The sequence below is a fragment of the Papaver somniferum genome, chromosome 3 (genome assembly GCF_003573695.1).
Source record: "Papaver somniferum cultivar HN1 chromosome 3, ASM357369v1, whole genome shotgun sequence".
Classification (NCBI taxonomy): Eukaryota; Viridiplantae; Streptophyta; class Magnoliopsida; order Ranunculales; family Papaveraceae; genus Papaver; species Papaver somniferum.
Genome location: NC_039360.1, coordinates 8,836,057 through 8,908,145, shown reverse-complemented (window position 1 = coordinate 8,908,145; position 72,089 = coordinate 8,836,057). Strand labels below are relative to the sequence as shown.

Genomic DNA, 72,089 nt, shown 5'->3' with positions numbered 1-72,089 from the left:
TTGCAGACGAAATTCCGTGACCTGGAGCAGTATGCAAACATGTTTGCGTACTATTTTAAATGATGGTATGCATACCTAGTATGTGTACCATGAAGTCCAAACATCCCGAACTACTATTTTCATACCTAAACATTTAAGAACCTTAAACACATATCAAGTTAGGTAGAAATGAACGATAAGCAAGGTACATGGATCATTATAAGTACTCTAAGCAAATAAATAAAAACACAAATCTTGCTCAAGTTTATAGACATACCTTTTTAGAAGAATCCAATCAAATTTTACAGCCTTACCGAACATAATCCATGCGCCCCAATTCTCGTGCTTCCCTCACCGTATACATAGCAGAGCATTCCTTGGTGAGGATCAATCCGTAACTCAAACGTAAGTAGAAACGTGAGAAAATATTCGACTGTAAGAGAGCTCATGGTTGTGGTGAGCGATGTAACAATAGCATCATAAGAACTGTCTAAACCAGCAAGAAGGAAGTGACGAAACTCCTTATCTGTAACTGTGGTGTTGGCAGCAGCGAAACTATCAACTAAGTCTCGAGCATGATCGATATATGCTCGCATGGTTTGAGATCCTTTCTTAAGTGTACGCAACTCGCAGTGAAGATGATGAATTTGAGTGTCGGACTTAGAAGCATACAAAGATTCGATGAACATGACGGAAAACAGAGGGAGTAAGAGACGAAAACATCCAACTTACCAGGATTTTATCCGGTTTTGTCCATGAAGCAAAGGCCGGATTTAGGGATTCATCGGCAAGAGTAGACGTAGGGCAAGGTGATGTACCGGTGATGTGACCATCTAAATCATAACCATGAAGATATGGCAAAAACTGAGCACGCCACAAAGAATAATTGGTTTCATCTAATTTAACAGTGATGATATGATGGGGTTGAGAAAATTGGACAGGAGCCATGGTTGAAGACAGTGAAGAAGAGGTAGAATCAATGAGTGCAGAGATGGTAGAAGAGATTGTAGAAGAAATTGTAGAAGATTCGGTAGACATGGTTTTGGAGGATCTAAACCTAGATGATACAAAGTTAGAACTAGTTAGGGTTTATGTTAACTGAAGACAAAGAAGAACTAGACAGGATAGCTTTAACAGAAGGTAGAACTTTTATTATTTCGTGTACAGGCTTTCATAAGAGTTACAAAGTATATATACGTGATCATCCTTGAACTGCAAGGTAAGAATCTTTCCTAACTTTTACTTTTTACTGATTCCCTAAAATACAAGTTGCGTGACTAACAGGGTATCGTGTGTCAAGTAACACACGTACCTGATGATGGGTTAACGGATATCACATCACCTAGCCCGTTGTCAAGTTGTAACTCTCTGGAGGCAGTCGGGTAGACACAGTCAACAAATCCAGGAATTGAGACCACCTCCCTGAATTCAAATGCTATGAAGTTTGAACAGTTACTTTCATGAAATTCTCAATAAAACTTTACTTTTACTTTCAGGATTGCGACTTTTGGCAGTGGATCCACTCCGGTTGTTCGCTTCAACCAGTAACCGGTATTTATAGGTTCTTCATTTTGTTAGTTGTACTTTTCAAGTACAAGTATTTAGATTAATAATGTATGAGAGGATATCACTAAATAAAAGGAGAATCCAAAGCATTTTTAGCTTTGGTTAATTTGGTATTTAATACTTGATATTGGTTGATTTGATTATGCATGAGTCTCTAAATTGAACCCAAGACAATCTCAATAAACAGATACAAATTTCAATCTTCGAAAACAAATAACTTCCAGCAAATTTTGCTCGGTAATTCATCTGGTTGATTTTTACTCTTTCAATAAACACACAGCATTCCTTGTAATCCAAATGTTTACGTATATCGCGCTCTAGCAAGGAGGAAGATCTTTTGGTGGTGGCAAAACGGACTCATTTGGACCTTTTCCATCTTCGACTACGAATGCAACTTTCAACCCCCAGCCGGTGTGAAGTTCCAGATGACAGTGCATGAACCAAACCCCTATGTTGTCAAGGAAAAAACACCTTTGGATATTAAATTTGTGGCAAATATACGTAAGAAATACACTTGGAAATTATAAAGTTCAAAGTTTTATTACCCGGATTATCAGCTCTGAATCTTATGGCAGTCCAGCCACCAGTAGGAACTCCGACTGTATTTCTCTCAGGTGGATCAACCAAATTGTACTTAGCTGGGTCCTTAGCCGGATCGAAATTTCCAACCCCAGTTCCAACAACGAAGAAATTGTAGCCATGAAGATGGAATGGGTGCGACTCTACACTTAAAAGATTCGGAAAATGGGTCATTTGTCCAAAAAAATTTAAAACATGATTTAAATGGACGAGTAAAAATTATTAAGGGTGAAATGGATAAAAAAAAATAGCAAGGAAGAAACTGGATTCATCGCGGCTTAAACTTAAAAAATAACAAGGATGAAACTGGATGCATCCTGATATAAATTAAAAATAAGAAAAAATATTTGAAAATGGGTAGGATGAAACTGGTTACATCCTGGCTATTTTTATATTTTTGTCTATTTGAACAGTATCTTTTTAATTTTTGTCCATTTAAACAGAATCAAAATGTACAAGTCTTTTCGCCCAGAAATTCTTGATTTTGGTCTTTTTAACCAATTTTGTGTAAAAGATTGATGTCTTGTAGAACTAATTCAACGGTCGAGTTGTAAGCAATCTTACTTAGCCTAGGGATAGGAGTTAAAGAGGTTCTGAGGTTGGCTGTAAGGGGTGCACCAGTATAATTAAAAGGTGTAGCAGGTCGGTCAGGAAAATCGGTTTTAAAGACACCCTTGGTGTTGAAATAGTGAGCTTGAAGAAGCCCAATCTTAGGCATCACAAATGTAATGTTGTTCAAGGAAGCGGTAAGTCTGGTTCCATTTGGGCAAGTAGGGCATGGATTTATTCCCAAACCGATCGTATAGAAAAGATGGCGATCCACAGTTAAGGGGACATTTGCTGGAAATTGTGGGGAATTTAGACTCTTAAGCTTTGCGTTATAGTTCAAAGCGAAACTTGAATCATTTGATGCGGGTAGTTGAGGCATGGTTGGAAGCACAGTGTTCGGTATTCCTTTGTATTGAAATATTGCTGTGGCTGTTTTGTTGTCAACAGGAATTGGAACATCTTGGAACGGTCTGGCAGCCATGAAATATCTTCAGGGGACGTTTGTGGTCTGTCCTGGTGCAATTAAAATAGCTCAAGTTGTGAAGGGATTTACATAGACTGCATCAATCTCCACCACTGTGAAATTATGACCAGCTAAGGCAAAGAAAAGTTCGTCGTTGAGTGCAGCATTGACTATTCGCAATAAGTAGCTTTTTCCTTGTTCAACCTCCGTTACGAACGTATCTAAACCAAACAAAGGAAAAGTAAATTAATGAAAAATCAAATGGAATATATGTCTGGTTGTTTTATCGATGATGAATTAGAAGCCGTGAAGTGCTCCATGCATGCATGTTCTTACGTTTCTCTGAACAAGGGAAGAGAGGCCCTGGTTTCCCATTGATGGTATGTGCATCAGACATATTCGGAGGTAAACCCAACTTGTTCCCTTGATTCACCAACTCTTCAACGTCGGTGTTCCACCATTCTCCTGTTCCATATACAAGTGAGAGATTGAAATAAATAGTAAAGAAACATTCATCGTAAAAAATTTATAATCACTAGACCGTTAATTAAATATGTAAATGATTACTGACTTAAGACGAGATTAACTTCCTGGCTAGGTTGGGGGAACGGAAATGGAGTTCCTTGTTTGGGCATGAGGACAATTGCACCATATACAGTTGTTCTCAACCATAAAATATGTGCGTGCCACCAAAGTGTTCCTCTTTGGCCTGTTACGTTGAATGCATAGGTGCAGCTATTCCCGGTTTGAATTGGACATTGTGTTATGTATGCTGGTCCATCTGCCCAACCGTTGCGAAACTGCTTTAATCCGTGCCTGCAAATACATGATGCGATGATTAATCCAAATAACAAGTCGTATGGGATAGTATTTTTCAAAATTGAGAAGAAAAAATATTCCTTCTATTTGAATGAAATGGATGAAGGATTATTTGATGAATTTTGAGCTGTAAATTCGTGTGTTGCACGTACCAATGAATGGACATATTGTACTGAGCGTGGTTGGTAACGTTTATAAGAACTGTATCTCCTTCTCTAGCATAAATCGTAGGTCCGGGAAACATTCCATTTACCGTAACAATAGGTTTTGCATGGCACAATCTGCTGATATTCTTCACTTGAACCTGAAAGGAAATTAAAGAAAATCATCATTATGATAAAAATCAACCAATATAAGAAATTCAAGATAGTGGTACTGCATCTGCATGGTAGTCTCTCATACATCGAACTGATACTTCTTTTTTATCGAAAGAGAGATATATTAAGATAAGAAGAATATATAAAATGGTTACAAGATGTAGCAAAGAAAAAGAATTTTTTTAAAGAAAATCTAAAATTACATCAACCGAAAGCCACCTCCCAGCTGTGAATTGAAACTACAAAATGATGCCCAAAAACAGCTGCCCAAGCTATTACTAAAGATTTAGCATCCAAAGAAAGATCATCGTCTGTTTTGAAAATATGTTTTGAACTGATACTTCTTCACTGCAGCTTCGGCAGTAAGACTAAACATGATCATAATGCTCAAGGCCAGGAAGAAAGGCACAGTTTTTCCTTGTTTAGCCATCTTTTTCTGGCTGAACTCGAGTATTTGGATCTTCTTCTTCAGAACTAGCTAATTTAGTTTAGTTGATAAAGAGAGAAGAAGTATTTATATTGTTTGTGTGTTTCTGGATATGAGCATAGTATTTATATTTGGTAGAAATAGAGTGGAATATCAAGTTTATTTGTTAAGAGAAAAAACGAACGTCAAGTTAGTAGATTACTTGGGTAGAGAGAAATGTAGACAACTGAAGAGAAATGTATTAACGTAAAGGATGAGATACAAGAGCTAGCCAAGGACCAATATAAATGTTATTATCAGGGGATACAATAAAGAAAATGAGAGGTATGTTATGCCAACTGATCTGCTGTCTGTAGACATGAATGAATCAACTGTGCTTTACTGCAAAGGAATTGCTATTAGTTCTCCATTTTTGGTGACAATTCGCTGCCTTTGTTTATGTTGGGAGTGAGATGTGTAGTGAAAAGTAAGAATTAGGAGAGAATATATATATTGAGTTACTTCTAAGCTTTCATCGACCGCCTTTTGTATGAATGCCACTTCTTTTTTTGATTAATTTATTAGTTATCATTTATGTATATACAGGAATGTATGGGATGAAAAATTACTAGGTTTGACGAATTAGTAAGCTACAAACCATGGTATCTTTCAGAAAATGGGCTATTTAGCCGAAAGCATACTTTTTTTGGGTCAAATGGACGGGTAGATATTCCATATGGATCAAATGGACAGGGGAATATTTTAATAGAAACAGACAACCATATCCTTGATTCATTTCGGAAACGTCGAACATCTTCTATTTCTCTTCATGAATCTGCTTCGTATTTCTCCGCCATCTACATCATCAAAATTCCTTCTTCTTCTACATTAAACTTTCTTCTTCATCTCCACCATCATCACTGCCAATATCATCACCGTGAAAGATCAAAGACCCTCTTCCATCCATCCATATTTAACCACCACCACCACCATCGACACCATCATCACTGTGAAAAATCAAAACCCTCATCAATTTCATTTTCTTTAATCACCATCATCACGATTTCGATCAGAAGATTTTTTTACCACCTCCACCAAACACGCGAGTCTGTTTTCTCTTAATCACCACCTCCAAGAGGGTAATTATTTTTCTCTATCTATCAATTTAGATTTCTTTTTTTGAAAATTATTTTGTAATCATGAAATTGGGTTCATTTGTATCTCTCTAACCCAATTAAACTAGGATGATACCTGAATCATCCATCCTTGTTTACGAAAATATTCATATGTATGATGTGAAATTGATTCTCTCAACCGATTTAAACTCGGATGAAACTGAAATCATCCATCCAGGTTTATAAAATTGTCATATTTATGCTATGAAATTATGAAATTGGTTTTCTGTCTAACCCAATCAAACTAGGAAGAAATTGGATTTATCCAGGTGTAGTTAGAGTGATTTTATATGCGGTAAGCTATATAGGAAATGTTGTCGTCTCATTAGTTGCTTGGTTTCATCCAAGTATAAATTGGATGAAACTGGTTTCATCCAGATTTTTCAGCAGTTTTAGCAGGTATAAACTAGGATGTAACCAGTTTCATACATGATTAATCTGCGGTTTATATTTTTCAGCAGGTTTAAACTATGATGAAAACCGGTTTCATCCAGATTTTAACTAGGATGTAACAAGTTTCTAACCCATATTTATGATCAATAGTCATTATCGTGTTTCATCCAAGTTTTTTAGCAGTTTTAGCAGGTATAAACTAGGATGTAACCAGTTTCATACATGATTAATTTGCGTTTTATATTTTTTAGCAGGTTTAAAGTATGATGAAAACCGGTTTCATCCAGATTTTATTTGCAGTGTATTTAGTTTCAGCAAGAAACTATGATGAAACACGATTTCATCCAGGTGAAATCTGCAGTTTACATGTTTAACTATTATGAATATACTCGAATTTGCTCTCAACAATTTTTAACTAGTATGAATCTGGTTTCACCCTGTTTTGAATTTGTTGTTGTTTGTTTTCATCCATGTTTAAATTAGTATGAAAATGTTTTCATCTGTCATGTATATTGTTTCATCAATGTATATACTAGGATGAAACTGGTTTCATCTAGTTTTAAACTAAGATGAATATGAGGGTTAATCTATGGTGTACATGGTTCATCCATGTTTATACTAGTATGAAACTAGTTTCAATCATTGAATTTATGATCAATAGTCATTATGAATGAACTATGATTTTACTTGTTGTAACCAAGAATGAAAGTTTTTGTTAAATGCTTGTATGTGTTTCATTTTGTAAACCTTATATGTATGGTTATATGTACTAGTTTGAGTGTTATATGTACTAGTTTGAGTCAGTAGATGCTTTAGAGATACCTATTTAGGCAATGCATGAGAAAATAGAGATTGAGCATCAAATCACTCGCATATGCTGAATGAATAACTTATTTTAATAGATTTGAACTGTTTTTGTAGTAGTGTACAAATGATTATAGGATTACGTTAGTATATGTACTGTAGTTGATGGTCTTACTATAGAATATGAGACAAGAAACTTCTGAGGATTGTGATGGGATGAGTGGAGAAGCTATATTGAATTCAAATGATTCGTGGTTATATTTCGAAATTCCATAGATTTCTCCATTTGAGCAAACTGTAACAAATGGTAACTACTTGGGAAATGGAGGCGAAGAAGAAGAATTTTTCAATCCATATTCATTTTCTACAAGTTCGTCATATTTTTTGGATAGTGTTCCAGATTTCCAACTACAAAAGAGCCGCAAAAGAGACTGTCAATCACTCTTGTTCTAGATTTGGACAGTATGGACATCAAATTCCTACATAGTTTAGGTTTTCAATTTTTCAGTTTCGTGTCATTTTCCTTCTTTGTCTGGAAGATATATTGTATATCTATGGGTAAGTTTAGCTTTCCTATAAAGAGATGGTGATTTTTTCTGTTCATAAATATTTGTTCGTTCTTTGCTACAGAGATCTTGGTTCACTCAACACTAGATACATGTGAAGGTGCAGATTTCAGCCACTAGTTGGCACAACAGACAAGGGAGTTCCTACCAAGCAGCTGCTGGTGTTCTCAGCCAAAGACAAAGCACACGGCAACAAGTAAAAGATGGTGCAGGGAGTATTGCTGCCGGTTCTCGGTCTCTACAATAGCATAGTGGTTTCAACGGAGATTCAGGCTATAACGTAAGAGATCGAGATATGCTATTCTGGAGGGCATGAATATGGCACTGGTCTTTAGTAGTTACAATATTTGGCAGAAAGATTCAGTTGAAACTGTTGCTACCGGTGGAGAAGGGAAGAATAATGTGTGATTTTCACCTTGTTAACAAAGATGGCGATAATGGGGATGATGATGTTGGACGATGATCAGTCGAAAGAAAAACTCGAGTTTAAAGTGGTGTTGCGATTTACCGGTTGATGCTACTTAAACGAGTACAACTGCCATGAAACTAATAAGGGACTGCTACGGCTAATGGCAGTGGTACATGTTTAAAATCGCCGGTGTTTTTTTTCTGTTAATAAAAGATGAATTCGAAGTTTTAAATAAAATCGTCGGTCTGTTTATGTCGATAAACAACGTGGTTTAAAAGGGTTAAGGGTTATTTTAGGTAAAAGATTTATTTTTATTTTTATTTTTATGGGTAGAATATCCAAAATGGATAATTGAACAGTATTTTTTTAATTAATGTCCATATAAACAGTATCAAAACCTACCAGTCTGTTTCACCCAGAAATTATTGATTTTGGTCTTTTTAACCAATTTTGTGGGTATCTTTTTGGTTAATTTCGTTACACGGTCCTAATTCGTGAGATCTTTTTGGTGAAAAATATCTGTTCCTAAATCCACATTACGTGTACTACTGCCAGCCTAGTAAAAAAGAATTAAGACTTCATTAATGATTCAAAAGGATTGCCTTTTTCTATTAATGTTGCTCTAAGAGCATCTCTAATGGTGTTTGGGCATATATATTCTATGTGGAAATCTAAAAATTAGGCTTTCAATAAACATTATATAAATAGAATCACGTTGATAAGCATCTTCAATGGTAGTTGTATCAATATAAGTGTCATTTAGTTATAGGTCATTTCATTTAAAATGTGGGCCAAAGTAATTTTAAACGTAAAATACTTATGACGTGTGTATGGATGGGAATTTTTTTTCTTTTTTAAACATAAAATATTTATGACGTGCGTAGTGATTACATGATGTGAAAAATACTAGAAACCCACTACTATATGGGTTCAACATATAGAAGCCCCTTCATATTTTAGGAAAATGATACTGCTAGGCCCAAAAAATCAAATTTTCTTCAGATCTGGCCCATAATTAATTATTACGAATGTTAATAATGACAACGCTACCCTTTACTATATATACAAGAGGAATCTCAGTAGATATTTTCATTTATCTATTTTCTTTCTCTCTCTTCTCCATTCTCTTTCTCTCTCGGTCCAACAAAAAGTATTTCTAGGTTTTGAATATCAGAAGATTAATGTTGAATCGCAACAATTTCATCAACAAATCTAACAAAACAAATAAGTTTCTCATCTCTATACTCGATTCAATTAAAATCTCGTCATGTTTTTAACAAAAATAAACTTATGAATGACTGATTTACGGTTTCAAAACCCTAATTCATTTGATTTCACTTCGAATTTTTGATCCGATTTGGAATCATAGTTTAGACCTATAATACTTTTATCATTCTTTTCAATTGGAACTAAGGTTTTCAGATTTTTTTTTTTTTTTTTTTACGAAATCTCTTTATTAGGATTTGTTGCTGAAATTTTGATCTAATCTTAAATCTAATTTCAGATTAATAATCATCGTGTTTTTATATTTCTACCCATATGATATCATTGAAATCAGATAAACTTCAATCTATAGCGATTGTTTTTCGTCTGTTGTAATCATGTTTTGAAATTTTATTTTGGATGATTCCATTCAGATCGAAGGAAAATACCAATACGATTTTACCTGAATCAACAGATCTCTAATCTAGGTAAGTTTTGAACGTTGTTGTTATTGTTGTTGCTCGATTTGTTGATTTTTCATATTTAAACTATCAAATTATTTAGATTTCAAATATGTTATATGAAATGTTTGATAGTTTTCTGTCATCAATTATTAAGAGTGTTCTGATCTACAATTTTTTTTGTTTGTTTATTAGTAATTTTGGAAGCATAAAACTATTACACGTAAGTGACATGAAAACATGATCTAATTTGTGTTATGTTGGAAGTTTCTAATGCTTGCTACAAGGATGCTTGTGTACGAGTGTTTAGATTATAGAAATATGAAGTACTGGCTTGATTTGAGGATGTTTGTACTTTGATTTTGATTTGTCCATAATTATGCCTGTCATTTTCCTTGGTAACAGGATATGTAACTTTTGATTACACATGCCATATATGTAACTTCTGATTACACATGAATTTTGTATGCGTAGTAGAAGATTACACATGCGTTTGCATGTGTGTCAGCAGATTTTAGTACCACCGACTTGATTTGGGGATGTTTGTACTTTCATTTTGATTTTTCCATAGTTATGCCTGTCATTTTCCTTGGTACCAGGATATGTAACTTCCGATTACACATGCCATATGCATGTGTAACTTCTTATGACACATGAATTTTTTATGTGTACTAGCAGATTACAATGCGTTTGTATGTGTGTCAGCAGATTTTAGTAGTGGCGGTGCTTTTGGAGTAGGTGGTCGTTTTTTTATATTCATAGAAATCTTGAACTGATTATGAAGTGGTATTCGTTAATGAATCATTTGGAATTCGTAATTTTCAGGTGTATGTGTTTGAGGCAGCTGTGAAGCATGGGAACAAGGTTAAGAAGATATTACGACTTGATTTCATTTTTCACTACTTGTCTCTTTCTGCGTTTGGTTTTCTTGGATATAAGCAACATTAACATTTTACTGAAGTTCACAGTTGAGTTTGTTTTTTAGTTTGCTTATCTTCAGTCTTGGTCTACAAACGAAGTTGTGGTGATTTTGGTGGTGGAGGTACAGGTTCTAGAGGAGGATGGGAAGGTAGTGGTGGTGGCCGGCAGCGGTTCATGTGTATCTGTTGAAAGGTAAATATTGAGCAATATTCGTTTCCATTTTTCTTTTGGCACTAGTTCATGTGTGTATATTGTATTGGTTCATTGTATTTATCAACAACATTAAGCATTGGTATGGACTATTAGCTTTTGAAGTATGATGCCTTCAGACTTTACAAGTACGCAAGTTATATGAATGTGTAGCTGCTAGTTACACATGCTAATTAGATGTGTAACCGCCAGTTACACATGCTAATTAGATGTGTAACCGCCAGTTACAATGGTAATTTTATAGAGCTAGGTATGGAGAAACTGATCCGAATCGAAACTTACAGATAAGAGTACTGGTTTAGATATGGAAGAGCTTGCTAACCAGTTGGGTCTATGATCAAAATTCTATGTAATTGGATTTTCTATGGGAGGCAAGGCGACTTGGGGATGCCTCAAATACATCCCCCACATGTATGGTTTTCCACCTTCACTTTTTATCTTTATTGAACTTGATTTGCTGAACAACTTTTGTTGCACTAGACATTAGACATTTCTTACGAGTTTGGGTGTAAGACATTGGACATTTCTTTGCATTATATGGATGTGTAACTCTCAGTTACACAAGTTAGGTGCATCTGTAACTCTCAGTTACACTATTCAAATGCATATGTAACTCCTAGTTACACTATTCAAATACATGTGTAACTCCTATTTACAATAGTTAATCTTCTCACATCATGCATTCATGTTTTCTATGTTCTGGTCTGATACTAGAATACTACTCAGGCATGTATGAATAAATAAAACTCGCGTCCCTTGTTTATGCAGTATTGAGATGCTTTCCAGTTTAAACATCCCCTGGGTTATTCTCAACCTCTTTGAAAGAAGTGCTTTGCTAAATGAATCAAATGAGGTAATTAATTTTATTTTATTTTTTTTGCACAGAATCTTAATTGCTATTGTTATGTACAACTCTTGTGGCACAATATCTTTTCCTTTGGGTTTTCTTAATTTTTATATAGTTCTATAACATTGTTTGGATGCTTTTGAAGTACGATTATGTAGTTCTTTAGAAAGAAAGTTGCATATGCACTTTCTCAAGGATTTAAGGTGATTGCTGGTGTCAGTGAGACTCTTGAATAACGAGGTGAGAAGTGATGATTCTTAGTTCTTTTATAGTTGAAAATGTGTGTTTTATATAGATGTGAAACTCTCAGTTACACATGTCAGGTGCATCTGCAACTCTCAGTTATACATGATATATGCATGTGTAACTCCTAGTTATAATGAACAAACTTTCAACCAAACAAACTCCTAGTTACACATGTTAAAATGAACAAACTTTCAACCAAAAAAAATCACATGCTAGGTATCCAAGTCATATGCATGTGTAACTGTCAATTACACATGACAGATGCATGTGTAGGGAGTTACACATGCTAAGATAGGTTATCATGTGTCTTTTCTGTGATCTTTGTTCTATAATTTTGCCTTACAATTGTTGTATAATTTTTTTTTTGTTGCTTTTTGTTTATCCAACCTAATCCATGGATATTTATTTCGTTGCAGATATGCAAGCATTTTGGAGTGAAGAAGACAAGAAGGAAAGGGAAAGATTTAAACTTCATAAAAGCTAATTGCTTAAATGTGGTAATGGTCTCGCTGGAATTGGAGTTGACACTGAATACACAAATCATATGCATGTGTAACTCTCAATTACACTAGATAGATGCATATGTAACTCTCAATTACACTAGACAAATGTGTGTGTAACTTCTAGTTACACATGCTAAGAAATTATTGTAACGTATTTTTAATAATTTTGGGCTTAGTTTTAAATTTTATTTAATTAGGGGTTTAGTTTTAAATTTTATTTAATTAGGGGCTTGACAATATATGTAAGGGTATGAATGTCTTTTAATAATTCGGGGCCTAGATTTAAACTTTTTTAAATTAAGGGCCTCATATTATGGGTTATCCATGGGTTGGGCCTTAGCCTAATTTTCCCTTACATGATTGCTTACAAGATTGTCAAAAACACCAAAGTACTAGAAAATCAATACCCAAATACAAATGACGACACCATTGCAAATACATCGCGAAGAGAAAGAGCCATGAACCGCAAAGATATCAAATTTTTGTACCAGTAGTATTGACGAATGATGGTGTGAACCGGAATCATTTCCGACCATTTAAAATAATTATCTTCTTCAATAAGAGATGCTCCAAATAAAATAGAGTATTTTTCCCAAAATCTTGTAGATCCAAACGAATTCGGATACCCTAAATCCATCTTGTTGAAGACGAATCCAAAGCGAATCTGAGCAGAATCATTGATGTTCTTGATAAATCGAGAATAGCAAGCCAAGAAACACTATGGAGATTTGAGAGAATCGCTATTAGAGCGAAGAGAAATCGTCCTAAAGACGAAGAAATATTTCCCAAATAGCGAAGAAATGTATCCATAGACAGCAAAAACAACAAAAACAACAAAAACTAAACCTACAACTAAAAATTAGACAACTTTTATTCATAAAAACTAAAAAATCCTTGCTCAGATCTAGCCCAAAATGACTAGATCTGAGTAAGAATGAGGAAGTCTAGAGTTTTTTCTTTTTTTTGGGAGAGAGAGATGAGAGGAGGGGAGACTTTGATGTACTGGATGGGAGTATCTAAATTTAGATATTCTCATCCAAACTCAAACTCCAACTCATGTTATTTTTTGGTTATCTTTGGAGAGAGTTTTATGTTAAAATCCTATGTGGCACCAATTTTTTTAGAGACACAAACTCTATTGGAGCATCTCCAACGAGTTATGGTGTAAGTAGTTGATGGAGGAAGACATCCTTTGAAAACTTAAAGTCTAATATTTCCATAAATTTAGGAATACCAAAAAGATAATCTCCAACCACGGAAGTTTTGGTAAAAAATGTAATCTATTTGTATTTATCAAAAATGGTGATTACGTCCTCTAAGAGATTCTCTGAAACTAGAGGATGACTTAGAGCTTCTCCAGTGGTCATATTGTCAGCTTCATATGTGGCATTGTGGGAAGACATCCTTAACAACTAATTTTCCTAAAAATAAGGAATAAAAATTTCTTTTTTCCAACCCATTCATTCGTTTTCTTCTTTGTTTGCCTAGTTGTCCAATTTAATTCAGATAACCAAAACTTTGTTTCCGTCCTTTTTCGTTATTTTATTTTATATAGTTCCTCTTGTTCATTCTTTTCCGAGTGATTTACTTCACTTGTTCTTACTGTTTAGAAAAAACGTGGAACATTAATTGAATCCCTTGTATGTCTGTTTTCATTGTTTGACGCCTCTCCTATGTTAAACCCTATGAACATGCTTGAGTTGATCATCGATGATGATAGACAAAATCATCATACCGTTGACATTTATCTTTAGAAAAATACTCATTCTTAGAAAAAGTTAAGTAAAAAATAAGGCACAAGATTTATATATGATGGATTTATCTTATTAGATGTGCGATTGATTCAATGGATTTGTGTGAAAAATATGGAGAAGAAAAATATTGGTAAAAAATATTTAAAATGAAATACGAATTTGTAATTTTCTGAATAAGTCAAAAATAATTTTATTAAAAAAAAACTGACTAGGATGGTAGACATCCTCTTGGTGAACATCTAGAATAAGAGGTTCACGAAGAGGATGTCTACCAAAATTTATGCCATGTCATCTACACATTGGCTAAAGTGGTTAGGATTTGAGAAGATTTTTATGAAAAGTGGATGTATATCCTATGTGAATGAAGACTTTTTTACCCACACACAAGCCATTGGAGAAGTTCTTAGAGGATGTGAGAATAACTAACCGGCCAACTCATCCCCACATTCAACATTACATTCCTATTAGAGAGGATTTTTTTGATAAAATTACGACAAAGCCTAGGTGGCCATAAAAAATAAGAAATTTTTATCGTCTCATTAGAGATGCTCTAGTATTACCATTTAAAAACGAATTTCCAACTGATTCATAATTTTCCAAGAAGTACAACAGCATCCTTGTTTAAGGCCACCTAGGCTTTGTCGTAATTTTAACAATTTCTATGATTTCCTTCATATCAGAATCCTTGTTTAAGTGAATTCCGTATCTTGATCTTTTTCCAGTTAACTGGTAAAACCACATCCAGATCCACAAGTAGCAAAAGAAAACAAAAAACACGATTCATAACACTAATTATTTATTTTTTTACTCGGTCAACTTAAAATAAAAGAAAAAGCGAAATTGTACAGGGACTAGGTTATATTAGCGCTAAGTCGTTAGGATGCACGTCAATAAGACCTATTTGAAACGAAAATAAACCTCTCCAGGCCATTCAACAGACTGAATGAAACCTGGCCGACCCTCATAAAACTCATAAATTTCCTCAGCCAACAAACAAGCTTGTTTGGCCGAGGCATCAGCTGAAAAATTAGCCTCTCTGAAGCTATGAACATAGCTAATATTGTTGTAGAAACTCTTCGCCATTCTCCACCTTTGTATTAGCTGCCACGGCAACTCTCATTTCTGAACAAAATATCCCCAATTATTTTGGGAATAAAATATCCCCAATAATTTTCATCATACCTGAATTAATCGTTAATTTTGTATTCTTGTCAAGTTGATCCGTTAGTATTCGGCATAAGCACTAGAAATTGGGTATAACACAACAACTTTCTGCGAATACCAGCACCAAACACTATCATCAAGAAATGAGATAGACAGTGTGAGAGTTAGCTATCTTAATGTTCACGGTTTTTAAATACTACAGTATAAATTAGTACACAGATAAGTGGAGGGAAAAAAGACGGTTCGTATTCCTTTCTTATTGATGTTTCACAGTTCAAGTTCGGACATTACAAAGTGGGTATATATAGACCTTGTACACAAGAGAATACATGCCACGTCCACTAAAACGTGTCACAAAAATATTTTCTAACTGATGTCTTGAATAAGTCAAGGTATCTTGTTCGCACTTGTCCGGTGGTCAACCACCGACTATATATAACACTTCCCCTTGGGTGACCATCGATCTAGAAATGTGTTCATAAAATCTTGCCGGTAAAATCTAATAGGATAAAATCCGGATAAAGACAAGAGTGCAAAAAAAAAAAAAAAAGCTTTTTTTTTGGAGCTTCTAAAGTGATGATGGTTGTCAATAATTTTTTCCCCTTGTCAAAGCTGCGCCTGAAAAACCATTTAGGATAAAACTTGAACGCTGTAAGCTCGCAACCATATTGCCGATGTGGCTTGTTCGGCTTCGTATGGAACTTATCAAGAAAAAAACCAGCGTAAAAAAAACTTGACTTATGAGTAAAGTGTGATAATCCGATCAATGATTCCACAAAGAATTCTATGAATATCTATCTCTTTAGATGAAGCTCACCGTTCTAAGTTGATATCTCATTAGAAACGTCGTCAAGAAAATCCACATGGACAAAACCTGAACGTAGGAAACACATGAGCACCCATAACAGTGGTGGATCCGCAGATGCTGCCTCGTTAAAACCTTGTCTGGAAAAACTCAGAGGGATAAAAACCAGGACGAAGGAAAAAGAGTACAACATTTCAAATTAACTGCGGATACCAACGAACTCGCATGCCTCATTAAAACCTTGACAAGGAAAACCCAATGGGACAAAACCTTGACTAAGGAAAAAGAGTACACGCCGTAATGTCCAATGTACCCATATCCATAATCTTCCATGACTTTACTCCCACTGATGAGAAGCCTTCTCGGTTGATCATTATGCCTGGTAGTACTGCTTAGAGTTCCGAACCACCCTTTAAAGTCTTCAGCAGCTCCAGCTTCCTTTAGTTGAGAAAATCAGTTTGATTTTCCGCTGTGCATTTTCTTAATGATCATCTGGTTGAGCCAGCCTTTTATATATTCTCCAATAGCTTTGTCTGAACAATCATAATCTCTCGGAGAATAAACAAGTTCTTCTTTTACAAGACTATTAGCTAGGAAAATATTTAGCTGCTTCAACGATCCTACTAAAAATTAACTTTTCTGGAGAATTCTTCAGGAGTTTCAATCAAATAGATGTTGCATAAACCAAATATAGTAAATGCACAACATATGGGCATATAAGATGGTTCACATATCTCTGGATAATATAAGCATTCACTTAGACGATTGACCACTTTCGCCTTTATTAAGCAAAAGCACATGACATGTTAATTCTACTGATAGGTGAAAAACCTTCAGCAATTTGTATGCAGTTATCTGTACTTCATACAGATTCACGATAACCACATCCTTTAGATGCATGTCGAGTCCTTAAAGGACTTCCAGACAAATACCAAAGAGGTAATTGTATCCATAACATGGAATATGTTTCGTTGTAATCCATCTCAGGTTTCTGTGAAAGACTTTGTGCCATTAGTTGACTTTTCATTTCTCAATATGCACACACACACACACCTGTAGCCACTAGGGGTTACATTATCAGATGCCAGAACTACAAACACTCACATGTGGCCAAGAGTGACACACATTATCGAGTGTTTGCAATGCAGTTCCAAGGATATGCATTTTTGCGAGAAATCATTATTTCGTGTAACTACTCATTTTCCCATAGTCTACGTAATGTATACAACTCTGAGGATCTGATACTAAGTAGTATTGATACCTCCGTTGAACCGATATTGCCAAGTAATAAATGATATCTAAGATAAAAATAACAACGAAGAACACAAGTATAATGTAAAAGCTTCTAAGTTATCATGAGACACAAGAGATTTACGTGGTTCGACATTTGTCTACATCCACGGGGTAATGAGTGCTTGTTTTTGTATTAAGTTGTGGTGGTTACAAAGATCTTAAATGCTTCCCAAAGTAATAGAGAGAACTCAAGTGGAAGTAAATACTTAAATTCTAAATATTAAAGAGGTATAAGCTTAAGACTAGATCTTCTCTCCTAGATCTTGAATGCCCTTAGTTTGTTGGTGAAGCTTGATATTTATAGCCCCTCTTGCTCCAGGTATATGTTTGCTGCCTCTGGGTCCATCATCTGCTGATATACCTTTCGTACCAATGGTACCTTCGTCCACCGCGTACTTTCTCCAGTTATATTTCTCCACCTCATCTGGCCCACGTTCCTTCGGGAACTACCCAACCTTAGTACAGGTTGTACCTTCGTTCACTGCCAGCTTCCTCCAATCGAGTTCTGCCACGCTTTCTCTCTCCACGTGCCTAGATTCATGCGTGTAGATAAGAGATTTGAGCATTTAATGCTGATTGGATGCGTCATCTACCTCTGTCCCCTCGCCAGCTGACTCTATATAGACTAGGCTTTTTCCTTCCTTATCTTGACCGTTCACGCCTTCTTTCTTGGGATGAGATAAAGTAGATCTGCGGAGGTATCCCTTGTTACTCAGGCATCTCTGTTTAGCGAAGGCTACACAGTTAGGTATATATGCGGCCACTAAGATCATGACACGTGCTCCACAGAATATTGGTATTCACAGTTTTCCCCTTTTCTTTCATCTTCTACCGTTTGGCAGAAGTGGAAGAAAACTTCTGTTACGCCACCAATTTTGCACGTACCGATTGGGTGGTCCCTACATGTCCTTTCATGCAGTAACTTCCCCTTGAATTTCGGGACATCCAAAATTTTTGGATTTTCCAGCCGCCTATAAGAGGGGAAAAGGAGAAGGGAATTTTATTAACTCCCTTTCCTCTTCTTCTTCGAACTGTCGCTCTCTATCCATTTTATTGAGATACTCTTTTGCTGCTAACTGCTCCCTTTTTTCCTTCGATTCTCCGTGTACTTTGGATCCACTGTGTCGATCATACAAGTAAGTGATACCCGTATTTGGTTTTGATTTTCTCCATGCTTTCCCATGTTGTATCGTTGTCGGACTAGGAGATTTATTGATGTTGCTTATTATGCTTGCATGTGAGAATTCCTGCTTTATTTTGCTTGTTTACGCTGTATGGGAACTTGGGTTTTGTTCCATTTTTGATTTTTGATGATGGTTTCGGTATGATAGTTCTTCGCCTGCAACTTTGATCATATGATCAAAGGTTTTTGATTTTCCCCCATGATATGTTTAGACTGTCCCCTTTGGTTGGTTAAGTGAAACCCATGCCCAAAGTTCGTCGTTTTTTTCCCCCAATTCACTTTTGAATGAATTGCAATCTTCTTCTGCCATTGTTGATGGAGATGTTTTTCCTGCTGGTGTTAGGCATCATGAGGCTTCCAAAGAAACCTACGGGTAAGGGTCCAAAGATATCTTCGTCGACTGATCGTCCTCCGCGAATGTATCATCCTGATGCTACGCCATTTCCTCCTCCTGAGGATTCTGAGGTGCCTGCTGGTACTGAGGTGGCTACGGTCGCTGAGGAGGAATTTGTTATCGAGGATCTTCCACCTCCTCCTCACTATGAGCTTCAGAGGCTCCAACTGCGTGACAAGGACAGTTTTGCTCATTTGTCTGTTGATGAGATTACCAAGTCTTTTCACCTTCATAAATTCAAGATTTTCTTCGTCAATGGCCCTGATGTCTCACTGAGTCTCACATTCGGGATTTCCCTTATGATGAGAATATCTTTTGATTAGCATTGGCCAATTGGTCGCAGGTATGCTTCTTCCTCTGTATAGTAGAAAGGATCCTTTCTATTATGACGTCTTGTCCACCAGGGATGACCCGGCAAACAAGACTCAGGTCCGAGGAATTTACCAGTATACTGGTAATTACTGGCGTGCCCTTCGTGAAAGATGGTATCGTAGCAACGGAAAAATTACTTTGAAGTCTTATGACTCCTTTTTTGAAGGGAGATCTAAGCTGGAGGACTATACCTCTGCCAACTTCAATGCTACGTATGCTGATGCTATTCAAAAACGAAACCTTCTTCCTTGGAGTGTTGGTCCTCGTCGTATTGATGTTACTTCTAGGAAGATTAGAAAGGGTAATAGCCTTCGCTTGCTGGAGGAGATTGATAAGACTGGTTTGACTACTATCCCTTATTCTGCTAGGCTGCCTTTGCCAAAGTCTGACCGCATTCGTCTTGATCATGATAATCTTTAGGCTCGCACTCCTCTTTGTGTGGTTGGTCCTTGGGCTTATGGTTTCACCACTGTGGACCCCTCAGTCCCTCGTTCAGCTCGTTCTTTGCCTGAGAAGTATGATGGGTATCAGCCTTGGATTTTTAATCCTGCTGCTTCTCACGAGGTACCTTTGCTGTTAATATCTTCGTCTTCTTTGATATCTTAGTTCTGATGGTCTTCTTTTGCAGTATGCCCCTGCTTTTTCTGCTGGGAATGCTCCAGGCTCTGCTGGTAATTCTGTGGCCACAAGGACTATGAAGAGAAAGGCTTTGGATGAAACGCCTGCGGAGGTAAGGATCATTATCATACCTTTGTGCTTGTAAGTTCCTTAGTACCTTTCCCCCCATTCTTAGCTGACGCATGTGTTTCTTTACAGTCTTCCCAGAGGAAGGGCAAGTTGAAGACCGTGATTGATCTTGATGCTTTGGATGATGATCCCAAGGCTGCTGGTGAGGGACCCAGTGACGAAGACATAGAGGATATCGAGGATACCGACCTTAGTCCTCATTTGGATGATATTGAGGAGGATTTTTCCAAAGATAACCCTAGCCCCGTCCGAGCTGCTTCAGTTGAGGGTGAGAACCTTCTTGTTGGTACTGGTGCTCAGCTAGTAGAGCCTGTTAGCTTTCAATCCCCTGCACCTACGTTATCCTTGAAGATGCCTTCATTTTATGCTCCTACAAAAGCTTTGCCCGCCATTCCTGCTGCTGCTGGAGCTGCTGTTGTGGCTTCTAAGAGTCTCCCTTCGTCTCCTGCTACCTCCCTTCAATCAAGTGGTTCGTTTGCTAAGGTTTTTACCCCCATGGTAAGGTCTGGTAGCTCAGATTCTCAGCAGAAGAAGAAGGTTGTGATTTCACTAGCCAGCTTCTCCTTCAATGTTGTTCCTGCTTCACTAGGGAGTGCTCAGTCTGTTTTTAATTCCCCCGCTAGCAAAGCTGTTGGACCCCCACCTTCGTTCTTAGCTCCTCTTTCTGTTCCTAGCTCTTCCATCATGCCATCTCTTCGTCGTGGTGAGGGTTCAGCAGTCGTGCCCCTTGTTCGTGTTCAAACAAACGAGGGAGTTGCCGCTGAATCTAGCCAAGGTAGGTTTACGGAGAGCTTGAGCTTGGGTAGTTCCGATGACGCTATTCTTGAGGCCATCCTGCGGGATTCCAAGGGTCCCTTTTATGTTGGAGTTGATCATCATCATCTTGGTAGTTCTTTCGAGATATCTTCACAGTTGGACGTGTTATCTTCCCAGTATCGTGCTGCCAAAGATTTGTTCTTTGACCATGATTGTCTCCTCTCCCGTCAGAGCTTTGGTGATATCCGTAGGGGTAGCATCCAAGAGATTGAGGCTTTCATGGATACCTACGCTAACTTCCTCCCCCGTCTTTCAGCATTCTCAGTAAGTGATTCTTACCTTATCGTTTTTCTTCTTAATCTGATCCTTCGTCCATCCTTATACTCCTTTGTTTGCAGCTTTACAAGCATATCGATGTTGGTTATACCTTGTTCAAGGTTTATAGGGATAAATTCACTCATTTGAGTGTCCTGCTGTAACGTGCTCGTCAAGAGTATGCTCTTGCCGTTGCTCAGCAGCCTTCGTCGAGTGACGCTACTTCTGCTGCTAAGATATCATCGTTGGAGGATGATCTGAGGAAAACCCAGAGATCTCTGGAAGCTTGTTTATTGGCTCGTGAGAGAGCTAATAATGCTGCTAAGGTTGTCGAGGATGGTCGCAAATCTGTTGATGTTGTCTTAGCTGCCGAGTCTTTTAAATCCATAGGTTTGTTTCTTCTTCTCCTTAGCTTTTTTCTTTACTTTCTGGTTGCATAGTCCTAAAACAACTTTCGTCTGCCATCCGACAGGTCTAGTGAAATTAGATGTCTTCGAGATCAAGTGGCCAAGTTAACCTCCGATGTTTGGTATTATCAAAATAAATCTGATAGGCTAATGAACATAACTGTTCATTATGAGGCCCAGCGTTCCCTTGAGTCCGCTCATAATGAAGACTTAGTGAAGCATATGGCTTCGCTTCGTGAGGAGTGTGACGAAGCCCTTTGCTGGAAGGAGAGTCTCATTTTAAAGCAAAATGAGGATATTTCCTTAGTCGAGAAGCGTCTCTCTGCCCAAGGAATTATTTGCAAGAAATATCATGTCGATTTTGAAGCTACTTGTGCTTCTTTAGCTAAGGTTACTGCAGAGCATAATGTTTTAACTTCTAAGGTATGTTCTCTTAAGAACAAACCTATTAATGCCAGCTCCATGCCTTCTTCCATGTCTCATGCTTCCTTAGTAAAAAGGTTTGAAGAGTTAGAGAATGTGTACCAAGTTTTATCCTCTGAGAATGCTTCGCTCCGGATAGATGTTGATGATCTTCGGACGGAGAGGGATACCCTTGTACAAGACCTTGATGCGGCTGAGGTAGACGTTGCTGAGGATCAACATAGTTTAGAAGAGTCCCTTAGTCATGCCGAAGGTAGCTTAAGACAATTATTTTTTCCGTATAATCCTTTGTATCTTTAGCTCCTTATTCTTGTTGCTGATACCCTTTGTGTCTGCATGCCTCCAAGAGAAGTTGGTGAGTGCTAACGCCGAGATTAACCGCCTTGAGGGCCAGATATCTCAGCTGGAGATATCTCGCCAGTTTGATGTTGCTGCTAAGTTTAAAGCTGAGGCGCTTCAGCAATCTAATGATCAGCTTAGCGCTCAGATTAGGGAGCTTCGTCAGAAATTGGCTTCGGACCTAGCGGCGTAAGCTTCCCAAATGGAGGCGCAGTTCAAGCGTTCTTCCATTGACTATATTAACAATCCTTTTGCGGAAGCTGAGCTCCAAGCTGAGGGTATTGTCTTTCCTCGCCTTCCTAACCCTTGATTGTGCTATGATGACCTTGTTTTCAACCGAACTCCTTTGATGTATTATGCCTCCAGCTGAGGGGCCCTTTTTGTCTCCTTTCCTTGAAACAATGCTTCGTTATTTTTTGAACCTTCGTCATCTGCAACTTTGAGATGTCTTAGTTTTATTTTGGTAGTACTTATTTTAGTACCTTTATTATTATATATAGACGTATTATGTATAATTGTTTGCACATTCGAGTCATCACAAGGTGTTAAGGTGTTTTTAACCTTTGGTGGAACATTCATCATCCTATCCAAGTATCCTTTGGCCAGAAGGTACCGCGGTGGCGAGGGCTCCTACGTGGGTAATAATTTTCCTGTAACCCTACGCGTTCAGCGCGATGGCTGCTTTACTTCGATAAGGTATCTCTCTTTGTGGGATATATTTCTTATTATTTTCCTTTCAGTGGGATTCATTTGCCCTTAGGATCCGAGATTGACATTTGCGATGTTATGTCGTGTCTTGCCTCATCGTCAATTCTGACGGAGGGTGTATTTTCTAACCCAATTTGTATTTAATCAACATGCACTCTTTCTTAGCAAAAAGTTTCCTTGATTGATTAATTTGGTTTGTAATACCTTTGATTAGGGATAAAATATGGCGGCCTATTGCCCCTTCCCTTCTTCTCCTGAGTGATAACCATTCTCTTACGGGTAATACTTCTTTAGGTACATTGCATTCCAAGGGTGTTGCAATACTTCCCCTTTGAGATTTCTTAAGTAGTATGAACCCTTTCCCGCAATATCGTGTATAATGTAGGGTCCGTACCATGTCGGAGCTAGCTTCCTCCACTCTTTCTTCCTTTGATATGGTGGTATTTGACGTAGTACGTATTCTTCGACCACAAAGTTTCTAGGAATTACCTGTTTGTTTTATTCACGAGCTAACCTTCGTTGGTAGTTTACCATCCTTTGCAGAGCTACTTCCCGCCTTTCTCCAAGGTCATCAAGCTTTTCCAGCATAAGATCTGTTGTCAGATTCTTTTCTCATGCCTATGTCTTCGTTGTTGGCAGTATTATCTCCGTTGGGATGACTGCTTCGGCTCCGTAGGATAGTAAGAACGGAGTTTTTCCCGTGGCAGCCCTTCTAGTAGTACGGTAGGCCCAAATGACATTGTGCAGCTGCTTGCACCATCTTCTCTTGTATGCCCCCAGCTTCTTTTTTAAGTTCATTGCTATCGTCTTATTAGTGGCCTCCGCTTGTCCATTGCTCTTAGGATATATCGTAGTAGACTTGTTTTTCTGAATATTGAAGGTGTTGAAGAGCATGTCTATGTTCTTTCCTTCCAACTGTTTTCCATTGTCAGAGACTATGGCGGCTGGTATCCCGAACCTGCAGATGATTTGCTCGAATAAGAATTTAAAGACATTTGTGTCCCTAATCCTTTCCAAAGCCCTTGCTTCCACCCATTTGGCGAAATAATCCGTAGCTACGATAAGGTATCTTCTTTTTGATGTTCCCTCTATCAAGGGTCCAACAATGTCAACTACCCATTTGGCGAATGGCCACGGGCTAATGACCGAGTTAAGCTTCGTCGCTGGCGCTTTAATCTTCCTAGCATAGCGTTGGCATCTTTCACAACGCCTTGCTACATTCTTCACATCTTCGTCCATGCTTAGCCAATAGTATCCATGTATTTTGGCTTTGATTGCCAAAGACCTTCTTCCACTATGATTGCCAGCTTCTCCGCTGTGTATATCATGTAGTATCCTTTTCCCTTTGGTTTGTGAGAGACATCGCATCAAAGGTCCAAGAAATGACCTTCTATACAGTATCCCGTCTCGTAGGCTGTACATTGCTGCCTTTGATTCGAGTTTTCGAGCTTCTTTGACGTCTGCGGGTAAGGTATCTTTATCAAGGTACTGGTGAATTAGGATTCTCCAATCGTCCTCAACTTCGTCTTAGTTGCTTTCATCTGATGTGGTTTGATCTTTATCAGACTCACCAGCTTCGTTATCTGGATCTTCCATCGCTTCATCTTCTTTTTCTTTTTCTTCTTCCCTCATGGCCCTTGTTTGGACGACTAAGTTTCTTCAGTGTCGGAGGTTAGTCCTTCTATCGAAGGCTCATAAATTCTCTCAATTTGGACTGAGGTAGTGTTTCTGTCTCTCAGCATTGATGATAAAATGCCAAGGTATCTATGTGTTTGTTATCTTTTCGGCAGACATGTCTGAATGTGACCTTGTTGATCTTTGACGTATGCTCATGTGATATCTTTAGATACGAAGATAGTATCGGGTCCAGAGTTTGGTATTTGAGCTCTATTTGTCTAATGACCAATTGCGAATCACTAGTCAAACGGACATCTGATAAGCCCAGCTCCTATGCTAAGCGTAGACCGTGTATGACTGCCTCATACTCTGTGATGTTGTTAGTGTATTGTTCGAATTCTAACCTGAATGCATAGATGAGTCGGTCTCCAGTAGGGTTTGTTATCACGATCCCTATACCTGCGCCTTCTACGTTGGAGGAGTCATCTACGAATATCTCCCACCTTCGTGAGTTCCGTGGTTCCAAGAGATCCTATGGTTCCGGCTTGTCTTCCTCCATTCCTGGGATGTCGTTTATCTCAGTTTCGTCATTCAGAGGTAGGTCTGCCAAGAAGTATGCTAATATTTGTGATTTATCCGCTTTCCTGGTTTCGAAGATCATGTGAAATTGTTTGATCATGTCATTCCATTTTGCCACTCTTCCAATCTTCTCTGTGCTGTCGAGGATTTGACTTATTTGAGCCTTCATGAAAACTCGTATGGTGTGTGCATCGAAATATATTCTTAGCTTTTGTGTTGCCACTACTAAGGCATATATGAGTTGTTCCACCTTGGTGTAGTTACGCTCCGCTGCACTGAGTGTCTTGCTGATGTAGTATACGGGATTTTCTCCTTGCCCTTGGTCTCGTACCAACATTGCGCTCACAGCGTAGCTTGTTGCTGCTAGTTATAGTGTGAGTATTTCGCCTGGCTCCGGTTTCTGCAAGATGGGTACTGATACTAAGTACTCTTTGATCTTGCGAAAATCTTGTTCGCACTCTTCGGTCCATGTGAACCTGCTTCCTTTCCTTAGTGTGTCAAAAAATGCTTTGCATTTATCTGATGATCTTGATATGAATCTTCCCATGGAAGCTAAAATTCCATTTAGCTTTTGCACTCCTTTTAGGTTTTGCGGAGATGGCATCTCCACTATTGCTCTGACCCTTTCAGGGTCTACTTCGATTCCTCGCTTGGTGACCAAGTAACCCAAGAATTTTCCTGAGGTAACTCCGAATGTACATTTGCCCAGGTTCACCTTCATGTGGTATCTCCTCATGGCTTCAAATATCTAAGACTTTAAGTTGTCTGAAACAGAACAACTGACTCAGAAATCTAACACTGACTCAACTGACTCAAGTCAAGTCAAACTTATTTGACTTGACTATCCTGTTAGCTACTTAGACTCTATTTCTTACATGGAGGTAAAGGAAAACGGTTATCAAGTTGGTCACAAATGACTGGGTTTCCTTTTCTATTCATCCCACTTGTAATCCTTTATTCCCGACAAGATCGAAGTACGAAGTTCTTCGCTTCTAAGAAGCTCTTATTTCATGCTGCTCTAACAAGACTAGTTCAAGGAATAGGAAATTTCATGTTTTGTTCTGGATTGTCTTTCCTTCTAGTATCAATAGCATCTCTCCTCGCAATAATGGTAAACATAAGGAATGTTCTTAACTCGATCCGTGTGTGCTGACTTTGGAGGTTGATATACTTTGCTCTTTTGAACCTTAACTGCCAGCGAAGGTGTAGATGGTGGATTTTAGATAAAGGCTAAAATCGTAAACTCATAATTATACGAAGCTCTGATTCAGCAATCAGATGAGAGTATCGAGACACGGGTCTCTCATCGAATTCTCAACGGAGAGTACTTTCTCTCAAAGTACATGTAGATATGTAGTCTCACGACTGGACAACGACATATCTCATGAATACTGAATACTTTCGGTGATTATTTCTATATAGTATCACGAGATGGACGGCTCTTAGACAGCTTGCTCTGCTAGTATAGAGCAATAACGTCTTCAGGAACAAACAACGAGTTTACCCTGACTATATAAAGGATATGACTTACCGACAAGCTCGTATCGGGATAATTAATGCTCCTAGACAGCTTGCTCTGCTAGTATAGATACTCCTTTCCTTAATTTTATATTATTTTTTATGGATTTATGGAAGTACCATGAAACCGAGGAGTTTCCTCGAGACGAAGGAGATTTGATAAAATGAGAGAATTTTCATCAAATCATGGAAAATAATAAAAATGCATTAAAAATATAAAAGTGGCGTGGGATTGACCACGACACGGTCGGTCGGTCATGTGTCCGTGCTCCCAGCACCCTGGTCGATATTTTTAACTATTTATTATTTTCTTCCCTATTTTGCATAGGTTCATCGTTTCGTTGTATTTTTGAAATACTCGTTCGTGTGGTGACTGTTAGTGTATCGCCGTTGAATAGAACAACAGACAAAATCATTGAACACCTAACCTATTGCTAATCTGGTTGCACCGTCTCGACAGCCTCTATCACGATTTTCTCCACCGGCTGTCTCTTCAGCACAATCTACTTCCACTTTCGCTCCGTCTCGCTTCTCTGGGAATAACAGACCACAACCTCAACGTGGGCCTGCTCGTTCCGAACTATCTTGTCAACTTTGTGGGCGTAAGAATCATGAGGCCCATGATTGTTGGAACCGCTATGACAGAAGCTTCCGCCCACCCAAGCGTCAACCACCATCGTCTGCACCACGGGCTTATGCTGCTTATGGACCCGACCTTCTACCATCACCCTCATGGACACCTGACAGCGGTGCTACAGATCACATCACCAATGATCTTTCTCGCATTCAATTTCCAACTGAGTATACTGGTCCTGATCAAATACAGATGGGTAATGGTTCTTCTATACCAATTTCTAATGTTGGTTCCTCTATTTTAGGAACTCCCATTCGTAAGTTGCAGCTTCAGAATGTTCTCTTTGCACCAAAAATCTCTCACAATCTCTTATATGTTTCTCGTCTTACGACTGATAATAATGTCTTATTTGAATTTCATCCAACTTTTTGTCTTGTGAAGGATCGATATACCGGGAAGGTTCTTCTTCGCTGCAGTAGGAAGGGTGGTCTTTATCAACTCGATGATTCGTCTCAATCTCCTAAAGCTTGCATAGGAGAACGTGCTAGTTTGCAAGCCTGGCATGCTAGAATAGGACATCCAATGATGTGCACAGTTCGCAAAGTTATTTCACAGTTTTCTCTTCCAGTTTCAAACCAAACTATTAGTTTTTGTTCTTTCTGTCATGAGCATAGGAGTCATAAGTTACCGTTTAAGTCCAATACAACTATTTATTTGAATCCATTAGATTTAATTGTCTCGGATGTGTGGGGACCCTCTCATATTTTATCTAATGAAGGTAACAAATATTATGTCATATTTATTGATGCGTATAGTCGTTTTACTTGGATGTTTCCTATGTCTCAGAAATCTGATGTCTTTTCTATATTTTTTTTGTTTCAAAAGCATGTTGAAAATCTTTTTAATCGAAAGATAAAAATATTTCAATATGACAATGCTGTTGAGTATCGCAAACTCACTCGCATCTCCAGAACCTTGGGATTTTTCATCGTTTTTCATGCCCACATACTTTTGAGCAAAATGGTTTGGTTGAACGTCGTCATCGTCATATTCGTGAAACTGGTCTTACAATCCTAAATATGGCTTCTGTGCCGTCTTCGTATTGGTATGATTCGTTTTACACTGCTTGTTATTTAATGAATCGTGTCCCTTCGACTTATGTTAATAACTCCTCTCCATATAAAGATCTTTTTGGTCTCCCACCGGATTACACTTCTCTTTGTGTATTCGGTTGTCTGTGTTATCCTCACTTACGTCCGTATAGGTCTCACAAAATGGAGCCTCTTTCTTCTCCTTGTGTTTTTATTGGCTATAGTCCATCTCACAAAGGTTATAAGTGTCTTCATATTCCTACGAGTCGAATATACGTCAGTCGTCATGTTGTTTTTGATGAGACTACCTTTCCCTTTGCACCCTCGACATTACCTTCACCGGCGTCGAAAACTTCACAGGTAATAAGAAATTCTACCTCATTTGTTTCATTACCTTTGGTCCCTTCTACTAGTTCCAATGTCCATCCGGTACTGACAGATCAAACAATAAATTCTACAACTTCAGTTGTGATTAGTCATCCTACACCTGTCCAGCCGCTGTCTCCTCCGTCTCCAACAAGGGTAACAACTTCACCTGTGGTTAGTCAGCATAGACCTGCCCAACCACTGTCTCCTCGGTCTCCACCAAGGAAAGCATCTTCTCGGTCTCCATCAAGGCAAGCATCTTCTATTCAGCAATTGTCTTCTCTGTCTCCAACAAGAGAATTTTTTTCCACTCAGCAATTGACGTCACCAAGACTATCACCAGTTCTTGTTGAAAATGTTGCTACTGTCTCAGATGACATAACGTCGGCACCTGCTTCCCATATGGATTCGTTTTCAACCAATAATCAGTATCCACCACCATCGTCTATGTCTTCTTTTAACGTATCAGGGTCCACACTTTCGGCAGCAAACTCCATTGTTCAAGCTTCCGCTGTACAACCAAATACTTTGACACATCCGATGGTGACTAGAGCTAAGGATGATATTTTTAAACCCAACTCCAAATATGCACTGGTATGTGATTCACTTTATGGTATCCACTTTTTAGTGTTTTTAGGAACGACCGAAACCTTCTTCCCATTACTCTGTTCAAGATTTTCTGGAAGAGAATTGGATTGACAATTCTTTTGCAAGTTAGTCTTTCTCCAATTGGGAGCATCAGATCTTGTCTTCGTCTTTACGAAGTTATCCTTTTGATAACCATTACGATTGTGAAAAGGATTCGTATGACGTTTATAGGAAAATCTAAGCTTATCACAGCATTGATTCCTTTGCCTAAGGGTTGGACAGTTACAACCTGTAACGTTAAGAGGATTAGTCTTAACGTATGATCTTGGTTTCACAACTTCTTGTGATTCCCAAACAAGAACATCATGAAGTTTCTCATTCCTTATATGGAAACGACATCTCCTTTCCAGGTGACCTTTATTTCCGAAATAGTGGAAAACATAAGGAATGTTCTTACCTCGATCTGTATGTGCTGACTTTGGAGGTTGATATACTTTGCTCTTTCGAACCTTAACTGCCGGTTAAGGTATTTCACTTTTTCCATCAATGGAAACCTTTTGTTGAGAAGTATCACTAGCCTTGACAAATTTTACCTCTTTGCTATTACTTGGAGCATCTATTCCCTTATAGCCCAATCCTCGTGTATCACGATGATTTTTACTTGCTCCTAGCATAGTGGTTAATTTGCTTGAACTAGTATTGAACTTTTTCAAGTCATCTTCCAACATCTTGACTTTATCAAGAGCAGCAGCTAAATCAGCCTCAAGGGTTTTTCTCGAACGAGACAAGCACTTTCTCTGTCATCAAAAATAATTTGTTGAGAGTTAAACCTTGCTTCAGATTCTGCAAGTTTTTCTTCCAACAAAAAGTACTTTTCATAAAGATTATTACATTCAAGTGACTTCATATGTAGGTTTTCCTCAGAATCCTTGAGGATCGATCCGGTAGAACGATTCGAAAAATAAACACCTGCGTAACATCTTCTCAATTTCTTGTTTTCTCGACAGAGAGGAGTCAGAAGAGGTGTGACATGAGAAGTTTTAATCTTCTTCATATTCCACGAATCCAAAAACTTAACATACTCTGAGACTTCCTCATCAACATCTCTATCAATATCTGAATCACCTTCATCAGAAAGTTCATCCAACTGTTCTTCTAGGAGAGTTTCCCAATCAACAGTTTTTACATCAAGAGAATGTTTAGATATTGACATAGATGTGGCAGTTCTCTCAGGTGAATCCAAGCTTTTAGAATCATCTGGTAATTTCTGAACTGGTACGTTATTAGAGATAGACTCGTCCATAATCAGATCGCTACAAACACAGACTTATAAGGTCTTTAACGTGTTTGCCTGCTCTGATACCAATTGAAAAAGCGGGGGTATAACAACACCACCCAATATTTCTCTTAGCAAACTGTATGGACTAACTCCTAAATACTTTGCTAGAGAATCAACTAGACAGTCAGACTCAATCTAGATTAAAGTATCTCAAGGAGTCAATATCTCTCAATTGTTTTGATTTATTCAAGCTAAAACAATAGCGAGTCTTTAATCAAACACAAGGAATAACTTGGACGGTACCAAAGACCAATATCCAAGGATCAATCAATATCAATCAACAACCAAAGTTTGTATTTCCAGTTGATGATCTTAACACACAACCTGTATTATTTCAATTATATAAAATATAATGCGGAAAAGAAATAACACAGACACCAGAAGTTTTGTTAACGAGGAAACCGCAAATGCAGAAAAACCTCGGGACCTAGTCCATATTGAATACACACTGTATTAAGCCGCTATAGACACTAGCCTACTCCAAGCTAACTTCAGACTGGACTATAGTTGAACCCCGATCAGTCTCCCACCGATTCAAGGTACAGTTGTACTCCTACTCCTCTGATCCCAACAGGATACTGCGCACTTGATTCCCTTAGCTGATCTCACCCACAACTAAGAGTTGTTGCAACCCAAAATCGCAGACTTGATAATAAACAAATTTGTCTCACACAAAAAAGTCTATCAAAGGATAAATCTGTCTCCCACAGAAAAACCCTAGGTTTAGTTTCGTCTTATGATATAAAATCAAGGTGAACAGGAACCAATTGATAATCCGGTCTTATATTCCCGAAGAACAGCCTAGATTAATCAATCACCTCTCAACAATCCTTCTTGACTACATAAGCGGTTTGTCGAAGAATCACAAACAGTGAGACGAAGATGTTTGTGACTTCTTTATCTTGCATGTCGGAGAAATCTCACGATCTCAAGCCAATATATAGATTGTACTCGTACGATAGAAGATGCAAGATCATATCACACAACTACGATTAAAGTAGTATCGGTCTGGCTTCACAATCCGAATGAAGTCTTTAAGTCGTTAACCTGGTTTTAGAGAAGAAAACCAAAGGTTAAAGGAGAATCGACTCTAGCGAGCACACTAGTATCACACAGACGTGTGGGGATTAGTTTTGCACAATGCTAGATGTCCCCTTTATATAGCCTTCAAATCATGGTTTTTCTTTAGTTACAAAGCAATTCATATTCACCGTTAGATGAAAACCTGATTTAGATTCAAGCTAATATTTCTCAACAGTTAGATCGAAAACTTAGCTTGTTACACACACTTGGGTAGACGTTTACTGGGTTTGTGAAAACCATGCCCAAACGTGTACGTGTATGTTGGTTCAACATGGTAACCCAAAAGGTTAACCATATGAGCAATTCATATTAACCTAGTTCTTCTTCACCATAACTAGTTCAATTGACTCAAATGAACTAGTTAGGGAGTTGTTCAATTTCTATGAGATCTTATGTAACTACACAAGACACAACTGAAACAAAGATGATTCGATTCGATGAATCGGCTCATGAACTTTATATCCACGGTTTGCATAAAGCATTCCTTAGTAATTTAAGTTTCATGTTCAGAGCACATCTTTAGATCATAACCACTTAAGCTCACAAACAAGTTCGAGAACTTAAGGCAACCGGCAGAGTTTTCCAAACTCAGCAGAAAATCTCCGCAAAGAGACTTCCGCCAGTTCGCGGACTAAACACGCAAACGAGTTTTTGGAAAATCCCAGCAGAAATTCTCGGCAAGAAAACTTCCGTCAGTTCGCGGACTGAGTCCGCAAACAGAGTTCACGGACTTGGCAAAGCCAATTCCTCCGGTTTTTCTCAATCAACAAAGTTCGAAAACTTCGGATTAAGGAATACATGGTTATGTAATCTAAACCTCATTCCAATCATTGAGACATTCTCAGAGGACGTTATATAGCCGTTATTCACAGACCGTTTCACGTCAGAGCAATTCTCAAAGTAATTGAAACTTTTCATGACTTTCGTCACTAGGTGAAGATAAACTTGATCAAAGCGAAACGCTTTACCAACACACGATTTCGAGAAAAAGATAAGCTCGAAATGTCAAATGTGTATGATCCAGTCTATATAACATACGACTTTTTGTCTCATAAGAAGTAGGAGATAGAATAGATAGACTTTCGAGTGATAGATAAGTTCAAGTCTCCACATACCTTTTTGTTGATGAAGTTCCACGGTTCCTTGAGTAGATCTTCGTCGTTGTATGATGAATCGCCATGAAGTCCTTGAGCTCAACTACACTTTTCTATCCTAGTCCGAGACTTAGCTATAATAAACTATAAATCAAGACTCATAGTTTTGATCACTAACATTGACAAAAATGTTTGATATAGCAACGCATGCGAGGTCGACCGAGCTATGCTCTAACTGTAAGTTGATGGATTCGATCAATTAGCTATCAGATGGTCGTTGTATCTCAAATTGATCATATGATGATGTACAATCACTGTTTCACAAAAAGATGTATAAAAACTTCGTCAGTAGAAAGATGTATTTCCAATCTACATTACGCAATGGGGTTATGTATAGTTAATCACTTGTGCACAAAACTAAAATATCATTTCATAAAATGAAGGTCTAGTTTAGTTAAGTATTTAAATGGGATAGGATAATTAGGTCATTCAGTTATTCCATAAGGGTAAGTAAATATAACAAAACGTCAAAGTCAGTCTACGACCTGAAAAAGCGGGGTCTAACAACCACACCCAATATTTCGTTTAGGCACTCTGTATGGACTAACTTCAATATATTTCCAAGAGAATCAACTAGACAGTCAGACTCAATCATGGAAAATACATCCAAGAGTTATATCTCTATTTCTCAAATCAATCTGCAATCGAATAGATAGGAATCTGTGAGCCTGATCAATATGAGAAATAACTTGAACGGTACCAAAGACCAATGTTCAAGTTTCAATCAATTTATATCAACAACCAAAGGTTGGATTATCTAATTGATTGAAATACGCATAACCTGTGATATTTCAATTATATAAAAATATAACGCGGAAAAAAAATAATACAGACACCAGAAATTTTGTTAACGAGGAAACATCAAATGCAGAAAAACCCCGGGACCTAGTCCAGATATGAACACCGTACTGTATTAAGCCTCTACAGACTCTAGCCTCCTACAAGTTAACTTCGGACTGGAATATAGTTGAGCCCTAACCAATCTCACACTGATTAAGGTACAGTCTCGTTCCTTAATCTTCTGAATCCCAGCAGGACTCTACGCACTTGATTCCCTTAGTTGATCTCACCCACAACTAAGAGTTGCTATTACCCAAAGTCGAAGACTTGATAAACAAATCTGTCTCACACAGAAAAGTTTATTGAATAGATAAATTTGTCTCCCACAGAAATACCTACGAGTTTTTGTTCCGTCTTTTGATAAATCAAGGTGAACAGGAACCAATTGATACACCAGACTTATATTCCCGAAGAACAGACCAGTAATATCAATTACAATTATCTTAACCGTATGGTAGAGGAACAAGATATTATGGAATCACAAACGATGAGATGAAGATGTTTGCGACTCCCTTTTATCTTACCTAATGGATATTGAATCTTGAGCAAATTTTAGAGAAAATAGTACTCAACACGATAGAACAAAGTAAGATCAGAACAACAACTACGGAGAAAATAATTGGGTATGGCTTCAGAATCCCAATGAAGTCTTTAAGTCGTTAACCTAATGGTTTTAGAAAAACCTAGGTTAAAGTATAATCGACTCTAGTCGCAACTAGTATCACACAGGAAGTGTGGGGATTATGTTTCCCAGTTGCTAGAGTTCTCCCTTATATAGTCTTCAAATCATGGATTGCAATCAATGTTACTTTGGTAACAAAGAATTCAATATTCACCATTAGATGAAAACCTGATTAGATTCAATCTAATATCATTCAACCATTAGATTGAACTTAGCTTGTTATACATAAATGAAATGTGCCTTCATTTAGATATGGGTAACCGTACCTAAACATGTACACTTGGTTGGCTCAACAACAGTTAACCGAAATTATCCATTTGAACACTTTCTTATCAACCTTATTCATCTATATCACAACTAGTTCAAATGACTCAAATGAAACTAGTTATATAGTTGTTCAATTGTTTATATTCTCATAGAAGTATACAAGACACAATTGAAGAAAAATCGATTTTGATTCACTCGAATCAATTCATTAACATTATAGCCACGGTTTGCAAAAGATTGCATTCCTTATTATACAAATGTATTTGTTCATAAACAAACCGATTTTAGAACTTAACCTACTCAAGTATGCAAATGGGTATGCATACTTAGAGTTCCGGACTTGGTCTGTCCGCCAGTATGCAAACGGGTACGCATACTGTCGTTCATGACCGAACTTAGTTGAATTAGTATGCAAACGGGTATGCATACTAATTCCCGGACTTGAGCTGTTAAGCCAGTACGCATACAGGTATGCATACTAAGTTCCCGGACTTCAACTGTTAAACGAGTAGCATATGGGTATGCATACTATGGTTCCCGGACTTGGAGTAACATGCAACAGATAGCATACAAGTACGTGTAATGTGCTATATCCAATCAATGGTTAACTGTTCTAAACTCCATTTTAATCATTGAAACATTCTTAGAATGCGGGAATAGCTATCTCACACAAACTATTAACTTCAAAGCAATTTTCAAGTGATCAATAGATAAATACGAAACACTCTGAATCTACATCAAATGACTGTCTCACACAAATCATGTAAGATATTACCAGGCGATTTTCACATGATCATATTTTGACTTTCGTCAAGAATAAAAGATGAACTTGGTTAAAGCGAAATCTTACCAACACATATTTCGAGAAATATGTAAGAGAGTTAAACTCAGCTCGAAATATCAAATGTGTATAAAATAAAGTCTATATAGCTACACGAATATTGTCTCAATAGGAGATAGAATAGAAATAGACTTCTGAGTGATAGATGAGTTCAAGTCTCCACATACCTTCTGTTGATGAAGTTCCACAAGCTCCCCTTAGTAGTTCTTCGTCTTCAATCGATGAACGCCGTGAAGTCTAAAGCTCAACTACCATTCTATCCTAATCCGAGGCATAGCTATAAGTAGACTAGAAATCAAGACTTATAGTTTTGGAAAACAAGCTTGAGATAGCAACGCTTGCGAGTTCGACCAAACAGTGCTATAACAATCTCCCCCTTTGTCAATTTTAGTGACAAAACTATCAATACATATGGATTACAAAATAAATAAACTTTGTAGCTTCTCATCCAAATGCTTGATTTCCTTGGTTTTTCAACATTACTCGAAATCTTCGTCACTTCCAAGTACTCCAGTGATTTTGAACGTGTTCAACTGAGCATCATAGTTGTTGAAGATTTGTAGCCATAACAATAAGAAAACCATTGTTATCAATTATTGTTATACAATGTCAAAGTATTATTACACAGCATCAAAGTTCAATTGTATTACAACTTTGACAATAATACTATGGTGATATGTATCACTCCCCCTTAGTCAATATTTCATCTCACAATGAAAAACACTCCCCCTTACATAATGATCCGTAAACCATATGTATTTGTAGTGTGAACTAAACAATTATTCTCCCCCTTTTTGTCAATATAAATTGGCAAATGTACGAAAACAAGTGGGATCGTAATGAAATTCTCAAAGAGATACTTCATGACTAAAAGAGAACATATCGACTTTGTTTTGATGATTTCACATAGTTGAAACTTAGTGTATTCATCAAGGAGTTTATAAAGATACAAGAAAACTCCTACAATATTCCACAGCCGCACTCCCCACAAAGATTTGGCAATTAATCACAAGTTCAATTAAGAATTCTCCTCTATAAAATGTCATTTCCGAAAGAACAACAAGAGCGACCTTACTTTTGCACGAAAAGAAGAATTTCCTTGAACATTAACAAATTACATGCAAACATGAATTTGTATCCAGAAAACTCAATTAAATTAACCACAAAGGAACCTTAATGATTTATGTAATCGGAAATGCTCTACATAAGATAACTTACGGAGCCGTAAAGTATTTTCACATAGAAGTGGATCAGGGAAAGATCAATACAGCGGAATATTCAAAGATTCATTCTATCTTTCATCAATATTTGCATAATGATATCATAAACTTAATCTTTGTAATTCAAAAGTTCATTCTATTTTCCATCAATATTTGCATAATGACACAATAGACTTAACTTTTGACATGTATGGGACAATCATAGTTCACGGACGTAAACACATATATCCCATAACATTATTTGCAATATATGAAACCAATAAAGATTAATACTGCAGAATCATCTTCCAAATAAACTTTAGAATTTAAATAAATAAATCTAAAAACATTGCAAGATGAAAATCGTTGGCAATGCCAATGTGTAATCACAATATAGGATATTTCAAACCCTAGTTATCCTTCTTAAAAATACAAGAATAAATTCTCATAAGAAGTTTCCTAGATATTGTAGAGTTTTCTCAGGGCATCTACTGAGAATTCCTTCTCATTATTGAAGAACTTATTGATTATGGGATCATTTAATTCTTCCAGGTCTTCAGAAATATCAGTTAACTCACTAAGTTCTCTTTTCAGTTCACACAAGGTGTTTTTAGTCAGAGATAACATTTGTTCATAGTGAGCTATCCTTTCCAAAAAGAGAATGATTTGAGATTTTTAATCATTTCTTTTATTGATGAAATCCTTCACCATAGCCCTAAAGTTATTATCATCTAGACAAATAGACAAAAAACAGTTATAGGAAGAACCTTTTTCATCATTTGTAGATTTCTCATTTTTCTTACTTGAGAATTGGATTCCTTCACAAAGATACACATTAACTGCTTCTATTGCATCTCTTTTTGTGGTACCTCTAGTTACAGGAGCCATGAAACTGTATCTTTGAAAAAGTGTTCACGGTTCACGATCCATTATCTATTTTTGATAAGAAAATATTCAATTTCAAATATTAACTTAAATAATCTTAAACTGCCAAGGATAAGAAATTAACAACTATACAATACTTGAGCAACCTTGATGCAATCCTCATATTCTCAAGTTAATAATGAGGATGCAAATATCATTATAATTAAATAGTGATGGAGTGAGAAGAATGCTCAAATCTTGTGTCACCTGGTAGCTTATCAAGGTTTGTTGCATAAACAGATTTCTTACCTCGTCTGACTCCAGTTCTATTAGACTTATTCTTGTCTCCAGGAGTTCCATGTTGATCACCCAAAACCAGATACATCCTTTGCATGTCATTCTGAAATTTGGCAATTCGTTTGTTGTTCCTCTTGAATTACTAACACTTACTTTGAACATGATTTGCATTTCTACAAAACATACACTTCAGAGATGATTTTTTTTTTTGCATATTTGACTCATGTTTATCACAATTGTTAGGAGTAAGCTATGCTTGCTAGTTCAGGGTCAAAACCGTAAAACCCTGTATTTAATGCGTTGTCATCCTGCAAAAGGAACAAAAACCATTTGAAAGTGATGAGTAAACCTCTTTAATTATATATGTATTGAGTAATTCGACATATTTATGAAATTTATCAGAATGGTGCATCAATCCCAGATATTCTATAAAATTCAACCTATCGCATTAGTTACTAATGCATTGACCTGCCTGATATTTTCTTATGCTATGTTCTCAGCCTAACTCTCATTATTGACATGACATGACGATGACGTGTTCACTTTCAGCAGAGTAGTGTGAATCTCCCGAAATGCCAGTATTGATATCTGCATGAAAATACCCACACAGGCTGCATCACTCTCTGACAAAGAGAGTCTTGTATCGACGCAATTTAAAGTTAGCGTGATCGAACACATATTTATTCCTTAAAAGAAAATCTAGACTGTTAATGTCAGTCTCATAAAAGATCACGGCCACACAACTTGGCCACACGATTTAACAAGCATAGCTTACTCCTAAACAGAACTAGGGAATCATCGCAGTGACCATCGACGGGCCCACTAGTGCCCTAGTCGATCGAGTCTCATTCCCTCAGCCACAGGCGCTTTGAACGCCGACCCCCAAATATGGGTGATCGCACTGTACAAAATATTTCGAACGAGCTGAGACTGATAAGAAGAGCAACAAAACACATCACGACCGTCCAACTTTGCCAGCCTAGTTGGACGGCTTAGATCTTCCTACAAACGATTAAATAAGTATCAGCATGATCATTGGCGGCCCCACTTTCCCCTTGAACAATCGACTTGCCGGCGGCAAGCCTATAGGGCGCTAAATCGATCGCCCAAACTCGAGCAAACGCGTTGTGAGCAAAGCCCTAATTTGGGTTGCGGCGATACACAGCTGTCGCAAATCGATCATGACCGACCAACTTTGTCAGCCTAGTTAAACGGCTTGGATCGCATCACGAGCAACCAAAGAAGTGTCAATGTGTTCACCGTTGGCCCAATTTCTCCCTTGGTCGATCGACCTCTCCATGGAAAAACCGGAACATACCAAATCGTTTTCCCAAAGTAGCTTAAACGCGCTGCTTTGAAAACCCTAAAATTGCGTTTGCGGCAACACCCTACTGTCGCAAATCAATCACGGCCATCCATCTTCGTCAGCCTAGTTGAGCGGCTTAAATTCAATCTCAGGCGCCCCGAAGATGTCAGTGTGATCACCGTTGACCCACCTCTATACATAACCAACCGGCATGTTTGAAAAAGGGTTCGATGTCCCAGAACGCACGCTCAAAGAGGGGTTGGATGGGCAGTTCGAAACCCTAAAAATAATAATTACCGGCAACGTTCAACTGCTGCAAATCATCTTGTCCGACCAACTTTGCTAGCTTGGTCGGATGGTTTAGATCGAATTCTAGGAAGCCAGGAGGATGACGCCATAATCACTGATCATCCCTCTTCCACGAGCAGTCGACCAAATGATGGAGGGTCCCTAGAGCCACCAAACGATCACCCAAGAGTGGTCGATCATGCTGCCTCCTTTAAGACGCTTATCCGCGACTTGTTCAATCAATCTTTAAAACAAGATGCAACATGCTCATCGATTATTTTGAGCTGCTTGCTTAAAAGTGATGCTTCACATGCATCGAATACATGCGATATTCTATAAATATCGGATTCATAAATAACTTAGTTATTTAACCTAGCAGCACCATGTGTTATTATTTGCGGCAAGTCCCACGACTTGGCCCACCTACTCGAGACATCAAACGTGTCACAAACTGGGGGATACTTACTGGGGTATTGGTCTGGCGGTTTACAGCATGCGGCGTGCAACGTGCCCGTTACGAGAACGTGTCAGGAAAGGACGGACGGTTAACAATGATGGAGTAGTGGGTGAAGGTGTGACCACACAATAATCACCACCTCTTACACAACTCCATTACTCCACTACTTAATCACCTCCACTTCCTACAAGATCAGGGGGTGCTCGAACATGATTTGTATAAATAGGATTTCAACCTATTTCAACAAAAACAAGTGTTATCAACACAATATCCAGAAAACACCAAGAACTGACAGCTTACATTAAGCCAGTTCCACATTCTTATACAAGTCATAAACAGCCACACCTTCACAATTCAACGTTCTGATCTCAAACACGTTCTTCTCTTCCCTCCCTAAGATCAACCCCTTCTCCTTCACTTTGTGACCGAATTGAATATGGAACGGCCATTTCTTGGTTTAGGACAGAGTCTCACAGATTGATTTCTCGAACAAAAAAGCATTCTCGTGCAGTGCATTTGTTTAGGGCTTGAACTCGGTTCTCATCAACACACCCCAAATTACCAAAAACAGTAGAATCAGTTTTTACCCCCAAAACAACTACTGACCACAGTGGGGGATTAATCTCTCCGTTGCAAGATCAATTTTCAATTTTATTTCAATTTTCTCAAAATTCAAAATGGTGGATCTTAGGTCTGGATCAGCAATCAATTCCGATTGAACTAGCACTAACATCACTCTTGGCGTTGATGTCTCTGTCAGTGGCGCTACCGTACATCCTGTCAATACGATCAATGCATATCGTGGAACTACGTCTTATACCACCAATACCAGCGGAGCAGGAGATATTCCCTCGGTAACACCTCCCATCACCAGAGACAGAGAAACCGCAAAACCCAACATTTCTTCAAGTGTAACGCCTCAAGTCGTCACCAGAGCAGCTTCTACTCCCCCGTCAGGAAGAGGGGCTAGAGGAATCAGAGGAGGCCAACCCCCTATTACCATTGTTGATTTGATGGAGAGGAAATAAATTCTCGCTAAGGCTCAGACAGATATGGCTTCGACTCAGACAGAGGTACTCACTTTCCTCAAGATGCTAACAGATCGACTACCGCAAGAATCGCGTCAGCCCATGGAACCCATAAGAAGTACCTTCAACACTTTTGGCGCAAGCACTTCAACAGGACATGCATTCATAGATGAGGAAGTTCGTGTTGCTCCTGAACGCTCAAGAGAAAGGAATCAGCCGTCCAATTTCATCACCCGCGAAGACCTAGAACGACTTATCCAAAATCGAGGCAAGGAAAACCCTGTGGACCTACATCAGCACCAACCTCCCTATCCTCCTGATGTGCAGAGGGTTCCCCTCTCCTTAGTTTTCCCTTTATGATGGTACTGGTAATGCCCGTGAACACATTTCTCGTTTTCTAGAATCTTTGGGAGAACACAAATACAATCACGTCCTCCGCCTGAAAGAGTTCTCAAAGTCTCTTACTGGAAGAGCATACACCTGGTACAACAACATCGCACCAAACAACATATCAAACTGGTGTGAGATGGTCACCGCTTTCTACAAAAAGTATTTCTTCGTATCCGAGCAAATCACCTTCTCGGACTTGGGAAGAATGTTTCAGCGAAACAACGAGCATCCAAACGATTATGTCAAGAGATTCAGAATTAAAGCTTTGGATTGTCACGATCCAAACGTGACCGAACAACAATTGGTAGAGTCGTGCATTCACGGTATGGTTCCCATCTATCGTGCTTTACTGTAAAACCTGCGCTTCCAGACGTTCTCTGAACTTCATGAAGTTACTAAGCGATCGAATACGACCGCACCAGCGCTTTTAGAAAGATCCAGACCGTCCAGGGGTGAGGATGCGCGCGAAACTCGAGGAAACAGGCGTCTTATCAACAAATAATACAACATTGGTCCTTCTGTAAGCGTGGTAGGTGAAGGAGGGAAAATGAAAGCTCCAGCAACGGAGAAAAAACCCAAACACGCAGCGCTAGCATAGACGACTCCATCCCGGAAAGCCACGGCTAAAACTCCTGAAGCTGGAGATGCTGCTCCAGACTTCCCATTCCCAATAGATGAGGTCATTGAACTCCTGGAAGCATGGATACAAGATGACCCAATCAAGCTACCTCCTCTTAGACGTCCGCCAACTGAAGAAGAGATGGTGAGTCCCAAATACTGTCGTTATCACAGGTTCGTCAATCACCCAACCAGTGACTGCAACAAGTTGAAGCGAATTTTCAAAGAGAAGGTGGAGAACTTCAACTAGGAAATGAAGGATTCAACATGGAGCCTCTTCCTATCAGGAGTTGAATGATTTCTGGGGACTCTGTTCACAAGACTGTGCAGTCTATGATGAAAAGTTTATGTGAAATTCTGTATTTCTCTAAGGCAGCGTCAAGACATGTTTGGGACTCTTAACCGTGTCGTATCAGGAAAGCGTCTGTTTCCAGTTAAGGAAGTTGCTCCCGAACCTCAATTCTTCCCAGGAAATGCGAGATGTAACTGGGGACTCCTAACCGTCGCTCGCTTGAAGGATGTCGAGTTCGACAACGCGCTGATTGATGTAGCCTCTGATTTCAACATTGTCACCATCAAGGCCCTGAAAGCTGCAAAGATTTCGAAGCAGGAAGTTGTTCATTGCCCAACCATAATTAAAAATTCTGAAGGAGAGTCTAGAGACGCTTATGGGTACATCGACCTCTAAATCAAGATAGGAGACGCTCTAACACGCGGTAAGTTTCATATTGTGAAAGATTACTCGAAATACGATATGATTCTGGGGCGCTCGTGGGTGCATAACAACAAAGAAAAGTTAGGAGTGTGTCCCTTACCAGTGTCTATACCTGAAAGGATTACCAACAAGCCGTCAAATCCCGAAGATTATTTGTTGTCGTATCGACAGCTTGCCGATGTGACGCAATTACCTTGAGAAAGCCCATCATCATACGTTAGAAGATTCCGAACCCAAGTAAGTCTTATCGAACAACCCTTTTTGCAACCAGTCACTCCTCTTTATACTAAGTCCCCAGGACTTGCCAATCGACAACCCAGCCGCCACTAGGAGATATGAATGGGATGCTGGTCCTTTCAAACACTTTGTCAAAAGTTTAGAAGCTATCTCCGTTAAAGATGGCGAGTCCAAGGATCAAGTGGTTGTGAAACGCCCAAACCCATTTCAAATTGGAGATTTGGTAATGAAGGCGACCGCATTTCAAGTTGGGGATGTGACAGTGAAAATGACCGTTCAGTCTGACACACCTACAGAAAGGGAAGATAAACCATACCTGGTGGCAGATGTTATCTTAGGCGGTTACTACAAGCTTATCAATGCGGACAAACTGGAAGGCGTGACGATTCACTCACAATGGCTCGAACCCTACAATACCTAAAACGATGTACTACCATTTCCTCCAGCGTCCTCCACACCTAAAACGATGTGCTATCTTTTCCTCCAGCGTTATCCATAGCGTTTCTTCCAAAAAATTTCCCATTTCATGCAGTATTTGTAATTCCTCCAAAAATGATTGCACTGTTTGCATTCACAATTATTAGGGTTCTGATTTATCGATTAATTGAACTATTATATTCTTCTAGAAATTTCTTCACCCCTAATCATGATGCAAAACCCTAAAGAGAAGCATCTTATATCTTTCGAGAAACATTGAAGGCCTGCATACAGGAAGAAAAGGGCAAAGGGGATTTGTAAGATTATTAGGGTAAATGCTCGGGAGAACGATCTACTCTAACAATGAAGCGGCATCACCACAATAGGATTTGCAAAACTTTGCCTACTGGAAAACAGGTTCGTGGTTAATATATGCTTTCCGTTATCACATCCTCCTTCATTGTTTGGGATGGTGACCAATCATCGCGAAGACAATACACATCACTGATTATATGCATGAATTAATGAAATGGGGAGATTCTGTTATGACCCTACTAGAGAGCGTCACAGTTGGGTCTCAAGATAACGTGAATAGAAGAACCATTGTTTAATTAAACTTAAACTCAGTCATCGTTGAGCATAAAGAGGAACGTCTACAAACTATGAAAGTGTTTCAACAATGAATAAAAGCAACAAAGGGAAATCTAGTCATCGGAAGGATCAACAGTATTTTCACAGAAACTGTTCGAAACTGCTGCAACGCCTTCATCGCAAGCCATTACTGCATCCTCCAGAGAAGCCGCATTGACTTCCTCTTTTGATGCCGCTTCGACGCCTTCCTCAAGAAATATGTGATTGATCAAGAACACTCAATCACAAATCATGGGTTTAACGGTTCTACCAAAACAAGTTTCGGTTCTACCTCCATGTGAGTATTGTGCATAGTCACACTAGCTTTCCAAAATCCGGTTGACTAGGTACTAGGATCGGTTCCCCACATATATATGGTTTCTAACTTATATTTGTTGCACATGTCCATAGGATCGGTTCCCCTTTGCATAAAAACGTGTTGCACATGTACATAGGATCGGTTCCCCTTTCTTCTAAAAACTTGTTGCACCTCATACAAGGATCGATTCCCCTTTGTGATGTGTTGCACCTATTACTAGGATCGGTTCCCCTTTACTTAGATTCGGTCATACACAAATCACAAACTCGATCATACCATCTCAGGTGATTACTTAAGATCGGTTTCACTAATAAAAGGCATACCAATATATAAGTCATGCCTTTGTGAATAGTTTTACCAAGAACACAAACAAGTCATGAGCGGTTATACTAAATCACACATATTGGTTGTTCACAAGATATGCAATGAATAACAATACCAATAACGCCTGACGATTTCCTTTTCGATTCATAAACAAGTTTATGAACTTACTTGCTTAAAATACATGTAAAACATTGTTTCCGATGAAATCCTCACCTCATACCCATACATAATCACAATAGCATTTAAACGATTATGTCGATGTCTTATCTACAAAGTTTAATGGTTAAGCAATAAACCTCGTATTGTATTCCTTAATACTATGTCTATATAGAGTGTTCATGCTTCGCAGTTTTGTTTTCAATATGCACGACTTGAAAGATACGTTAGGGAATGAAATAGTTCAAGTCAAATATCATGTGGAAATATGATGTTGTCGTTGTAGCTTCTTACTTCTTTACTTCTTCAAGTCTTCGCAATACTTGTAATGTCTCATATCCTAATACTTTCAAGCTAACCTATACGAAGTTGACTCTAGTACATAATCAAGCGACTCTTAAAATGAGTTTTGATTCACTAAAATATGACAACCAAACTTGACATACCAACGCTTGGTGGGTTCAACCGAGCTATGCTCTAACAAATTCTTTAAGTCGTTAACCTAATAATGGTTTTAGAAAAACCTAGGTTAAAGGAGAATCGACTCTAGTCGCAACTAGTAACACACAGAAGGTGTGGGGATTAGGTTTCCTAGTTTCTAGAGTTCTCCCTTATATAGTCTTCAAATCAGGGTTTGCAATCAATGTTACCTTGGTAAAAAAGCATTCAATATTTACCGTTAGATGAAAACCTGATTAGATTCAAGCTAATATCTTTCAACCGTTAGATGGAACTTAGTTTGTTATACACAAATGCAATGTGCCTTCATTTAGATATGGGTAACCGTACCTAAACTGTACACTTGTTTGGCTCAACAATAGTTAACCGAAGTTATCCATATGAACACTTTCATATCAACCTTGTTCATCTTTATCACAACTAGTTCAAATGACTCAAATGAAACTAGTTATATAATTGTTCAATTGTTTATATTCTCATAGAAGTATACAAGACACAATTGAAACAAAATCGATTTTGATTCACTCGAATTAATTCAGGAACATTATAGCCACGGTTTGCAAAAGATTGCATTTCTTATTATATAAATATATTTGTTCATGAACAAACCGAATTTAGAACTTAACCTACTCAAGTATGCAAACGGGTACGCATACTTAGAGTTTCGGACTTGGTCTGCCCGCCAGTATACAAACGGGTACGCACACTGTCGTTCACGACCGAACTTAGTTGAATTAGTATGCAAAGGGGTACGCATACTTATTTTCGGACTTGAGTTGTTAAGCCAGTACGCATACAGGTGTGCATACTAAGTTCCCGAACTTCAACTGTTAAATCAGTACGCATACGGGTATGCATACTATGGTTCCCGGACTTGGAGTAACATGCAACAGTTAGCATACAAGTACGCGTACTGTGCTATATCCAATCAATGGTTAATTGTTCTCACACGAACTATTAGCTTCAAAGCAATTTTCAAGTAATCAATTGATCAATACGAAATATTCCGAGTCTACATCAAATGACTGTCTCACACAAATCATGTAAGATGTTATCGGGAGATTTTCACATGATCATCTTTTGATTTTCATCAAGAATAAAATATGAACTTGGTTAAAGCGAAAACTTACCAACAGATATTTCGAAATATGTAAGCGAGTTAAACTTAGCTCGAAATATCAAATGTGTATAAAATAAAGTCTATATAGCTAAACGACTTTTGTCTCAATAGGAGATAGAATAGAAATAGACTTCTGAGTGATAGATGACTTCAAGTCTCCGCATACTTTTTATTGATGAAGTTCCACAAGCTCCCTTTAGTAGTGCTTCGTCTTCAATTGATGAAGGTCGTGAAGTCTAAAGCTCAACTACACATTCTATCCTAATCCGAGACATAGCTATAAGTAGACTAGAAGTCAAGACTTATAGTTTTGCCAATTAAACTTGACAAACAAGCTTGAGATAGCAAAGCTTGCGAGTTCAACCAAGCAGTGTTGTAACACGACTCAGACCCTAATATCACAATAAACATACGATCTTTTTACAAAATATCTCATTAAAAAAATGGAACAATGACCACTTTTTCCAGAAACTGAAAGAGTATTATTGAGTTGTTCAATTGGTAAGTACGGATGATATCCATTGGATTTAGCGGTATCCCAATTTTAAATTTGGCTTCCATATAAATCAAATACACCGCAGGTTTTAATTTTGGCTTGCACGTTTATTCAAATATCCAGTGGATGCCAAAATGGTTATATTGGATGGAATATTATGATAAAAACAGTTTTAAGAAATATATCCTATGAAAATAGTTTAATTTTTTACTAATTACTTGTCATTGCATATTTCACTAAATAAAAAATCCTAATAATTTAATCGTTTAAACTATGGCAAAATGATTGAAATCTCACTCGACTTTACTCCTTATTTTCTAAAAAGTTCATGAATACCTTTAACCTAATAGGTTTGGTGTCCGTCAGATTTTAAGCCAACAAAAGTATCCAATCTGGGTCAGACACCACTCGTAAAAAATTGGGAAGAAGTGATCGCAAAATTGGATGATAAACACTCATCCTTTTCATTAAGGGATTTCGTGACAGAAAATGAGGAACCATTTTTGGGGTACCTTGGTTTTTCTGTGGGGACCCTAGTTACCCATTTTGATGAGCTAAGTGGTGTCCTAGTTATACCAAAATAACCTAGTTATCCTTTAGAAGGTACATTCATACTAACACATGTCTTCTTTACACACTTGTGACTAAAAAATTAAGTAATAATCATAAAAATTGAAATTGCAGGGAGAAGTTCGGTTAGGAATTTTATGAAAAAACTCTAGTCGAACTAGCCGAACCTAATAAAAATGAAGAACTTTTCGGCTCTTCGGGAAAATATAATCCTTAGCCGAACTTTTTGTAAATGTATGTTCGATTATTTCAAGAATAAAATTCATACCCGAACTTTCTAATTTCCTTGCCGAACTTTCTAATTTTCTAGTCGAACCTTCTAGTTTCCTAACTGAACTTCCTGTATATGTATGTTTTGGTTTTATCTTAGGTTCGGTTAAGAACGTGGTGATATCGACACCGGCGAACATAACTCTGTTAAACACAAAACGGAAATTCGGCTAGCTATTCTTAAGTTTTCTAATCCGACCTAGTACACACACTATTAAAGAGGATGTTCGGATAATTGTACATATGTTTTTCTAGCCGAACCTAGACCGAAACTCTACCTGTACTTCTATTTTCCTAGCCGAATCTATAACTATTTTGCCAATTACCCTTTAAAAGTTTCTGTTTTCACTAATCACACATTGTCGGATCGTTATGAAGATTGAAAACTCGCATTCGTCAAAATTTGTTTCAAATCACTCTATGTTGAATACAAGAATCTCAAAACCTAATTTTTGAAAAAGTTTTCCAAAAAACTCTTCTTCTCCTTCTTATCTTCAAATGGTCTTTAATCTCTTAATTCATGTATACTAACATTAAATCAAATATGTCTAATCTTACTAACATATTCTATTATCGTAACAAACTTAATTAATAATAATATATTTTGGCCATTAAGAAAAACATATAGACAAGGGATGTTGAATTTTACTTCACAATGACCAGGTAACATAGGGGAAATGGGCCTGCAGAAAAAATCAAGGTATGCTTCAAATAAAGAACCGTTTTTTGGGAACCAGCCTTTTTTTGAGGGGACCATTGTTTTATAAGGCCATCTACCCTATACTTATAAGGGATGTCCTAAAGTGTATAAATTACTAATTTGCTCCCTAACCCTAATTGAGATTATAACTAAACTAATAACTACCAAAATATAAATTTAACCTACCCTAATCTATTAACAAAAAAATCAAAATCAGACTCTCTACCCTACCCTAGCCGCACAAACAGTTTTTGAGAGAATTTTTTTTTTCTTCTCTTCTTCTTCTTCTTCCTTTCAACATCGTCTTCATCGATTAATCGTCGGTTCATAAAATTTTCATCGTCGATTAATCAAGAGTATAAAAATGGTTCTTCGAAAGAAAACCCGAAGACTCCCTGGAAAAGGTCCCGATTTAGCACATCTAGCAAATCATCCAAGTGAATTGCAGATTGAAACAAAAAGTGGAACCGGAAGGTGAAGTCATAATCGGCTACAATAGACGCTTGAAGAACCCTGAATATGACATGGCGAAAATCCGCAGGTATTTTTAACCAAACCCATTACTTTTAATTTGATTTTGATTCGTTTAATTGAATATAAATCATAAAAATAGGGTTCATATGGAAGTTACGGTTCCTTGTTCGATTAGAACGCGTATCACAAAAACCCCACTTTCTTAACCGAACTTCCTGAAAGGAAGAACACGAAGAACATTTCGGTTCCATAGGATTTAAAATTACCGAACTGTGAGTTCGGTTGGTTCCCAAAAAAATTTAAAACTATATTGTAACCGAACTCTACCCATATTACAAAAAAAAAAAAAAAATCCAATGTAACCAAACTGTTCTATTTTCCCACTATGTTGAGTGCTCATATAACCGAACTTTTCCAACTCTGTTCGGTTGGTTCGTATAAGTTTTTAAAACTATATTGTAACCGAACTCTACCCATATTATAAATATATATATATATCCAATGTAGCCGAATTGTTCTATTTTTCCCACTATGTTGAGTTCTCATATAACCGAACTTTTCCAACTCTGTTCGGTTGGTTCGCATAAATTTTGAAAATTATATTGTAACCGAACTCTACCCATATTACAAAAAAAAAAAAAAAAATCCAATGTAACCGAACTGTCCTATTTTTCCCAGTATGTTGAGTTATGATTTTACGGAACTTTGCCCACTATGTTCGGTTTGTTCGCAAAAAACCTTGACAAACTGAACTCTTCCCTAATTACATATATGTGGAGTTGGGTTTGTTCGCAAAATAGCTGGACTAACCAAACTCTTCCATGGAACACAAATTTTTTTTTAGAGTTGGCCTATTTTTCGTGAATTTTTCCTACTAACCAAATCTTACGCTGAGAACCCTTATGTTGCATCTGATTCAGTCAATCATTTATCGGTTAAGATAATATGTTTTGTTTTCTTGATTAGTCGAAAAGGAAAAATATCAAACCAACCTTTACTGGAAGATCTTAGAACTCCCACGCCTCGAGGCAAAGTACATAGTGGTGCGGGTAAGCGTGGAACCAAAAATGTTAAGTATGGAGGTGGGTCATTATCGGGTGTTGTCATCCAAGATGCTGTCAATAGAGATAGTTTTGGCAATGTAATCCAACAATTTAATGAAGATTGTGGAAGAGATGGGCAATCAAGAACATAATCAAGGTGGAGAAGAGGAACCAGATGAAGAAGAAGAAGGAAATGAGGATGACAATGATGACGCTGAAGAAGATGAGGAAGATAGAGATAAGGATGGAGATAATGAAGATGACGCATCATAAAAGGACCCAGATGAAGAGGAAGAGGAATAAGTATAAATAGTTAAAAAAAACAAACCTAGAAAGACGCCTAAAAAGCCTTGTACTAGATATGCATACATTCATGATGACGATTTGTGTTTGTCTCCAAAGAACCGAACTTATGGTGCTCCAAGAGATGGAGGGGAGGTATTGCTTGGCTACAAAAACTCATGGGCTTCCAAGATCTTTACAACAAAGGTATTGAATCTTAACCATCTATATTTCTCAGTCATTTTATTATATTTTGACATATATTTTCTATATATATTAGTATATAAGATATGATATTGTTTTTGTATGATCATAATAATGTTGTTTGTGTTTTGAAACTTCAAAAGAACAAGATATGGAGTATAGAGAATGAGTGTGATGAGGTCCGGTTGGCGGAGGCAATGGACAATTGTCTTCTAACTGGAGGCCTATAAAATGGTTTTTGTTAATCAACGCAATCACCACTCTCTTACGTTTAAGTTGCTCGACACATATGGTTGTTTTCGGAGTGTATGTGAAACTAGAACCTTTTGAGAAATAGTGAACCACGCAATTGAATGCCTAGGCGATTAAGTACCCACATATCGGCATGACCATCCAATGATCCCTTGTGATTGGATTGCCCCCGTGGAGACATATTTGATACCTAACAAACTGCATATTGAGACTAGCATCCCCATCGGACAACATTGTCTTTTAAAATTCCGGTTTCTTCTTTAGCTTCATCAGCAATCTTTGCCGGACATAAGTGATTTGATTATCATTATATAGCTTGGCACCTTGAGTGAAAGGACCTAGTTGTTGTACGACAACGTGGAAACCGCAATTACCATCCGGAGGGACGTCATCGGTGGATATGACGTACTTTCTAATGTAAGGAGGTAGCTCTTCCAAGTATCTTTTATCAACAAGAGGTGGTTTATCATCAATTGGTCGACTCCTTTCCGGGATGCGGCATATTGGAGCCTTTAGCTTCACGTCTCTTTGAATTAGTTGGCTAGGTGATAAGCACGTAAGCGCTCATTTTATACCCATATTTATATTAGCTAGGACTCGACATTTTAGTTACTTATAGTATTTTAGTGCTTTTGTAGAAAGTACAAGTGAATTCGATCATCCGGCGAATAAACAACAAAATGTGAGACTTAATGGTATTTGCGACGAAAGTGGCCAAATGTGGTTGGCCTGGTATTTCTATGTATCAGCAACCACAATGATGAAATGAGGTTGGCCTGGTATCTCCATGTATCATCAACTACATTGATAAAAATGACAATTTGAGATTGGCTGGTATTCTATATATATCAGCAGCGCTCATATTACTCCCGACACCGAAACGATGTCCATTGGAATTGTCTTGGCATGTTTCAAATAGGCCAGGCCCAATAGTGTGTCCAAAGGGAACAATAGTCTCTAGTCTCCACCACATTTCTTTGTGGTACATGCATCTCAACAGCATGGTTTATTCCTTGTCACCACAAAACCAAAAGCAACCTCGAGCAGCTGCCGTTACTTATTCTTCACAGTGCAAGATGGTGGCTGCATGGGCGAGATAAAGACATCACAGTGATACCTTCTATCCGGCAGTAACATTTCTTCAAGATTTTTGATTGTTCTTAATGGCTGAAGTAAGCGCATGCAATGGTGACATGATCGGCGCAAGGGGAGAATTCAAGCAGTATAGGAAGCTGCTGTTGAACTGGTGGGTTTGCTGTGGCCGGAAAGTGGGTTTCGTTGACAGTTCTCAGTGAAGGAAATTAATAGCTGCAAAGAAGAAAGATGCCGTGGGTGTTATTGTGCCGAGAACAGGCGAGGTTGTTTGGTTCGAGATGAAGCAGTCGATGATGAGAAAAGGAAATGCAAAGGATAGAGAATGAGTGTGACTTGTTTGCAACCAGTGGGGGTTTCGGCATCAAACTGAAATTGGGTTTCTGGTGTCCTACAACGGAAGTTGAAGTGTATAGCTGAACGTGGTTGGAATGGAAAGGCCGAATAAGCACTGAAACTGCGTTGTAATTGCTCGTAGAATTGCGTGAAAGAAGATGGCAACTAGGCAGCCAGGGAAGCAACGACGTTCAAAGTGTGCTGTTGGTGTCGTGCCTTGCCGGTGATTTGGAGGAGTTTGCAGTTGAGAAACGAACTGGAAACCGAATGGGCTTGGCCTGAAATGATCGCGATTTGTGATGATGTTTAGTCGTTCTTTCTTCCGGTTTTGTCCAGCAACATCAGAACATCAAGATGGTTGAGCAGTTCCGGTGATGATGGATTGTTGAATGACTATTCACGGAAACTGTAGGTTGTTGTTCGAGTTTGGTTAGCTGGCATAGCAAATAAGATGGGGGAGATTTGTGTTAGCTGGATTCGTTCCATAGGATGGTGCTGATACGATGGAGTGATTAGCTGAGCACTCGATACTGTGCAGTGAAATTGGTGTTGTGGTCGATCTCGGAAGGAGCTGAAGTAGTCAGGGAATACTCTGGTGCTGTAATACCAGTCGGCAATGGTTCGAATACAACTAATATAGCAAGTGGAACAAATGAACTCAGTGAACAGTGAATGCGTAGCAGCTGGAATTGGCAGAAGCCAGACATGGTGCTGTGGATTAATGGAAGTTGGATATTGGCTCGAGTCTGCTGCTTTTGGTTCGAGATGTAAAAGCTACAAAGTCTGGAAGGAGCTGAAGATGGAAATGGCAAGGAATGGTGACGAGATGCCTGGAATTGCAAACACTTGCGGAAATATTGAACCTTGAAGACGGGTGATTCTTGGCCCGAATGCAGTCGATCGACAAGTGTTGCTGTCGAGATTTGTTGCATGTGATGACTGATTGGGTTCAACGATTGCTTCTCAGTGTCAGTGGAGTCAGGGACGATGATGAGAGTTAGCTCGGGTTAAAGGGATCTCAGTGAGGGAATTGTCTTTGATCGAAGTTCAGGGTTTGGAGAGATGGTGACGAAGCAGGATTGAAAAGAAAGTGAAGTCGATATTCATTGCAGCGACTTTGTGTTCATGCATGAAGTTGAGGTCTGTATGTTAGCTGAGTTGGATCTGCTACGAGAGGAAGCCGGTGAAATGTGCTGGTGATTGAGCTTAGATGGTCGCAGAAGAGAATTTGGAGTTACGAGAAGGAATGATTGGTGTTGGGTCTGGGTTGGAAAGCAGTTTTGGATATAAGGTGGCTCGTGGTTGGACTGGGCCTCGGCACTCGCTAGGTCAGGTCTTAATGAGACTCCTTCGCAGCACCTATATATTTCAATGGAGAAGAACAAAGAGGGGAGGAAGCCGGAGGTCGGTGACAGAGGATGGAGGAGGTTGCGGCAACAAGCCAAAACCAGGAAGGAGGTGCGGCGGAGAGCCGTGAACAGGAGCTAGGGTTTGAGAAGTTTCATTGCCCATTTTTCAATTATTTTGGTTTAGCTAATTTTGGTTTATGGTTTTGGAAAAAGCCATGGCTAGCTAATCCATATTAAGGTTTAGATAGAAGCCAATTTAGTTATAAACTCTACGATGATATTTCTAATAATGATTCATTGATTAGTGATTTCTCTTCATATAGCTTGGTGTTTTATCGTTCATGTGATTTTCTAGAGTATTTATGCTTTTGAATTGATATTTCGTGCTTCGGTTAAATCCCTAGACGAGGTATGCAAGGATAGATAGGTAATGCTTTAGGATCGCTACATACGAAGCGAAGGAAGTTACAGCGGAGAAACTATATTTTTGAATTTAATATAACATCTTCCGGGACATGAGATTGATTTCGAAATTTGTCTTGAGTGATAAATAGAGATTAGTAGAGTTTTATATGATTGAATTGGTGAAAATCGAAAACCCTAACAACCCTTTCTTTTTTTTGTTGCGTCTTTGTTATTTATTATTTCATTTTGTCCGAATTTCTGAAAACTCTCATAAACATCATATTACGATTACTTAGTTTTTGGTATTAGTTGGTAGAGTATTTCACACTCCTCGTGGGAACGACCTGTACTTGCCATTGTTCTACTAGTTAGACACTGTGCACTTGCAGTATTTTATTGTGGATTTCCGAACCTACCACTAGGTTCCGATGGAGAGTGTAACATCGGTCCTTTTTTTTCATATCCCGTTCACTTGTTTTTCCCTTTTCCATAATATTCCTAGCCCGTTTCTTAGAATCTTCTTGGTATTTCGCCGCGGTATGCTGATGCTCCGAAGGATCTCTAGTAAAAGGGGTCATTTCACTTTTCTTCTTACCCAACACCTTTGCATATTCTCTTACTTGTTTTTCTGTTTCTTTGGTGCTTGGCCTACCTTTGCCCTTGCCTTTTTTCGGTTCTTGCACATTCTCCGAAGTGTGCGGATAAACGATTGGCCGCATGTCATCCCAAAAGATTTGTGTTTCGAGTTTGTTCATGTTCCGGTACATCTCGATAACGATTCTTCCCATTTCACTGTCACCAAACTCTTCTCTGACATCGCCCTTTGGAGGAGGGACAAAACTTAATTGTTGCCAATATGGATCTATATCGCTTAAAGGGATTATGTCATGTTCATACTTAATTATCATATGGCGACAAGGGAATCCCAGAGACTTCATCATGTTGCAAACACACACCTCGTCCGGATTGGTTCCCCATATGTCAATCAAATTCACCTCTACCATTAACCTCTTAATGCTAGCATGTGAATCATTATAATAGAGTCCCTTGAACAACCGAAGGTCCTCCAATTTCTTGATGTTACCATCTTTTTGTACAATCTTTTTGTACTTCATGATGCGTCTTTTTTGAAACTTCTCTTTAATTCTATCAATCTCGCGGTTGAAGTAATTCTCCATTGCGTTAAACACAATCACAAAATTATCGACACATCCAAAAAGATTTTTCTTCAACCGGTGGTGAGCCGATTCTACCAAACTTGTCGCTTGATTCCCAAAGTGTTTATGATGGTTGGTAAATGCATAAACAAAGCGCTCTTTGTGCGGTTCCAACCATTGCTTAACCACATACGTTACAATATCCTCGGGATATTCGGGGCAAGACCAATGTTCGATAAATGCGGCAAGATTTAGATTACATTCTTCGGTGAGAGACCAAGTCAATGACTCCCATTCACCGGAGAAAGCAACCCATTTAGCGTGATTTATAATGTATTGTTTATCGAATTCCTCTTTTGCATCCACTTGTTCATCTTCCGATAGCTTACTAATCTCTTCAAATGCTTTCCTCTTTGGTGGACAAATTTGAGGCTTGCACCTCTTCATCACATTACACCATATATGGAACGTACAAAGCATAGTATGTGCTAATGGGAAGACTCTCTCAATTGCGTTCATTAATGCTACTTCATTGTCCATCACTATAACCCCGGGGATATCATCGTCTCGGTAGATGGCCTTCAATTGTTGTAGCGCCCAAGTGTAACTTGGTTCTTGATCATCTTGTAGAAAACAAAAAGCAAAGGTAAAATGTGACTTCGTCGAGGTATGACCAACAATTTTCAACAATGGCATCTCGTATTTGTTAGTCTTGTAAGTGCAATCCATTATAAGAACTTGATGGAAGCATTGAGCCAATTGAACACTCTTCGGATGCGCAATGAAGAGATGCGTTATTTCTTCTTCCGGACCTACCTTCTTTTGAACCGCGTAGCCTTTCTCTTGAGCACAAAAAAACAATTGTTGCTTCTATCCTTTCGTTCATTCCTTTTAATTGTCTCAATTGCATTGTAAATGGTGGACAAAGATGATGTGTTATCCTTGTTATCATCCTTTAGTAAGCGAAGCATATTAAGTGGTGAAATACCCATTCTCCTAAATTTGGCTATTTTCTCCATTTCTTGAAGAGTGAGCCTTTCGGCCAATGAATGTCCTTCAAGATCCTCCGGACGAGGGTAGTTATGATGACCTTCCACCTTATCCATAGATAGAACCCATCCATTCCTTTTTTTTGCACTTACTAAATACTAGCTTGAACGGACATTTAATTTTCTTGGAGCACGTTGTGTTCTTCCTCGTCGTCTTTCCTTTATACACATAACCCTTCCTCTTGTGACTAACATCCGGATCTCCACTTCTCTCACAAACCATTTCAAAACGAGTTTTGCTTTCTTTTCCATTCAAAACTAATACGCACATGGCTTTCTTGGCATGCTCTCTAGCCAAATTTTTCGCATCAATAGGTTCTTCAAATACCAAATCATTGACATAGTGATGGGATGTATCTTCAAACAACATACCAACCGGAGAAGGTTGATCATCCATTGGTATAGGTTGGCATTCAATCTACAAGAAATGGAACAACATCAGTTGCAATCACAAACAAGTTCGGTAACAAGATAACTTTATCGCGATAACCAAACTCCAGGTTCGGTTGGTAAAGCAAGTTGACATGTAACCGAACAAATAACAAGTATAAAGTTCGGTTACCTTCCATTTTTAACTAGGAAACCGAATATCACTTTGAAACTTTTGATTTTTTTTGTTTGTTAAATTCTGTTAGTTATGTTGTTGGGTTCAAGTTTGCGAAACCGAACTTGTTACACTTAGTATAATCTTATATTATGTATAGTTCGTTTAGATATTTGGTTGATATGCAGTTTGCGAACCAACCGAACTTTTTTTTTTTGAAGCATAACCGAACTTTGTACACTAAGTCATATCTTATTTTACGTAAAGTTCGGTTAGTTATTGGTTGCGAACCAACCGAACTTCTAGACCCTAAAGTTTGGCAACATTGCGTGCAAACCGAACATTACTCTGTAAATCCTATAAACAAAGTTCGGTAACATGTCTGTTAACCGAACTTCTACAAACCTCCATTAATAGCGAGTTCGGTAACCTGCGTGTTTGGATAAAGTAACCGAACTACACTTTCAGATGAGTTCGGTTACCTGTTCTTCACATAAGGTAACCGAACAAGCCCAAATCTACTTCAAAAATTTACATTTTGTTTGAAAATTTGGAGAAATTCAACCAACATTATCTAAGTTTGGAGCATACCTGGGTACCCAAATACTCTTCCTCCGGTTTTGGTTGGTAAAATCCATCGTTTTCATCTTGAGATTGAGTTTGGGGAAGAATACAATCACCATCTAAGAAATAACTCGTATCCGGATCGTTGTGAAGATTAACAAATACCTAGGAGAGGAAGGAGATGAAGATTCAGATGAGCTATCATCAATTGAATCATCACTTGAATACTCTAGCTTAGTGAACTCAAAAAAAAAATTGTTTTCCATGTTTTTCTTCTTCATCTTCTCTAACTTTACTCTCTCAATAATTGTACTTCTTTTTAAATAAACCCATGTGATTTTTTAATCTCACTAATTATCTTTAACTTAATCATTTCGTTAATCATTGCACTAACTGATATTCACACTAACTAATCATTACCCAAAAATAATCAGGAGGGTAATTTAGGTATTATAATAAATATCTAGATAAGGGGTGACCTAGATTTACTTCTAATGTCTTAACCAAAATAAAACAATGGTCCCCAAAAAAAAGAGGCTGGTCCCAAAAAAAAACATGGTGCCCAAAAATCGTTCAAAATGAGAGACCAAATTGCAGACCAGCAATGACCTAATGGGCTATGCCCATTTTAAGCACATGTGATGGAATCGGAATCCAGTCCACTGTTTGTAGTTTCTTACCCCTCTCACATATTATCTTCTTTTGTGAGAGAGGGGAGTTGGGTTCCTCTTATGGTAGTGGAGTGAAACTACAGAACCAACTCTAGGTACCAACATCCGACTATTCCATCGGACAAGCACGTGCACAACGTGCTGCTCTTAACCTCGATAATCTCATCTCATGCAAGCATGCACGCGCGCACACGTATGTCCACCGCAGTGAAAGGAGACGAGTTTTCTGGCCAACAACATCGCAGTCCCAAGAACTGTCGTCATATTATCATCATCGGTAGCATCAACATCACATTTGCTGTGCATTTAGCCTCTTCCCATTCATGATTAAAAAGGGGGGAAAACACCATCACCTAATCTTTTCTATTGAGAACCACAATTTTCTTTTGATTCCTTTCTTACAAGTTAGTGTTCCATGTCTTACAAGGAAACAATCAATAGTGTGTGAAAGAATGTCCACAAAGTGGGTATTATCCTGAGACAAAAGCTATATTAGTTTTCTCTTTTTCCTTTTTGACTGAGAAACGAAATCATACCATTGGCAATTACTTTACGTACCTATCTTTGGTTTTTTGGACGGCTTTCAGATATTCAGTCATGACCCATCCCTATACTGCTACTTAGCTTTCTCTGCCTCAATTATTTTCATGTAGTCCAGCCATACTTTTAAAGCATCTTTGCTGCCTCAACCTCATCATCTACATTCTTGTCCAGACAAAACCCAGCCTCACTATAGCTAAAAAAAGAAAATTCCTAATTATCCTAAAAAGCTAATACAGCAAGATGTTTCAGCAGATTGTCATTCCTTTGATTAACTAGACTAGACCTTGCCTAATGCAGGGATTAGTTACAGACTCCAGGATTAGGAAATCCAACAGACTTAAGCTGTCAACAACAAATCACCACTAAAGCTAGATGCACCAAAGAGATCTAAGATTCTTAGGAACCAGAAATCTAAATGCGAAGGGAAACGAATCCTAGAAATTCATATTATCATGTGACCTGTGTGCGCCAAAACATCTTCAGTTTTTTTCCATATTCTCTAGGTACAATCAGATATTTCCCCTTCCGAGTTGCGTAGTCATCAAAATCGCCTAATGACGCGGTGTTCCTAATTCTTAGCTGTCCTATTGTCTCTTCCTCTTTTTCTAAAAGTAGATTCCTAAACTGACCCACACTTTTCACCTTTCAAATATTCCCTCTCCCTACCCAAGTACACACATAAATACACATTTCTGATTCTTATTCATTCTGCAACTTGAAATCTCATTCAGAAGAGAAGTTCCCTCTTTTTCTCTTCGCCTTAATCATGGCTCCTGAATTAGAGGTAATATGATACAGATCATCACAAACATAACAAATGTCGAATCAATAAGATCTATCTATTTCATTTTATTCTAATTTTGATACAAATATATCTAACTGTTGGTTTCTTACTTATCATACAGAAACCTCGAGTTACTGAAATATATGTCCGAATGGACTGTAATGGATGTGTGCAGAAGATCAAGAAAGCTTTGAGTGGCATTAATGGTAATTACCTTTGTCATACACCATTTTCTAATTCTGCTGTCTATTTTCTCTTTTTGTGTTTTTTCCTAACTAGACCTAAATCAAAAGTTATTTTGAAATTTTGGACAGGCATATATGACACGCATATTGATTTCCCTAAACAAAAGGTGACAATAATAGGATGGGCTGAACCTGATAAGATCGTCAAAGCTATAAAGAAGACCAAGAAAATTGCTACCGTTTGCAGCCACACCGAACCTACAGAGTCTACTCAACCCCCTACAGAACCACCTCCCCCTGAAGCTGCTGCAGCTCCTGATGCAACAACCTCTCCTACAGAACCTCCACCAGCCGAAAACTCACCACCACCAGAGTCTCCGAATGACCCACCACCTCCTGAAAACCCAACTCCACCAGAGAACAAGATGCCTGAGACGCCAACACCACCAGAGAACAAGATGCCTGAGACGCCAACACCACCACCACCGACACTAGAGAACCCACCCCAACCTAAGGATTTGGAACAAATTCATGTTATACACAACTACCATCCACAAGATAACAGATATGGGTACAGTAGCTTTCGGAATGATCAGCAGATTGATCATGGACACAGGCAAAGTTACCCTCATGAACTCAGAACAAACCAACCCATGTATGCCACTCATAGCTACAACAACCATACACCTTCACCATACGTCCCTAGGTACTACTACCAGAGTGCCCGTTCACCTCCACAACCCACAGATTATAGAATGGACGAACACTATAATGGAGAGTATCGAAACTATGACAGTGTCAACAGTAATGGGAGTACTATTACTTCAATATTTAGCGACGAAAATCCTAATGCATGTACAATCGTCTAGATTGCAAGGAGGGATGAGTGTGTAAAAAGGGATTCTCTTTCTTTTGCCGCTAAAAGAGAATCTTAATTAGCCAGATATAAAAAGACACGACTAGAGTACCGAAAGGTAGCAATTATGAAATGACCTGTATGTAACGAATAAGACAACATGGATACCATCTGGTGTTCATCTCGTATGAAAGAATAATGCAGTATATATATATTCATGAACTATGTTCTAGTGTTCTATATTGGAGTACTTTTTCCCAATTTACTGTCATCCTAGAATATGTCTAACAGCAGAACAATCAGCAGGTTAGCAACTTATTTCATTAGATCAATCCCTTGCAGCTCACCAGGGGTGAAAATTTTCATATGTATGGATTAATGGTCTCATGTAAGTATGTAACCTAAAACAATAAATGACCTTAAATATCTCACAGTAACATCATTATAGTAATTTTTCCTTGGTAAAGTAAAATTATGCAAAGTAAATTACAAACATAAGACGAACACTGGCATGGCTTACAAAATGGCCCAAAGAACAGCATGGCCAAACCTGAACAAAAGTTTAAGCCGGTGTTACCAGATTGATGAATCTCGCATAATTGGTCGCTGATTTTCTATAATATAGTGCGAAACACCAGCTGCGATGCAACTATTGTACATCTTGGGCCCCACCGACGCAACTCGTTGAATTCACTCAGATAAGGTACCTGGTAATAATAAATCGATGGTAAATAAAACAAAAGCAGATGACAAAAATAACTGAAGAAAAGCTCCTGGACAGTATTATCCAAAAAGAAAGAGACAATCACACAAAACATAGCAGGATTTTAACTTGCCATTATCTCCTTCAGTAACACCCTTAAGTATCACTATCGCTACCACTTTCAGATCCACTTTCAGATTCATCTTGCTTGTAAACACATCCAATGCTTTCATCTTCGTCTTCATCCTCATCATCACTTTCATCAGACTGATCATGGTTTGTTGATGTGTGTGTCGTATCCTTCCCAGTCTTGTCAATCTGCAAAAGCATAAGCCTGGTTACCAACTAAATTTATTAAAAACAAACAATTTCATCAGATAAACTAGATATTCCAGACCTTTGCCGTCGCAAGCTGCATGCTTTCATCTTCATCCTCATCATCACTTTCGTCAGACTGATCATGGTTTGCTGATGTGTGTGTAGTATCCTTCCCAATCTTGTCAATCTACAACAACATAAGCCTGGTTACCAAAAATATTTTATTAAAAACAAACAATTTCTTCAGATTAACTAGATATGCCAGACCTTTGCCATCGCAAGTTGCATGCGACCCGACAACTGTAGCAAAGGTTGAACAGCTAAACATTTTGATTCTGTCATCTGAGACAAGAAACAAGACAGTCAGTGCTGTAGTACGATATATTATAGGTAAAGTCACAAACCTACAATGACAAACGACTGACTACAACTGTGAAGTTAAGACTTTGCAGCAATTTTACCTTGTGCAAGGAGTCCAGCAACTGCGAAGAGGATTCTTGGGATACGACATAGGAGCTGTGATTTACTAGTATACTACAAATCCATGGTAGAACATATTTTGTACTGCCTGACCTGTTAAAGACAAAAGATTTTAGTTAAAACCTCCATGGGTGTCCTACATTTTTATGCCAAATGAAGAGGATTCCTCAATTACCAGATATACTAATAGTAATGTTACTCGATGTAGAAAATAAATAACACACCTTGATTTCCACAGGGTCACCAAGAATGTCAGCAACTTGTATGCATCATGAGACGGTAAAGACATGATATTTGCTTTTATCTGGTGAGGAATATATATAAAAATTTAACAAAGCCTTCATTAGCACACACAAAAATAAAAGTGGTGATTACAAAAACTTTGATTAAGAAACTAACCTTCTTTGGAGGGATCTTAGCTTCAAAATTGCCATCAATGAACATGGTAGAACTCATTAAGTCTTTAAGAGCTGACTGGCAACTTTCATTACTAAGAATTTTTAATGATCTAAGCTTATTCTCCATGCTTGATGCGACAATCTCCTCATTTTTTTCTTGTTCATCTGTAAAAACTCCCAAATCAGAGAGCGGACAAATTTACACTAACTGCAAGATAAATCATTTGCTAAGGTCATAAACTACAAACGACAAAACACCTTAAGAATTCTTGACCTTACCATCTATTTCCAAAGGTTTAGTTTGGCTGGTTTTGCTGATGATACCATCAGTCATCTCTTCGTCGGTATCAATACTAGAAGGCCGACGCCTTTTTTTCATTTCCTTGAAATTATGAAGCTTCGGATGAAGTGTGGCATCTTCAGCATTTGCACGGTCTAACGCAGTTACTGTAAATAAAGGAAAAAGCACAATCAGCAATTTATGGAAATATGTTAGCATTTTTTGTTCGATGAGATAAGAGACTTCTCTATAAGTTTTAGCTTTAATGCAGTAACGTGAAGTTTTTACAGGTTTGAACAACAGTCCCTACAGGCTACAGGTAACCATCAAAAACTCTAGGAAAGGGAATGTGTATAAGAAGAAAATATATCCAATTAACAAGGACCATACCTTTAGTGTGTAAAACTTGCCCTTTCTTGTGCGATTGTTCCAATGGCAGAAGAACTCCCTCCTGGGTACTATTTAACATAATGTCTGTACCATATGTAACTAGCATTTTCTCAAACGATGGTTTTACTATAGAACCATACACTAGATATACTTGTGTTGAACCAGGTTTCACGATCCCTTGTAACTCTGCAGCAAATATCACAGGTAATGCGCTATTCTTTGAGAAGTGACCCTCAGCAGATAATGAGATTCTTGTTGGCTTGGCATTTCGTAATTCCTCAACATGTCTGCCATACCAGAAGTAACAGTGACCCATTTCGGAGATGGCTAAGACGTAGATTCCTGCATCATCTGTTTGCCCGCTCACTTTGCACTTACAATCTAAGAAGACGGCAGGATGATCCATGGAAAGAACACAGCTGGCAGGCTTCTTTTTGCTACCATCTATCTCCCATAGGGCAACATATCTTTCCCCAGCAGCAGAAGAAAGAACGTATTTCCCATCTTCACTGAATATCATACAACGAACAGTACCCTATTGAAACAGTATACGCTTTTAATATGATTTACGAAGGAAAAGGAAATAGATGAAAAACCAAACATAAAAAATTTGTTTGCACTCACAGGGTGGCCTGAAAATTTCTGTATCTTTTTGTTATTAGAACAATTAAAGATCTTCAGCTGAGCAGCTGCAGTTGCTAATTTCCTTCCATCTGATATAAAAGAAGAGAAGACAATTAGTGCCATAAAATTCAAGAAACAGCCAGAGATTCCACATGCAGGAAGTCAGGAAATAAACCACAAAAACAAGAAGATATCACAGAAATGCAAAGCGTAGATAAAGACTGATGCAAACTTAAGACACGATTCCAAGAACATACCAGGTGAGATGACCATAGAGGATATCGCTTTCGCAGAAGCTTCAAATTTCGCCAATAAGTTACCACTGGCAGGATCAGTTTTGCAAACCATACCATCAGCACCTGCAGAATATACGCAGGAACTCTCTGAAGAAAAGGAAACAGCATTGACACCCCTGAAAATAAAAAAAAAAAAAACATTCAATTTGTGTTAACAAAAACCTTTTTCTACTCAAAACCTACCTAACGAAACTACAACATAGCTCACCCAGGATGGCAATCATTTGATCTCCATTTCAATTGCCCGGAAGATACATCAAGAGCTATAACGTCACCGCTACCCGTTCCCGCAACTAACAACGACTGCCCAACCTTCTTTTTCTTCTTCTGAAACACAAATAACCAAACGAATTTCATTCTCAAAAAGTCTGCAAACTTTAAAACACCAGGACCTGATAGTTTCACAACTAATTAAGCTTGAAATCGAACAAGAGTGACGAACCTTTCTCTCCAAATCTAACCATTTCATACATGTATAATCAAGTGAAAGATGCCCACTTCCTGATTCTTTGTATAACGATGTACCATCATTAGTCTCCATAGCAGTCGACGCAATGTCTGCGAATTGTGTCTGGACTTGACCTTTAATAGTATCCCAAACCTGAAACAAAAAAAATCCCATTTATACACAACATCCAGAATCGAAATCCCAGTAAGTGGCTGAGCGATTTAATCAATCAGCGCCTTTGTGAGATTTTTATTTACCTTAATCCGACCATCTCCAGAACTAATTGCAAAGAAATCCGAAGAAGGACTAAATGATGTCAAAATATCTTTAGTATTTTGTGAAGAAGAACCCATATTCCTGCGAACAATCATTTTGTTGAAGATTATTATTTGCCCAAATATCTCGAATATAAAACCCCAGCGAATCAAAAAAAGATCAAAACTCTGAAAGAAAGGAAAAAAAAAAAAGGAGAAGAAGAAGAAGAAGATAGTGGTCGGACTGTACCTGGGGTTTTCCTTCCTGATGCCCATTATCTTGAATCACTATTGAATCTTCTTTGTTCAGAGAAAATCTGGAAACAGGGAGAAGAAAACGGAGGGAACTAAAACCCTAGCTAAATCTTTTGCTCCCCTTTTGCTCCTTTTTGTTTTCGCTAGTGCAGTAGTGTTGGTAGTGTTATTTTTGACCCGGTTCGGGTTTTAGGGTTTTATACGGATTGATCCAAACACCAAGTTCCATTTGCTATACTAGGTGCCCTACACACTGGCATAAATTTCCATTTGCTCTACGCGGTGGATTGCAAACTAGTCGAGCCACCAGGGGAAATGGTTCGGCCGTCAAGATGTTATCGAGCGATCTTGATTATAACGCCAACGATAAAGACTCTATCATTCGTAATTTTCTGTTTCGCTCGATGGAAACTATTTATCTCTGAGTGTTCTTTCTCCAAAGATGATTTTTAAACTTAATCTTTACCCAAAAATTTTCTCCTTTTCTCAAACTCATAACAAATTTCAAAATTTATCAAATGGCTGAATTTTAAATCCAATTTGATTTGGCAGCCCTACTTGATTTCTGGAGTCGTACTTCAAGTTGCTCTTAACAAGATTGATCTTTCTGGATTAGTACTTCAAGTTGTTTTTAACAAGATATGTGATAGTTATAAAGAAATAGATAAAAAGCAAAGAAGTCTTCAAGTTTTGGATATTAACCAAGTCAATCCTGCAACTAAAATACAACAAAAATTTCAAGGCAAAAACAAAGTATATTTAAAAGTTAACCATAGGACTAGTCAAAAGAACGAAGAAAAATCTCCTCAAGAGCGCATTGAATGAAAGTTTATTAAAATAAAGAAAACCAGGAGGTCAGAGATTGTCATAAATTTTTACTCGAGTCTTTTATTAAGTTTTTATCGTACAAGTTTATATCTTGTAAAATGGTGCAGTATTATGAATTAATTTGAAGTTCATCTAATATGTAAAAAGGCGCAGTTGTTAATGAATTCGAAAATCTGACTTATTAAAATAAGAAGTATCGTTGAAAATTAGCCTTGATTTTTAATTCATTGATACTTAATTAACACTTACATATAATTAGACTTACATGTAACTAAATACACCAATTAAGAAAAGCTGAAACTTACATTTATACTAAAGTTTAAAATTCATAAATTAAAACAACAAGACTAGATTATATTTGGGCAACACTTTTAAGATTCCATTACAATTTATATTGGAAGTCTTTTCTGTTCATATGGAGCCACTCCATCTGACACCTTTCATTGTCCATTAGCCCTTAACAATTCCTTAGGATTAGACCCGCTCGCATTACCCGAGTTACTCAAGCACTCAACCCACTCGCATCACCCGACCAATATACAAACTTACTCGGGCACTCAACCCGCCCGCATCACATAGAGGTTCATTGTTTCTTATTGAATTCTGAAATATGTTGTCCCATAATGACATGGCTTGTTGGTGTGCACCATTGATACAATCTTGACCAAAATAAACACAATTCCGACAAATGCATTCATCTTCGGCAACAATAAATTTTGCACCTCAGTTTTTTCTTGGATCTTGCACATTGGCTCGGTTAACACATCTTTGATTATCCGCGGAATGCTGGTTTTCAATGAACTCAGCCATGTTAGAACTCATATTACGAACATTAAAAGAGTTTTGAGAGGTATGGAAGAATGTGAAATTATGAGAAGTATGGAAGAGGTGTGAGTTGAAATAAGTTTGAAATAGAGCATTTATAACTATCACATATACCTTATGTATAGGAACCGGCCAAAAGGTCGGTTTGGCATGCTAGTATTAGCAATGCGAGACATTGGAAATTACATGTTGTTGGAAACTTGTAATGTCATGCATAAGAACTATATGTAGTTCAATGTTTAGTGTTTGGTATGAAAATAGTCGGTAATACAAAGATGTGATTTTAACTTTAAATCTAATTACAAGAAAAATAAAAACTATAAATAAATAACATAGAATAATTTATAAGAAAAAGTTATAAAAAACTAAGTAATCGTTAGTAAAATTAATTGATAATAATAATAATAATAATTAAGAAGGTAAAAAGGTTAAAAGCAAAAATAAATTAAAATAATAATAATTCTAAAGAAAAAAAAATACGGGTAGCTAGCTCAGCTGGTCATCCCCGTTCCTCAAAGGTTTGATGCGCTTTAAGAGGTTCCAGGTTCGAGTCCCCGATGACGCAATATTGCAGAAGTTAACGTGGAAGGTAGAGTCAACTTGCCCCCTTGCGACATAATCAGCCCCATATCCGTTTCAGCTCCATTGGCTGGTTTCTCATGAGGCTCACTGGTAGGCTAGTAAGGGAACCTGTTTAACTAATGTAGTAGTACGCTGTTGGAGCTTAGCTTGTTATGCTTCCAACTAGTTTCTTGTAATACTCTTTATCTTAATGATAAAATAATTAAAAAAAATAACTAATAAAATATTAAAAGAAATTAAAACTAAACATTTAATAGTAAAAAATATGACGTTTAAAAAAAATAAAAGGCAAATATATTTATGGAATAATAAAAACTAGAAAGAACAAAAATTATATAATCATAATTATGTTACTCGCAAATGTAATAAATACCTAGACAAATGCCCGACACACAGATATGAGTTTGGTGTTTTGGCTTTTTCAACATTTGGTGAATTGGGAGAAGATACTTGTATATTTTTGAGTAGGTTAAAGAATCGTCTTGCTAGTCAAGATGTTAATTCAAATTAGGAGGTTCTCTTTTTCATCGTATTGGTATTACTATTCAGAAAGGTGTTGGTGCTAAGCTTGTTGCTAGACTACCAACAAACTCTCTGTAAAAAAATAATAATTGTAATTATAATAAAAAAGGATTACTATTATGATAATATTAATAGAACATATGATTGTTTTTCTTCTTCTACCCGGATTTCTTGATAGGATTTCCCTCTTCATTACTTCTAAAAGTTCTCTCCTAAAATTCTCTTTTGAATGATGCCCTTTTCACCTACTTTCCTGATTCTTACTAGCAATTAAGGCAGTTACATAAATTAGGGTTTCACTCTAATCATCATGCCTAGGATCAACTTCAACATCTTAGGATCGTTCTACATCATTTTCATATATTGATACACCTTTTGATTGTCCTTTCAAAAGTTTGGATAGATGCTTTAATGGTGTTAGTGGTCGAGGCTTGGCTAGAAGTCTTTTGTTTAGACACGTAAATGATCGTCATCTTGCTTTAAAATAAGGTAAAGCATTGTGCAGGGACAAGATCAAAAACAATATAGAGGTTTATGGTACTTTGGAGGATGTCTTAACCCAGTTACAAATGTGGATTTTCACTGAATATATGCATCTACATGCGTGAAAAATACCATATGTAGACTACATGAAGATGACATCATACCATATCCCTTAAATGGCATGGGTTCTGACTTTCTAATTCACGTGATTTACAAACCTAATTCTGTTAACCTTATATGCAATGGGGTTGGAGACGATATGGATGAAACATATAGGCCTATGTGTCTTTCCTTAGATTATCTTAATCTTATTTTCCCGAAACAGGAAAAAAAATGTCTCAAATATCCAGTATCCTGCAGACTCAACTTCTCTAGAACAATGAAGTCGGCTCTTGATAAGGATTGCTTAACCTCTTTGATTTGACTTCTTGAATTCATTTACTGTTAGAGCATAGATCGGTTGAACCCACCAAGCGTTGGTATGTCAAGTTCAGTTATCATATTTTAGTATCGAAACTCATCTAGAGTCGCTTGACTAATTACTAGAGTCAACTTCGTTTAGGTTAGGCTAGAAAGTCTAGGATTGTTGAGACTTACAAGTATTACTCTGAAGACCTGAAGAATGTAAGAAGTAACGACTACAACGAAGACATCATCCTTCCACTGGAGGTTATTAATACTGACTTGACTTGTTTACACTCCTAACATATCTTTCTATAGAAAACATAACATGTGAAGCTACATTTATAACATTCTAGTGATTAGACTTGGTCATGGCATTACGATCAAAGTGTCAAGGAATTATATTGAATTATGAAGTATAACGCTTATCTTTTGAACTTCATAAATACGACATCAACATGATCTACGTATGTAGTTATTTGATTATGTGTGGGATATAGGTGTGGTTTCATCCTAGAAAAATATGTATTATTACATTGGTCTAAGGAAGTAGATGTATGAACTTGTTTCATAAACGAAAGGTAAATCATAAGTGTGTTGGTCTGGTTTTTCATTGAATAATATTTGGATAACCAATGCCAATTGACAAGGTATAACCTATCTTAACTTATATTGAGAATCAAGGTAGAACTGATCATAGCCTATATTGTGTGACAAGGTATAATCGATCCTCACTAGTTTTGGGAAGCAAGGTATAACCGGTCATAACCTATATCCAGTGATATGGTATAACCGGTCCTAACTAGTTTGGGAAGCATGACATAACATCATAACCTATACTGGAAATCATGATATAACATGTCCTAACTTAGTTTGGGAGTCATGGTATAACCGATCCTAAGAGCAAAACTGAGTTTCCTATATTCACATAATTTTTTATGTTGTGTGTGAATTTGGAATTAGGGTTTCCTAAGATAGGAAACTTCTAGATGTCGACATTATTTGAACATGTGCATAACTCTTATCATTAATTGTTCAAAGATATTCCTTGATGCTCAAATTGATCTCAAAACGAAATATTGAAAAGCATTTAATTATGATTTTCAATTTTATATGTTTTAATTACCAGCAACTAAAGCATATACTATAGAAAAGGATTTATTAGTTAATGTGCTAAACTAATAATAGAAATTTTCTAAGAGAGATTTCCGAAATATTGTTTGACATTTATTGAAAATAGCAAACCGAAATTAGGTACTTTAATGCATATATTGAGAATATTTTCGGTTTTGGAACTTCCTTCTTGCCCAAACAACCTTGGTCTATAAATACTTGAGTTTGCATTTCTTGCAAACTATCCTAGGAGTCAGGCAAAGTTCATTCGTGTTGTTTCAGGTGGAGCCGTCTATCCGAGAGAAAAGTAGCCTAATTAGGCGAAATATCTTACGACCGCTCGTTTAAAGACTTTTGTGGGATCAAGAAGCTCTACGAGTACCGTTGATGGGAAACTAGATAATTATATTGTTATTTTAGTTTTTAATTATTGATTTGATTGACCAAAGGTTGTTGAAACTTTGATTGCACATAATTTGATTATTCTTGAGAGCCTTCTCTTCTGACATAATGGTCACTCAAACTAGATCAAAGTATCGACGGGATCTTTAGAACTGTTGTTAGGTCTAAAGACATCTTGTGATAATCTATTGTTAACAGACTCCGTTCTGTGTGTGGTTTATCACAAGAGGATTTAAGTTTTTGTGTGCATATATTTTAAAAATAGTCGAAGATTTGAAGACGAAGAAGGTTTATCTAATTAGTTTTCATATCTTGTGAATTTTGTGCACACATCTTGATCGGCGGGATCCGACTTACATTTGATTTTTCTGATCATAAAGTCGTTTAGATCGGCAACTATCATTTGGTGGTATTTTTTTTATATCCAAATCTGATAGTTGTGAATCTGAATCTAAGTTACTGATTCAGATTGATCTTACCCGACAAATGAGTTTATTAAATTAAACATAAGAGCCTTTGTCAACAACTCAACAAATCATAATTTATACTAAAAATTATTGAAGTGGTTACCAAACATATTTATTCATTTATTGTTTGGAATACGATCAAAAGGAGTTGAGTAAATAAAGACTTTACTTGGTAAAACACCATGAGATAGTGATCTTTGTCTTGAGATTCATGTGCGTGACCAAAAGGTCGAAGATGCAGGGATACTGAGGAAACTAAGTAGATGGGGGTAATTTACTTGGTCTCAACTATACGAATTTGGATTTTCTTTGTATAGCGGCTTAATTATGAGAGTATCCAAAACTAGACTAGGTCCCTAGGTTTTTCTGCATTTCCGGTTTCCTCGTTAACAAAATCTAGTGTGTTATTTACTTTACTTCCAATTATAATTTTTTAGTTATAATAAAGTAAATATAATTTTATATGTTAATCTGAATTACTTGACATTGATCCTATAGTCAATCGGTTTTATTACCATAACTATTGTCAAGTAAATATCTTGTTGTCGTATTGTCTCGACTTTGTCCATAGACAATCACACAATGGACTTATTGGTTGAAATTAAAAGATTGTGGTGTATTTTGGTACCCTCATATTTTCATTTACTCCCGCTCCCTACATGTACACTCCATATGTATACTCATAAATGCTTCATGGATGAGAGGTCTGGGAATATGAAGAAGTTGCAAATTGCTAACGCCAATCAGGCGTTGATGCTTTGGAGAGAACTTGAAAGTGAGTATCCAATATAGTTGTTTGGAGGTAGTAGGAATTAGCTCCATGTCAAACACCCAACTTCGAATGCAACCCTTGAATACTCTCTTTGGATGCATTATTTAACCGTGTCAAAGGGAACCTAAGAACAAGGTCATTCAAATGGGTGAAGTGAAAAGTTTCTCTAGTATCCGGAAGGAATCCGTGTTTCAATATATATTTATTATTATTCAAAGAAATCAATATTTATATTGTATGTTTGTTCGAACGTCTCTTTAGGTACCGTTTTTGTTATATTTCCTTCATGCGGTACTCCAGTGAAAGACTTTGTCTTCTATACAAAGTAAGAGAATACTTTACTGTTTGAAGGAATTTTTACTAAATTTCTTACATAGTTATTTTGTAAAATGAAGTATATACATATATATTTTTAAGATGTAAAGAAAATTATATACGCAAGATGAAATTGAAAAAGCAGGGGTATAACAACCACACCCAAATTTTTCGATTAGCAATATGTATGGACTAACTCCAATATACTTTCTAGAGAATCAACTAGACAGTCAGACTCAATCTAGAGAAAAGTATATCGAGGAGTTAATATCTCTCTGTTTATTTGATTTTACTCAAGCAAATAGAAATCTGCGAGTCTTTATCAAATACAAGGATAATAAACTTGGATGGTACCAAAGACCAATATCCAAGTGTCAATCAATTTAAATCAACAACCAAAGGTTGGCTATTCTAATTGATTGATCTTAACGAACAACCTGTGATATTTCAATTATATAACAAAATATAATGCGGAATAGAAATAACACATACACCAGAAATTTTGTTAACGAGAAAACTGCAAATGCAGAAAAACCCCGGGACCTAGTCCAGATTGAACACCACACTGTATTAAGCCGCTACAACTAGCCTACTACAAACTAACTTCGGTCTGGGCTCACACTGATTCAAGGTACAATTGCGCTCCTTACGTCTTTGATCCCAGCAG

General features: G+C 37.6%; 2 protein-coding genes, 1 long non-coding RNA gene and 1 pseudogene across 3 annotated transcripts; 2 read left to right on the top strand and 2 right to left on the bottom strand.

Moving 5' to 3' along the window:
• Positions 1–1,680: 1,680 nt before the first annotated feature.
• LOC113358981 lies at positions 1,681–4,375 on the bottom strand (annotated as a pseudogene).
• A 1,179-nt stretch (positions 4,376–5,554) lies between these two features.
• On the top strand, positions 5,555–8,179 carry LOC113360908. The gene is made up of 3 exons (XR_003364862.1): positions 5,555–5,817; positions 6,501–6,594; positions 7,681–8,179. It is a non-coding gene; the product is annotated as an uncharacterized LOC113360908 (long non-coding RNA).
• Positions 8,180–59,063: 50,884 nt separating this feature from the next.
• Positions 59,064–60,503, top strand: LOC113355273 (extensin-like). The gene is made up of 3 exons (XM_026598098.1): positions 59,064–59,224; positions 59,346–59,430; positions 59,539–60,503. Exons 1-3 carry the CDS (start codon positions 59,207–59,209, stop codon positions 60,276–60,278), a joined length of 843 nt encoding a protein of 280 aa, XP_026453883.1. The 5' UTR covers positions 59,064–59,206; the 3' UTR covers positions 60,279–60,503.
• A 111-nt stretch (positions 60,504–60,614) lies between these two features.
• Positions 60,615–64,868, bottom strand: LOC113355272 (WD repeat-containing protein 43-like). The gene is made up of 15 exons (XM_026598097.1): positions 64,707–64,868; positions 64,460–64,559; positions 64,197–64,355; positions 63,963–64,081; positions 63,716–63,870; positions 63,459–63,547; positions 62,835–63,369; positions 62,444–62,611; positions 62,166–62,329; positions 61,991–62,070; positions 61,748–61,859; positions 61,554–61,628; positions 61,366–61,473; positions 61,102–61,286; positions 60,615–60,972 (listed from the first exon to the last, which is right to left on the bottom strand). The coding sequence occupies exons 1-14, from the start codon at positions 64,730–64,732 to the stop codon at positions 61,125–61,127; spliced, it is 2,052 nt and encodes a 683-aa protein (XP_026453882.1). The 5' UTR covers positions 64,733–64,868; the 3' UTR covers positions 60,615–60,972; positions 61,102–61,124.
• Between the last annotated feature and the right edge of the window lie 7,221 nt (positions 64,869–72,089).

Coding starts and splice junctions, on each gene's coding strand:
- LOC113355273 (XM_026598098.1), top strand. Junction 59,431..59,538: donor AGCTTTGAGTGGCATTAATG/GTAATTACCTTT, acceptor AATTTTGGACAG/GCATATATGACACGCATATT.
- LOC113355272 (XM_026598097.1), bottom strand. CDS start 64,732: ATGGGCATCAGGAAGGAAAACCCCAG. Junction 64,356..64,459: donor CTGGAGATGGTCGGATTAAG/GTAAATAAAAAT, acceptor TTTTTGTTTCAG/GTTTGGGATACTATTAAAGG. Junction 61,287..61,365: donor TGCAGCTTGCGACGGCAAAG/GTCTGGAATATC, acceptor ATGCTTTTGCAG/ATTGACAAGACTGGGAAGGA.